The sequence below is a fragment of the Microtus oregoni genome, unplaced genomic scaffold (assembly GCF_018167655.1).
Source record: "Microtus oregoni isolate MIOR12 unplaced genomic scaffold, Mior012 000102F_ref0000329, whole genome shotgun sequence".
Taxonomy (NCBI): domain Eukaryota; kingdom Metazoa; phylum Chordata; class Mammalia; order Rodentia; family Cricetidae; genus Microtus; species Microtus oregoni.
In genome coordinates this window covers 169,532-241,620 of record NW_024544716.1, presented here as the reverse complement: position 1 = coordinate 241,620, position 72,089 = coordinate 169,532, and the positions used below count along the sequence as shown (strand labels likewise).

At 43.7% G+C, this 72,089-nt stretch overlaps 1 pseudogene; it reads right to left on the bottom strand.

Moving 5' to 3' along the window:
- Positions 1-13,442: 13,442 nt before the first annotated feature.
- On the bottom strand, positions 13,443-51,466 carry LOC121443180 (annotated as a pseudogene).
- Positions 51,467-72,089: the final 20,623 nt, after the last annotated feature.

The following is a 72,089-nucleotide window of genomic DNA, read 5'->3' as shown; positions in this document are numbered from 1 at the left end:
CTATAGTTACTATGACATAATTAGAATATTATATGTGAACTTTTGGTTTTCTTTAAAAAGTTAATTAATTAATTATTGATGCTTAGGATCAACCCAGGACTAACTTATGCTGTATACCACTAAACTATTCCTCCTCACAGTTATGAACTTAGAGAAGCACAAGACAACAGCGGACTAGGTGTGTAGCTCAGTGGTAGAACACTTGCTTTGTACAATGAGGCTCTGAGTTTGATTCCCAGAGCTGCAGGGATGAGGTTGGGTTAGACAACAAAAGCAGCAGTCATTTTGTGGGTCGTATATGACTTCCGTGGACACAGTGACAGAGGCAAAGGCCAGTCTCTTTCAGGATCTTAGGAGTTTCTATTTTTAAAAGAACTATTTTTATTTTGTGAGTGGTTTTGCTTTGGTTTTCCAAGACAGGGTTTCTCTGTGTAACAGCCCTAGCTGTCCTGTAATCCACTTTGTAGACCAGGCTGGTCTGCAACTCATAGAGATCATCCTGCCTGCCTCTCAAGTGCTGGGATTAAAGGTGTGTACTACCATGCCTGACTCTATTTTATAGTCTTTTGTCTTTACATAGCTATGCGCACTGTGTATGCAGTGCCTTTAGAGGCCAGAAGAGGGAGCCAGATTCTCTGGAACTGGACTTAACACAGACAGTTGTAACCCTTTGTGGGTTCCATGTGCATTGATCCTGATCCTTGGGAAGAATAGCAGGTGCTCTTAGCTGCTGAGCCCTCTCTCTAGCCTAGTTATTAGAAACCACTTAATGAACTCGTTTCAGATAGCCAGCATAGCTTTGGGTATCTGCCAATGTTCCCTGTGATACTCAGATTACAGTAGGGTAATGAGTTCCCTAGAGCACAGTTGTCTGCTTACTAAATATTTGCTCTTTAAGAAGGAGATGCCCCCACTTTATCATCTTCAGAAAACAGTGCAATACAAGAAATATCTATTAGAATTCTTGTGATTATTCTTTATGATAGCAAAGTCTCAGAACAATATTTGACAGTCATGGGCTGAGCAAATAAAATATGTGCTAATTTATTTGGTAAATTTATCACGTAGGTGATAGAGGGCATGTCTATAATCCTAGCACACAGAAGGCTAGGCCAGGAGGGTAGAGAGTTTTTTTTTAAATTTATTTATTTATTAAAGATTTCTGCCTCCTCCCCGCCACTGCCTCCAATTTCCCGCCCCCTCCCCCGATCAAGTCCCCCTCCCTCATCAGCTCAACCGGCAATCAGGGTTCCCTGCCCTGTGGGAAGTCCAAGGACCACCCACCTCCATCCAGGTCTAGTAAGGTGAGCATCCAAACTGCCTAGGCTCCCACAAAGCCAGTACGTGCAGTAGGATCAAAAACCCAATGCCATCGTCCTTGAGTTCTCAGTAGTTCTCATTGTCCACTATGTTCAGCGAGTCCGGTTTTATCCCATGCTTTTTCAGACCCAGGCCAGCTGGCCTTGGTGAGTTCCCGGTAGAACATCCCCAATGTCTCAGTGTGTGGGTGCACCCCTCGCGGTCCTAAGTTCCTTGCTCGTGCTCTCTCCCCTTCTGCTCCTGATTTGGATCTTGAGATTTCAGTCCTGTGCTCCAATGTGGGTCTCTGTCTCTGTCTCCTTTCATCGCCTGATGAAGGTTAGTATTCAGGAGGATGCCTATATGGAGGGTAGAGAGTTTGAGACCCTCTTAGCATACACAGTAGGACCCTGTTTGAAAAAGCAAACAAATGAAAGGCTTCAAAAATTCTGATTCCTAGGCGTCTCTTATGAGAGTTGCCTAGCAGATGAGTACCTAGAATCTGTTTTTAAAAAGGATTTTAAAAATTTGCCAGAGAAACCCTGTCTCGAAACAAAACAAAACAAATTTGCATGTTTGTGTGTGTGTGGTGTGCATGTGTGTGTGTGTACACACACATGTGCACGTGTGTGCTCACTGTACCTGTGCCAGTAGTCATAGAGGCTAGAGAAGAGTTCCACTGAATCTGGAGTTTGTGGAGCCACCTGCTGTGGGTGCTGGGACCTCTGGATGAACAGCAAGATATCTTAACCCCTGAGCCATCTTGCAGCCCAGAATCTGTATTTTTAGAGGATGTTCTCAGGTGAGGTGTTCTTAAAGAACAGCTGAAGTAGGGTCACCTTACAGGTTAGATAATCACAATGTTTAGGATGGTTATGGAAAAATGGTAAATGACACCAAATCTACACTGAAAAATTATACAATTACATTGAAAGATATCATAATGGGTCACGAAATGTTTTTGCTTATTTAAAAAATTCATCTTATAGAAGTGACACCTTAACTTTCCCCTTTATAGCAATGAGCGATAACCTTTGCATCATGGATGTGCACATATTTTTCCACAAGCGAATCTGTGAAAATTCTGCGAGAAGTTGCGGTTCAGTGACATGACGGTGACTCCACCCACCTCCAACAACTTAGTATGGAAAAGTTGAAGTAGGATTGGTGAGTTGGCTCAGCAGGTAAAGTGTTTACCATCTAAATCTGACCATTGAATTCCATCGACAAATTCCACTAGGACAGAAAAGAACTGACTCCAGAGAGTGACCTCTGACCTCCACACATGCCATGACACGCGTGTACCAGCGTTTACACTCACCCTCTCCAGGCTGTAAATGTTTCTATAGCTAGATTATTTTGCTTGCTGCCCTAAGACCTTCAGCTTGCCATACTGAAGACTGAAGAATTTTTCATATAGAAAATCAAGAGTAAGTTTCAGTCATTAAACACATGAGTATTTGAAAATCAAGTGATTGACTTGAATTACTTTCTTTTTTTCCCTTTTTATTTTATTATTGTTTTTTATTTTTACTTATGTGCATTGGTTTTTTTCCTGCATGTGTATCTATATGAGGGCATCAGGTACCCTGAAACTGGAGTTAGAATTGTGAGCTGCCGTGTGGGTGCTTGGAATTGAACCCACGTCCACCAGAACAACCAGAGCGCTTGACCACTGAGCCATCTCTCCAGCCCCCTTTTTTTCTTTTACAGTTATTATGTGTGTCTGTGTGTGTTTGTATGTGCGCACCACAGCGCATGTGTGAAGTCTAAGGACCGGTGTAGGGGTCAGTTCTCTCCGTTCACTCTGTGCCCCTGAAATCGAAGCCCTGCCATCAGGTTTGGCAGCAGCATATTCACCCACTGTGTTAGTTAGGATTTCTGTTGCTGTGATGAAGACTACGACCAAAAGCAACTTGGAGAGGACAGGGTTTATATAAATTTATTCACATCCTGAGTCACAGGCCGTTGAGGGAAGCCAAGGCAGGAACTCAAAGGCGAATGAGTCTGGAGGTAGAGGTGATGCGGAGGCCATGGAGGAGCGATGCTTATTGGCTAACCCCTCAGTGTTTGTTCAGTCTGTTTTCCTACAGAACCTAGGACCACCTGCCCAGGAGTGGTAGCAGCCACAGTGAGGTGGGCCTCTTACATCAATCACTAATTTAGAAAATGCTTTCTGGAGGCATTTTCTCAACTGAAACCTCAGTTTCACCCTGCAGTCGGGTGAACTCGTATCAAGTTGGCACAAAACTAGCCAGCATACTCACAGAACCAACTTGCTAGCCCCTTAGTTTATTTCTTGCTGCCGTGACACCATACACACAGAAAATAGGGTGGGAAGGTTAACTTTGGCTCAGGGTCTGTGATCTGCAGTCTGTCACAGCAGAGTGGGCGTGCTGGAGTGGCCCAGTTCATGGCAGCGGAAGTGTGTGGCAGTGGCTGCTTATGTCATGGCTGACCAAGAAAAGCAGAGCGGCTAGGACTGTCTGGGCTCTAAACTCAAAGGCCACTCCTACTTATCCACTTCCTCCAGGAAGGCTGGGCTTCCTGAGGGTTCCATAGCCTTCCCAAATATTACCACCAGCTAGGGAACAAGTACTCAAAACATGAGCCTCTGGGGGACATTGCAGATTCAAGCCATGTGTTCCGTAGGTGACGGAGATCCGTTTATCTAATGACTTCTGGTGACGGTGGGAATTACTTTCTGTAGCCTCCTTCACTTTCAAATTAGGGAATCACATTTCTACAGGAGTTTCCAAACACCACTTAAAACTTAGGGATTAGATGAATTACCTCCAAGCGTGCCATTAGAGCCAGAAGGCCTGGTTAATCATCAGAGGTGTAATCTACCAAGTTTCCTTAGTCTTTTATTTCATTTGCTGTATGAAATGTGTGTACACCCATGCATACATGTGTCTCAGCCTGCCCAGTGATGGGATTGTAGATCACTACTGTGTCCAATTCTGGCTCTTTTGAATATGCATGAGAGGGAGAGAGAGAGAGAGAGAGAGAGAGAGAGAGAGAGAGAGAGAGATAGAGATAGAGAGAGAGAGAGAGGCCTTTTTGTGCTTTCACAGAAGAAATCCCCTTGTGTAACAGCATGAGAACAACAGAGGGTGAATATTTCCCATCTTATCCAAAATGTCTGGGACCAGAAGTGCCTCTTTCTTTGGAGTTTTCTGAACTGGGGGAATATTGGCATGAATCTGCTGATTGAAGTATCTTAATCTGAAAACGCGAAGCTGGAAATTGTCCTGAAAATCTGATGGTTTTTCAAGATACTTTGGATTCTGGGTTACTTCCGATTTTAATTGTGAATTCTCCTGTGCTTGCTTCATAGCTGACTTGGAGTACTCTGCGATACAACACTGCCTGACAGGATACCCAGCTTTATCTATGCCCTCAACAATTAAGACACAGATTATGAACTTCCTGGCCCTGCTTTGCACTTGATCCAAATACTGGCCTCAGTACAGAGGATTGCCATGCAGGGCTTGGAGGTTGTGGATAGAGGAGAACATGGGTACAGTGGCACCAGCACGCTTCAGGTTGGTGATTACCTATTGTGTTTGGGAGTATACGTGTGTATGTTCACCATGCCATGTATGTGGACGTCAGAAGACAGCTCAGAAGAGTTGCTCTTTTCCTTCTATCTAGTTTAGGATATTGAACTCTGGTTATCAGGCGTGGCAGGCTGCTCTCTTACCCACTGACCCACTTTTCTGGCCATGGTCTTCTAGTTTAATAATGTCTCCAGATGCCACTGAAGAATCAAGAGACTGACCTTAGTTAGACTTTACGTTCATCCATTTATCTTGTTAGTCCCCACAATGTTGTGGATGGACCCAGTTTTCCCACTTTCCATGCAACAGATCTACTATTGAACTCTAGCCCAGCTCCACATTGAGCATTTCTCCTGGGCAGACCGTTTCCTGCATTGAATAAGTAGACACACTGGATATAGAAATTCCAGGCCTGATTATATGCACCCCCCTGGTCAAGAGGTGGCACTGTATTTTAATATTTGGAATTATCAACATTAGAAGCTTTGGCACATAACATGTATAGCCCAACATCAGTTTGTCAGATTCAATTCCCTGGTCTTTCAACTTGTGAAAGTGACTTTTCAGGCTATCTTGACCCCATGTTGTATACAATAGGGCTCTGGTAGATTTCTGTTCCACGGCAGTGTCTCATTATGTTGTCCTGGCTGTCCTGGTCCTCACTGTGTGTTGATCAGAGTGGCCTTGAACTCAAAGGGATCCACTGGCCTCTACCTCCTGAGTGCTGGGATTATAGTATGAACCACTACTTTATAGTTTCAGTAGATTGTTTAGGTGAGTTGAAGGGTCTTGCTGTGTGTTGATCCCATTGAGTAAAACTTGGTTTGGTTTTCTGTGCAGGGCTCACATAAATTTGAGGCTCTTTGGATTTGGGGGCTATTCCTGAGACACTGGAGGAGTTTGCAAGGGTCGCACTGTAGGCTGCAAGGGTATGCACTCAGTTCACACTATACTTCCCTTTCTCACAAGTTCAGTCTCAGAGAAGTTGGCACTGGCTGCAGGCCTCAAGAGTTCCCTGTGCATGTTGCCATGGTGGTTCCTAATACTGGCAAGTGAGAGAGGGGGAAAGTGGTGGAAGCAGAGACTGAAGTTCGGCTGTGGTGATGTGTCCTAACACCTAGCTGGGAGGAAGAGACCTACCTCCCCTTCAGGCCACAGTAGACTTGGAGCTACTTTAGCCTGGTTCTGTGAAGAAGAGAGCCCCTCAGCATAGCTGCTTGCAACAGTTTAAAAGCCCTGTGTCTTCTGAGATGAGGAAATACCTTTAGCTTCTCCTGCTTCTTCTGTCCTGTAATGTGCAACATGCAGCTTAAAATATAAAAAGCAGTATAGGAGAATATATAAAAAAGAACAAAGGAGAAAATGATGCAGATGCAGGAAGCCACAGGTTAGACCAGAAAGGACAGTGCTATCAGATGCAGGGAACCACAGGCTAGACCAGAAGAGGACAGTGATATCAGATGCAGGAAACTGCAGGTTAGACCAGGAGAGGACAGTGATATCAGATACAGGAAACTGCAGGCTAGACCAGGAGAGGACAGTGATATCAGATGCAGGAAACCACAGGCTAGACCAGGAGAGGACAGTGATATCAGATACAGGGAACTGTAGGCTGGACCAGGAGAGGACAGTGATATCAGATGCAGGAAACCGCAGGTTAGACCTGGAGAGGACAGTGCTATCAGATTCAGGGAACAGTAGGCTGGACCAGGAGAGGGCATTGCTATCAGATACAGGAATCTGCAGGTTAGACCAGGAGAGGACAGTGATATCAGATGCAGGGAACTGTAGGTTAGACCAGAAGAGGACAGTGCTATCAGATGCAGGAAGCTGCAGTCTAGACCAGGAGAGGACAGTGCTATCAGATGCAGGAAAGTGTAGGTTAGACCAGGAGAGGACAGTGCTATCAGATAAAGGAATCTGCAGGCTAGACCAGGATTGAACAGTGCTGTGGACATCTGAGATGCCTGAACCGGAAGGATCCATGAAATACTACGACAGACACATCAACAGCTTAGAGGAAAAGATGGCTGAATAGGTGAGCAAATGATCCTCAGAAATGCTAAAGACCTTGCTCCTTGTTCTCATTGGTGGCTGCACGCATAAAGTAAGCTCATGGATTATTACTGAGCATAAACCCACCCTAAAGTCACAGACACACTTCATGCTCAGTCGTTTGATAAACAGTTATATGTGTGATTGACCCTAGCAGCTGACGTGTACTAGGCAAATGTTCTGCCACCCAGCTTGATCTCTACCCTCTTTATGCGTTTTATTTGGAGCCCAGGGTAGGTGCCCAGGCTACTCTTGAAGTTGTGATTTCCCGGCCTCAGCCTCTCAAGTAGGCTGGAAAACAGTTCGCATCACCGGGCCTAGCAACAATTATCTTCTGCCAGCTCTGAGATCTTTCCCTGAACCTCTGGGACATCGAAGTGCTCAGCTTGGAGAAATAAATACAAGCCTGCAAAATCGCAGGAGGGTCTTCAGAATAATACTCGAGTTGCCCACTAGATGTCAGGGTAGCATCAGGAATTGAAATAAGACCAGTCCCTTCCTGGGGAAGAGAGTGATTTTCCTCTGTGCCTGTTTAAAGTCAGGATCACCCACCATTTCTGAGGAATGCAGCTGGTTCTTGTGAGAAGGAGCTGTGGACATTCAGGATCAGAATTATTTCTCTGTCCACATCCTGATTGGATTTTGATTTAATACTTCAACAGCTAGGTGGCTTCAGTTTAACAGATGTTAAAAAGGAGAAGAGGCATGTTTGCAGATGACATTCATGAACTGGTGGCTGCTCAAGGTGTTGGAAGAGCAGGCGGCCAGCCATCCCAGAGGAGAGGATGCACAGGTAGATCTTAGTGAGCCCAACACAGGGCTGCTCCTATGAACCCAAGGGGCTTGGCTTGTCACTCTGGCTTCATCTCGTGTTTATTTCTTATTTATTTTTGATGGTATCCTTTTCTCTTTTCCCATGAAAGGCTTCTCTGCCTGGTGACTTTGTTATGGCCATGGAAGGACATTCAGATCTGCAAAGTTCTCTGCATTGAACAGTATATATGTGTCCACCATTGTGTATTATGTATGTCCACAAGCTCATGAATTTAAGGTGCTGGTGTTATTTTCCTGTGACAAGTAAAACTCAAGCAGTCACAGGGAAATTGTTGCCAAATGAGATTATCTATTTTCACACTTAGTGTGTATATGATGACATTTATTGGTGTCATATCATTGGGATTTCAATTTTCCTTCTTCATCAACATGAGAGACAAGTTTTTGTGAGAGGGGCTTCAGACATGTGTGATGGCAGGATCCCAAAATGCTGAGGTGTGTGCGGGGTGCAGACAGCATTTGTGAAGGAGTGTAGCAATGACTGAGTGACTGGCCCATGCTCAGGTAGCTTCCTAAGTGGTGTGATTCCAGGGAGCACCATAGCATGTCAGATTCCCTGTTTCTATCAGCATAGTAACAAGCAAGCTCTTGTTCCAAGGAACTGCAGGGCCCAAGTTCCCAACAGCAGAGAGGAGAGTCCTTCCATCAGCAGAGGTGGCCAGCTTTCTTCAGGGTCATATTCTGGAATGCACATGCTCTTGAGCGGGTACAAAAAGAACCCTGCTGTATCCCAAGGTACATCTGTAGCCTGCATCACTGATGGAGTCAGGATGTGAGCCATGTCCCAAGGTGCATCTGTAGCCTGTATCACTGATAGAGTCAGGATGTGAGCTGTGTTCTAAGGTGCATCTGTAGCCTGTATCACTGATAGAGTCAAGATGTGAGCCGTACCCAAGGTACATCTGTAGCCTGCATCACTGATAGAGTCAAGATGTGAGCCGTACCCAAGGTACATCTGTAGCCTGTATCACTGATAGAGTCAGGATGTGAGCTGTGTTCTAAGGTGCATCTGTAGCCTGCATCACTGATGGAGTCAGGATGTGAGCCGTGCCCAAGGTACATCTGTAGCCTGTATCGCTGATAGAGTCAGGATGTGGAGGGAGCAAGTGAGTAGGTAAAGATCACAACTGGGGGTGGGGAGGACTGAGGATCAGACAAGCTACACACACAGATTCCAGTTTTCCTCCTAAGGACAATAAGATTCCACCTGACTAGGACAGAGCCTCTGGGAGCTTGGCTCATCTCTGGTGTGTGTAACTAGGGACAAGTAGCTTGTCTTCTTATCCACTGGGCCCCACCCACCAAGGATCCCCACAAAAGGTTGCAGGAAGGCGGGATGTGAGGAGACACAGTTTGAAGAGCTCACCCCTGTTTGTCACCTCCCTGAACTGACCACTTTACTTTGCCTACTGAGTTCTGTCTACTCAAGCTGAGTTCTGTTTGTCCCACACACTGTACTTTTCAAAGTGTCCCCGCACTTCCTGGAGATGCACTCTCTTTTGGAGCCACCGAGCACACCTGTTTCTCACTGTTCTTGCAAAGTGATCCCTGTTAATGCTGAACCCCAGCAGAGAGGCAGCCCCAATGGATATGAGAACTGCCCATAAATGCACTCTGGTGGGCAGAGAGGCTCTTCCTTCTCTTTAATTAGGAGATTGATCAGTAACATGGATGAAAAAACTCTGCCTGTTGACCATGTTCCTGGATGGATGGTAATCAGTGATGCTAATTTTCAGCACACGATTTCTGCAGTAGGCACTGATTGGAAGGGATAAAGCTGTGTGGTGGATCACGGTGTGAGATCTAGGAAAGACACACACTCAAAGGGTGTCCAGGAGGTTTGCTTTTACCCACCTAGCTAACAGGTAATGAAATGGGGAAACATTCCTTGTAGCTGGTCCTGAAGACAGATGTTTAAAAGTTGTTCCCTATGTCACATGAATGACCATTTATGCTCTCTGGGTTCCAGTGACAAGAAAATGACAGTGCAGAGCTGGCAGGAGCCTCTGTCCCTTCTGATCCAGATGGGAGTTACTACTGGGAGGCAATGGAACCTTTAGGATTTGGGGACATGGGAGAAGTTAGGTCATAAAGAGGAGTGTAAGATCCTGGCTCCTTTTTGACTTTTTTTATTTTAATTTTTTAATTTATTTTACATACTAACCACACTTTCCCCACCCTCCTCTCCTGCCATTCCTCCCCCACCACCTTTCTGCCCTCCATGCACTCTTCAGAAAGTAAGGGGAATCAACAAAGCATAGACTATCAAGTTGAGGCAGGACCAAGCTCCTCCCCCTGCATCAAGTCTGAGCAAGGAATCCCACCTTAGGGAGTGGGTTCCATGCACCAGGGACAGATCTTAGTCCCACTGGTAGGGGTCCCATAAATAGACCAAGCTTCACAACTGTCACTCACATACAGAGAGCCTAGCTGGTGGTCTTGAGTCTGTGAACTCCCACAGGCTTGTGTCATCTGTCTCTGTGGGTTTCCCCATCATGATATTGACCCCCCCCCATCATCTAATCCCTCCTCCGTCTCTTCGATTGGACTCCCAGAGCTTGGCCTAGTACTTGGCTGTGCATCTCTGCATCTGCTTCCATCAGTTACTGGATGAAGGGTCTGTGATGACAATTAGGGCAGTCACCAATCTGATTACAGGAGAAGACCAGTTCAGGTACCCTCTCCACTATTGTTAGGAATCTTAGCTGGAGTCATCCTTGTGGATTCCTGGAAGTTTTCCTGGCACAATTTTTCTCTAACCCCCAAATGACCCCTCTATCAAGATATCTCTTTCATTGCTCTTCCTCTCTGTCACTCCCCCTATAGACAATCCGGATCGCTCATATTCCCATTCCCTGCCCTCTGTCTCCCTCAGCCCCAGTTTATCCAGGAGATCTCATCGGTTTCCCCTTCCCAGGGCAATCCACGTATCCCTCTTAGGGTCCTCCTTGTTACCTAGCTTCTCTGGGACTGTGGATTGCATCCTGGTTATTCTTTGATTTACATCTAATATCCACTTAGGAGTTAGTACGTACTGTTTTTGTCTTTCTGGGTCTGGGTTACCTCACTTAGGATGATTTTTTTCTAGTTCCATCCTTTTGTCAGCAAATTTCAAAATGTCTTTTTTTTTCCTTTTTTCTTTTTTGCTGAGTAATACTCAATTGTGTAAATGTACCACATTTTCCTTAACTATTCTTCAGTTGAGGGCATCTTGCTTGTTTCCAGGTTCTGGCTATTCTGAACAATGCTGCTATGAACATCATTGAGCAAGTGTCCCTGTGCTATGATTGAGCACCTAAGAGTGGTATCACTGGTTCTTGAGGTAGAGACTCCTAATTTTCTGAGAAACAGCCCTACTGATTTCCAAAGTGCCTGTACAAGTTTGCACTCCCACCAGCAGTGGAGGAGTGTTCCCTTTACTCCAACACATCTGCAACAAAGCAGTCATCAGTGCTTTTGATCTTAGCCATTTTGACAGGAGTAAGATGGCTTCTCAGAGTCATTTTGATTTGCATTTCCCTGATTACTAAGGATGTTGAGTAATTCTTTAAATGTCTTTCGGCCAATTGAGATTCTTCTGTTTAGAATTCTCTGTTTAGATCTGTTCCCTTTAAAAAATGGAATTATTAGGTATTTTGATGTCTACTTTCTTTTTTTTAAATGTTTTTTTTAAAGATTTATTTATTATGTATACAATGTTCTGCCTGCATGTGTCCCTGCAGGCCAGAAGTTGGCACCAGATTTTATTACAGATGGTTGTGAGCCACCATGTGGTTGCTGGGAATTAATCTCAGGACCTGTGGAAGAGCAATCAGTGCTCTTAACCGCTGAGCCATCTCTCCAGCCCCTGATGTCTACTTTCTTGAGTTCTTTATACATCTTGGATATCAGTCCCCTGACCTTAGCACAACCGACACCATGTTGTAGGGACCATTCTGACCCTAGAACCCAGCAAGTGGGTTCCAACACCTGCTAAAATGGGAACAAAGACCTAATCCTCAAAGACATAGTCAATAGTTCCAGGATACAGGAAAGTCTAAATGTACTAGCCTTACCTTTTGGCTTCTATAGTTCTGCTTCTTGCTAACTAAATTATGTCAACCCAGGAGGTAGATTTTGTGCTTAGAAGATCAGAGGCAGTGAGTCTTGGGGCTGCATCATTTATGCAAGTTTCCCAGGCAGCTGCTGGCCAGAAATAAAGACTTTGTACTCAACTTTAAGAGTGTCCATGTGTGCTCTTTGTTAGAATTACCACACAACATAATCACAGTGGAGGCTCTTTAAAAAATTAAAAGTGAATCAGTTATACCACTCACGGGTATATACACACAGCATTTCAGTTCTTTATATTAGAGGCATATCTGCACATCAATATTTATTGCAGCATACTTAAACTAGTCAGGCTTCCTTAGAGGAACAGAACTGATAGAATCTATCCATCTGTGTATTTATAGAAAGGTGATTTACTAACGTGGCTAATAGGTCATAGTCTACCTATTTCAATAATGGCTGTATACCATCAGAGATGGCAAGAGTAGAGTAGTTGTTCACACCATGAGGGTAGATATCTCAGCTGGTCTTCGGTATATTCTGGAATTCTGAAGAAGTAGGCTCTAATCCCAGTGAAGGAATGGACATGCTAGCAAGAGAAAGGGCCAGCCAGCAAAGAGCAAATGGCTTTCTTATTCTTTATCCTTTATGTAGGCTGCCACCTGAAGATGTGGCCAAAGTTAAAAACAAAGCTTCCCATTTCAAAAGAGCTGGATTAAGTTGGGTATTCCTACTTCAAATGATTTAATTTTTTAATTAAGAAAGATCCCTTACAGGTGTACCCAATCAGTTGGGTTTTAGTTAATTCCACATGTGTTCAGGTTGACACCAACAGTAGCCATTGCGACAGTACGCAGTAGTTACATTAGGAAAATAGTCTGGGTGTCAGAATCAGAGAAAGGTATAAAGAAAATGTGACGTATCAGCATAATGGAAAATTATTTATTCATAAAAGAATAGAAATTATGCTTTTTTTTGCAGGAAAAAAATTGAGTGGAGATAGTCATATAAATTAGCCAGGTTCCATAAGCTATCCATGTTTTCTTGCAGATGTGGTTCCCAGATTATATTTACATAATGAGCTCCTGTGTGCATATGTTTCAGGAGACTAGAGGCAAAGCTCTGTAGCGGAAAATGATGACAAAGCACTGCGGGGAGAGATGAGAGCTGGGCAGACTGTGGTAACAAGGAGTGTGCTCATACTCAGTATGTGCTTCAAGACATCCCATGTCCAGTGAATGAAGTCACAAGGAGAACGGTTTTAATACCACTATAGCTTTTTATTAATTGATCCAAGATTAAATACATATTTTGTGAGCTTTATTTCATATAGAATATGATACTGCAATTAGAAAACATAAATGTTAAATTATCAGAGAGAAATATTCAACCACTCATTACTCACAAATAAAATAACAGACTTAAGATTTTTAGAGAGTTTTACTAAGTACTCAATTATGTGTGAATAGAAATATTTTACATATCCATCTATATCTACATGTCATCTGTACGCCTATACTTGTGCCAATGTATCAATATATTCACACAAGTCTTTAAAACCTATGTATGCCTGTGTTTTGGTACTTATATCTCTTCTTAGTCACATTGAACAGCACTTTACTCTGAAAACCTGGCTAGCTCTTACATTGCATACCCATAATATTTTGAAATTTCCATATCCTTCTCCCTCTGAAGGAAAAACTGCAGTTTTCCCAGAGAGGTACACTTGGCAGCATTCTCTCGCTCCTGTTGAGCCCGCCTCTTCATGGCTTCCCTCTCTGGCCTCTGCTCTTCAGTGATAGGCTGTGAGATGACTGGCCCTGGAATGTCCACTTTCCTCCATGGGATGGGTTGGCAACTGAAGTCTAGCAGCAGGTATTGGGTTTTAGCTTTGGGAGATGAAAGGGCCTTGTTCCTGGCAGCAGAAAGAGGCTCCCTGTGGAGTGAAGTGTGAGATGATGCTCTGTAGGGTGCAGGCAAAGAGGCAGCCGGCTGAGGCCCAGTGCAAGACTGGATGGGCTTGGTTATGTTGGCTCGTGTGGCACTGGTGCCATTTGGTGGAGCTGGCTTGTCAGAGGCCATCAAAGATGTGCTGGCAGGAGCTGGTTGGGATGGCTTGAGCGTGGGAGGCTGAGCTGAGTGGGAGTGAGGCCTCACTGGGTAAGCCATAGTGGACCTGCGTGAAGCCAGGCAGAGAAGCTTTCTAGAAACAGGTTTAGTTTGAGGCTTGTCCGGGACTGGGAAAGGCAGAGGTACTAATTTGACCTTCCCAGGTGGGGGCAGCTCATACTGGGATGGAGATGGACACCGCTTGGGAGCACTGCTCGCTGGTCTCTGAATCTTGCCCAGGCTTTTGTCAAGGCTTTGGCCCTCACGTGGCATATCCAGCAGTGATGTGGTATCAGGGCCTGTCCTGGGATCTTTGTTGCTGCTCAAGTTCAGCAGAGCCCGGGAGGAGGAGACGCCAGTTTTCCTCTCACTCTTCTTCCCCAGTGGGTGAAAGACCTGCACAGACGCCAGCATGTGCATGCCGAGGTGAGTTCGAGGCTTCTTAAAGCTGTCATGGCTGAGCTCAGGTGGATTCCTCTTCCTCTTGGTCTTTGGGGTGGCGGGCTTCTCTTCTGCCTTGACTCTGTGACTTGATGGCTTCAGCTCCTCTGTTTTCTTGGAGTTGTTTTCTCTAGTCTTCTTGGCCTTGTCTTGCCCATGTGCCCTAGCTCTGCTGCGCTTTCTGGGTGACTTTCTGAGCTTTGCCCTCCAAGTGCTTGGCCACGTTGTCGAAAGCCCCTTCACTGAACCCAGCACTGCCCACAGCCTCTTCTCCCTCCACCAGTTTCTGGAGCTGGATTCTGGCTTGAGGAGCTCCATCAGGCAGCTCAGAGACTTTCTGGTCATTCTTTCTTACTTGGTCTGAGAGTGCACTGATGACGCTGGAGCTTTCCTGGGCCTGATCCCTCCCGATGACTGTGGAGTCTTTGGATTGAGCTGCTCTGGGATCTTGGAATTGGTTTAGCTCTGTGAGGGAGTTTAAGAGTTGGGGAAGGTGAATATCTGCCACGAGTGCAGTCATGTCTGCAAAGTCCATGTTGGAGCCCACCACACTCTGAAGCACCCCAGGCTCTTCCTGACCTAGGCTGCTGTTTCCCAAGGTGTCATTGTCAAGAACAAGGTTCTGCTGTAGGCTTTCAGCATCAGTGTATTTCAGGGTCTGCTGCATGTTGGGGTGCACTAAAGGTAGAAGTGCTAGTTCTTGGTTTTCTTTTGTGCCCTCATAGGTAACCAGAGGTGTTGATAGATTGGCTATCTTGAAATCCAAGTTGTTATTTTCTGTTTGTTCCAGGCTTGGAGCTGGAGGCAAGGGCAGGAATTCTGAAGGACTGTGGATGGGGGCAGTTAATGACCTGTCCTCACTGACAGGTGGTGTCCTCATCCAGGTGTCATGGGTGCAGGCATTGCCAAGGTCTGGACTCTGCAGCAAACAGAATGTCTGAGCTGAAGGTGTCAATTCCAGGGGTGTCTCCATTTCCACCACTGAAAAAGAGTCAAGTAAGAAGTCAGTGCCTGGTAAGTGAGATGCTCCCCTCCTCTTCCCCTCCTTTTAGTGCTCCTCAGTACTGAGACCCTACAGCAGTGGGGCAGGCATTCCTATGAGCTCTGCTTGAATAGCAAGGGGCAGCACCTCTTTTGGGAGACTCGTAGTGAGTGCTCTGTTCTTTCTGGTGATAATGCAAAGTCATGTTTTCACAGATAATTGTGTGTTCCTTTGTGTTTGTGTGGTGTGTGCACGCGTCTTCACCATGGGGAGGTTACAGAATTCCCTGTGTGTGCCCCTCTCTTGCTTTACCCTTTGTCTTTGAAAGCGTACCCCTCATTTCCTTGCAAGTTTGTTATTAGGCAGGTTGTCTGGTCCATCATTTTTAAGAACTTAATCCATATCTTCCAACTTCTTTAAGTTTTTGTCATTACTTAAATACCCCCAGAATCTTGGCTTTTTATGTGGCTTTAGGTATCCAAACCAAGTTTCTCCACTCCTACAAGTCAGGCAGTTCAACAACCCAGGATTTCCTCCAACCCAACATTTCAAAGTCTTGTTAGTAGTGACAAAAAATTGGTTTAAGAAGTAAAATCAGCCAGGGAATGGTGGCACACACCTTTTATCTCAGCACTTAGGAGGCAGAGGCAGTCAGATCTCTACGATCGAGGCCAGGTTGGTCTACAAAGCAAGCTCCAGGACAGTCAGGGTGGAACAGAGAAACCCTGTCTCGAAAAGCAAAGCAAAGAGAATAAATGATGTAGGTGGGTCTTCTTTCTATGTGTTGCTTTTATTGGTTAATTAATAAAGAAACTGCTTGGCCTGATAGGTTAGAACATAGGTGGGTGGAGTAGACAGAACAGAATGCTGGGAAGAAGGCAATGGGGCAGTCTCCATGAAGCTCTGGCCCAAGATAGACGTAGGTAAGCCACCACCTCGTGGTGCTACACAGATTATTAAATATGGGTTGAAGGAAGATGTGAGAATTAGCCAATAAGAGGCTGGAACTAATGGGCCAGGCAGTGTTTAAATGAATACAGTTTCTGTGTAATTATTCTGGAGCTAAGCTAGCCGTGCAGGAGCTGTGCGGGATGAAAAGCAGGCCTGCTCATCTCATCACTACAAACAAACAAACAAAATTGTAAAATCTTTGGGCTTGAGTGTGACTGTGTTGTAGAAAACATGTCCTAATGATCATGGTCTTAGAGAGAGAGGGAGAGAGAAAGAGAGAGAGAGAGAGAGAGAGAGAGAGAGAGAGAGAGAGAGAGAGAGGCTTTACCCAACTTAGCAATTGTACATGGGTTATACTGGACTCTGGATGCACTTATATTTGTAAGAGAATTTCAGGGCCAGCACTTGGAATCTGGGAGTAGTTCCTCCAGGACTGGTTTGGAGTTGCATTGTTCCAGAGTCAGATCTCAACACAGGGAAAATCAAGTGTTATGGAAACAGAAAGGCCTTTGTGTCCTCTAGAGCCCTGAGCAATAAATTAGGAAAGAGGTGACTGCTGTGTGTTGATGGATGGGATGAATTAGCTTGCAGGGTGACATGCGTGTCTGTGGGGGTAGTCCTTGGACATGTCTTGATGAGTGATGGATGCCACTCATTGCCCTACATTCTCTCATTATAGAGACTGAAGACTGCGATGATGAGCCCAAGGCAAACCTAACCTATCAGAACTTACATTCTCCCTTTGTATGGACTGTCCACTACTGAGAGGTAAGTTGTGCCCTCTTTGTTCGAGGGTTGATCTCACTCCTTCCCCTCCTGGCTCTGTTCTCACCTTGAAGGCTGCTGTCCGGCATGGCTTGAGCAGATGAGGGATAGTAGAAGGCAGAGGTGGAGAAAGGTGTTTGAACGTTCATTGAATGAAACTCCCTTAGCATCATCACCATCTCTGGTTGCAGGGAGGAGGCCTGAGTTCCAGAGTAGGACACAAGGCGATAGGCCTGCAGGCACTGCTCGAGTTCTCCAGCCATCAGAGGGCCCAGGCTGTTGAGGCTGTAGTAATAGAGCTGGCTGCCATCCTGGTAGGAAGGTGCCAGGTTGTATCCTTGATTTGGCACCTCTGATGGTGTGGCCTGGACGAGGCTGGCAGAGAGTGTCGGATAAAGAGGGACTAAGGCATTGGGATCTAGAATGTTATCACACTGGGCTGTCATAGCCAGGGAGGAGAGTGTGGTATTCTGGTCAATGATAGTTACAGTGAAGTCCTGGAATGCAGTTTCTCTCCTGTCAGAGCTTCCTGTGAGATCACACTGGAGAACACCTGCATAGGGGAGTGGCAGGGTGGAGATCTGGTTCTGGTTGGTCAGTGCAGTCAACGTGGTAGTGCCAGCTCGTTGGTAAAGGGAGGCACTGTCTACGAGCTGCTGGCAACAAGTGCTGGAGTCTGATGGCAGGAGCCATGCTGAGCTCGCGGCTGGGGTGGATACCCCATAGAAGTTGCACACACTTCCTGCTGAGGGTGTGGCATTCCTCAGCACAGGCACAGAGGGCTGCAGAGCACTTTCTGCCCCAAAGAATGGTGCACTTTGACAATTTTCTGTAGGAAACAAGAGGACAGTGGGAAAATGGTGAGATGGAAGCTTTCTCGCTTCCTGTGAGGAGCAGTGCTGTCTCCAGGTTGTACTATCCGGAGGAGTCTAACACCTATGTCCCCTCACATATCCCAGACAAATGGGTTCAGAATGATTCTTGTTACTATATAGGATGGCACTCATTTAATAAGCTGCCGGTTCTTCCTGTGTGGAACTGTAATTCCCAGTTGATCTGCTTTAACTCTCACTGTGCTCTAGACACCACTGTTCTTTCCCCTGCTTTGTCTTGCTCTAATACCTGCTTTGACACCGCCTTACAACTGTGTCCTAGAACAAAAGTGTTTAGAGGTAGGAGAACCTTAACAGCTTCTCATGGCTGTATCTTTACCCTATTCTGTGCAGATTTTTACTCTGTGTAGACACAGGGTCTCATTCTGGTCTTGAAATCACACAGATAGGCCTGCTTCTCTATCCAGAGTTCTGGCTCCATAGACATTTGCCATGTCCACCGGGCTTGTCTCTACTCTGAGCTTTTTAAGTAAATGATGTATCAGGAATTTCATATATAAGTACTATATTTAGGTAATTATATGTTCCTCCCCTAACGCCTCCTGTTTCCCTCTACTTCTTGTATAAGTCATGATGTCTTATTTTGTATAGCCATTGAGTGCGTATGCATATATGACTGCACGAATAGCCTGGTGATAACATTTCACGTTGCTTGCCTGTGTTTCATGTGACATCTTGGGAATGCTAATGTAGTATGGGTTCCTCTCTGAACAAGATAGTTTCTAAATCTAATAGTTGGTAACTGGTTCTTAAATGATCAGTTCCTCAGTAACTGTTAATTTCTTGTAACTCTTTCTAGTGGGCATCCTTGTGAGAATTCCCCCCACCCCATGTGTCAGTTCTTGTCCAGAGAACAACTGACCATGGAGTACCCAGCCCCTGTTGAAATCATCCAGCACAACAGTGCACATAAGGTGTTGGGAATGCTCTGGAAGTTGGGCTGGGTAGATGTTAAGAGCCAGAGACCAGAGTGGGATGTTGTTTTCTATATTTGATAGGGAATCTCAGCAGTGTGGTTGCCTAAAAATGGCTTGGAATATAATGCTATCTTGTGCCTTTAGATTTAAAATCTCTGGCTGTCTGTAACATTCAATTCCCAACTACCTACATGTACCTCTACAGCCATCTGTGCAGTTTATCTTCTTTTATTTCTGTTTTCTAACCCCTGGTAAGAACCAAAGCTAACTGTAACATTCAACCGGAGATATCTATATCAACATGAATAGTGTGCCCATTAAACAAAGATTTAAAAGCATAGTGAAAGTAAGAGAAGTGATCAAAAGAAGCATGTTAAAGTTTCTTTCCTTACCTGACATGGTCAGGGGGAGAGGATCAGCAATCCACAGTACAATGGAGGAAGGTCATCCTTGTCTGATCAGCTGACCTCAGTGGCAAGTGTGTCCAGTATCAGACAGCACTTACTGGTCACTGGTCACAAGTGATCTGTGATGATCCAAATTTGTTTACAGGCATCACCATGGAAACACCAAGATTCTACCAGGTGCTGGTAGGGTAGGAGGGAGAATGATGTCATAAATAGGCAGCAGCCAATGGGGATGTCTGATTCCTAGCTAAAAGATGGGATTGGATAGAGCAGATGCCAGAAGACCAACAGCAGTCATGAAGGCTGAAATTGGGCTAATGAAAGGAGGAAATTATGGTACAGAAATCCTGCTTCCCATGGTGTTTAGCCTAGGCTATCATGGCAGTGCTTCTTCTAAGGTTCACTGATGAAGCTGTGCATGATGCCCCATCAGCCTACCCTGTCCATACAGTCGGTAGCCTTGGGCAGGAAGGAGAGGAACACCTAGGTTGAGGGAACTCAGGTGGGAAACCATTTCAGCTGATCTGCTTTATGAGCTGTCTATTAGGGTCCGAGAGAAGTCCCATAAAGGACCACCTGTCATGTATGCAGTCAGCAAGAACATTTATTAAAAAAACTGCCAACATGTTGGGGTGGCAAATGGCAATCCCCAGAGAAGCTCACACTTATGTTTTATACAGGGTGAGGGAATTCTAGAGAGGAGAGGTTATTCTGAGGGATGGTTGGTGGGTATAAATCAAACTTTCATGGGATTGGCAGGTGGCTCTAGGAACTTTGCAACAGCAGGGTAGGGAAAGCTATCTTTAGCTAGTAGGAGGCTGTGGGGCATCTGCTGAGCTAGTAGAAGGCTGTGGGGTCCCTGGTGACTGGTTGCTCCTGAGTTGTGATTTTTCCAAGAACTGCTTGCTCAACTCCAGCCAGTTCCAGTAAACCAAAACTAAGGCCTGGTCACTGACAGGGGTTGTTAGAAACCTGTCATGCCTGTGGTCTGGCTCCCTGGCCCTCTCATCCCCCCTTGAGTAGAATTTAAAATCCTTGAGATGTTTTTCTTCTAAATTTATAGGCTTGTATTGTTTTTTAGAACCACTAGTTGGACCATAGAGATCTGCTTCTTTATAAATTTGACTAGCGCGTTAATGATGCAAGGTCCATAGGTTAAGGCCAACATTAAGTGGATCAAAGGCACAGCCAATGATGACAGGAGAGTAATTAACCAGGGTGACCAAGTGAATAGAGATTCATATCATAGCTTTTTATTCTTTTATACATTTTTATTGATATTTATTGAGCTCTACATTTTTCTCTGCTCCCCTCCCTCCTCTCCTCTTCCCACTTCAATCCTCCCCCAAGGCCCCCATGCTTCCAATTTATGTTTTTTTTTCTTTTTTTCTTTTTTCTTTTCTTTTCTTTTCTTTTTTTTTTTGATTTTCGAGACAGGGTTTCTCCATAGCTTTTTGGTTCCTGTCCTGGAACTAGCTCTTGTAGACCAGGCTGGCCTCGAACTCACAGAGATCCGCCTGACTCTGCCTCCTGAGTGCTGGGATTAAAGGCACGCGCCACCACCACCCGGCCATGCTTCCAATTTACTCAGGAGATCTTTTCTTTTTTTACTTTCTGATTCCCATGTAGATTATATCTATGTAAGTCTCCCTTCATGTTGACATTGTTGTCTAAGTTCTCTGGGTATGTGGTTTGTAGGCTGGCTTTCTTTGCATTATGTTTAAAAACCACCTATGAGTGAGTACATATGATAATTGTCTTTCTGGGTGTGGGTTACCACACCCAAAAAATAATGTTTTCTAGCTCCATCCATTTTCCTGCAAAATTCAAGCTGTCGTCATTTTTTTCTGCTGTGTAGTACTCCATTGTGTAAACGTACCACATTTTCCTTATCCATTCTTCGGTCAAGGGGCATTTAGGTTGTTTCCAGGTTCTGGCTATGACAAACAAAGCTGCTATGAACATAGTTGAGCACATGTCCTTGTGGCACAATTGAGCATCCTTTGGATATATACCCAAAAGTGGTATTGCTGGGTCTTGAGGAAGGTTGTTTCCTAATTTTCTGAGAAATCGCCACACTGACATCCAAAGGGGACGTACCAGCTTGCACTCCCACCAGCAGTGCAGAAGTGTTCCCTTTTCCCCACAACCTCTCCAGCATAAGTTGTCATCAGTGTTTTTGATGTTGGCCATTCTTACAGGTATAAGATGGAATCTCAGAGTTGTTTTGATTTGCATTTCTCTGATGACTAAGGATGTTGAACATTTCCTTAAGTGTCTTTCAGCCATTTTAGATTCCTTTGTTGAGAGTTTTCTGTTTAGGTGTGTACTCCTTTTTTTTTTATTGGATCATATGTTCTTTTGGTGTCCAATTTCTTGAGTTCTTTGCATATCTTGGAGATCAGACCTCTGTCTGATGTGGGGTTAGTGAAGATCTTTTCCCATTCTGTAGGCTGTCGTTTTGTCTTGTTGACCGTGTCCTTTGCTCTACAGAAACTTTTCAGCTTCAGGAGGTCCCATTTATTAATTGTTTCTCTCAGTGTCTGTGCTGCTGGGGTTCTATTAAGAAGTGGTTCCTGTGCCAATGTGTTCAAGTGTACTTCCCACTTTCTCTTCTATGAGGTTCACTGTGGCTGGCTTTATGTTGAGGTCTTTGATCCATTTGGACTTGAGTTTTGTTTATGGTGATAGATATGGGTCTACTTTCATTCTTCTACATGTTGATATCCAGTTATGCCAGCACCACTTGTTAAATATGGTTTCTTTTTTCTGTTTGATATTTTTTGCTTCTTTTTCAAAGATCAGGTGTTTGAAGATGTGTGGATTGATATCTGGGTCTTCTACTTGTTTCCATTGGTCCTCTTGTCTTTTCTTATGTCAATACCAGGCTGTTTTCAGTACTGTAGCTCTGTAGTAGTGTTTCAAGTCAGGGATTGTAATGCTTCCAGATGTTCTTTTATTACATAGGATTGTTTTGGCTATTCTGGTTATTTTGCTTTTCCATATGAAATTGAATACCGTTCTTTCAAGGTCTGTGAAGAATTTTGCTGGGATTTTGATGGGCATTGCATGGAATCTGTAGATTGTTTTTGGTAAGATTGCCATTTTTTACCATGTTAATTCTGTCTACCCAAGAGCATGGGATATCTTTCCACTTTCTGGTGTCTTCTTCAATTTCTTTCTTTAAAGATTTAAAGTTCTTGTCATAGAAGTTTTCCACTTGTTTGGTTAGAGTTACAATGTATAAATATCTTAATCAGAGGTAGAAATATATAATGCAATATGATAAATACATCCTAAAATTGTATCAATATACAAAATGTCTTAAACAGAGGTAGAGACATGCATGAATGCATACAATATGACAAAATAACTTCACGTAGGTGTACAGATGTTGTAAAGTGGAATAACAAATATAATTTGATCTTGTATCAATATACAAGAAACTATACCATGCTGGAGAGATGGCTCAGAGGTTAAGAGCACTGGCTGCTCTACCTGCGGTCCTGAGTTCAATTCCCAGCAACCACGTAGTGGCTTACAACCATCAGTAATGAGATCTGGTGCCCTCTTCTGGCCTGCAGGGATACATGCAGGCAGAACACTGTAAAGATAATAAATAAATAATAAATAAATAAAAAAAGAAACTATACCAGTGTAAATTTTCCATAAATAATAGCTCACAAGTATTCACTCTATTACTCACTATTATTACTATTATCAGTATGAATAAGTTCACACTAAATTACCTATTATCCTATTCAATCTTCCTTTTTTTATCTCTAGGCCTACATAATTTCTACCCCAACCCTCAATCCTATGTGAGTAATAATCAAACCCTAAATCGTGTCTCTAACCGTGAGGACAAACTTTGTGGGGAGAGGGAACAAACTTTGTGCTTTGTGGAATTGCTTCCTGCTGTCATGGGGCAATGGGATCTTGTAAAAAATAAAATGATGGTTAAGTTTCAAGATTACTGTTTTGTGCAAATGGTCTCTGAGTAGTCCATAGGGTCTTTTTGTTTGTTTGTTTTGAAGTTCTTATTTGGAGTTCTGGCCAGAATGTTGTAAGAAGGTGCACCATTTCTGCTGGTGGTACCCAAAAACTAGTCTCATAATAGCGTTACCAGCATCATGACGTCATATCAATCAGGTGGAGTCATTGTTGTGGGGCACCATCTTCTTCCTGGAAGCTTCAAATGTTATGGCAGGAAAATCTACTGTTCATTGTGGGAAAACTAAAGCATTATTCATATAGACATATGTTCAATGAAAGATATGATATAAATAAAATGGTCACGGAGAAAGTAAAATATTTCCTTTAAATATATCTTCTTTCTGTACCATACCAGATGGTTCTTGACATGAGACAGAAATTCTGAACTTTTCTTTTAACTCCTTGCTTGGATTTAGAGAAGGATAGCCATTGTCCAGCTCCAAAGCCAGCTCTTATTTTTAAGTAGAGATGTATATGTGTCTAAATAATCAAAATTTACAATGCTGATAATACAGCATCATAAAGCAGATTTCTTTTTGCTTGTTGATTCTTTATGGATAGCTATCTTTTTATCTTTAGGCATCTAGATGTTCAAGGTCTCTCTACTCTTTGAAGATGAATATTTTCCTGCAAGGACAAGAACAGAACCCTGCCCCAATCCTTATGAGGTTTTCTTACCACCTGCATAATTGTCATCTTTGTGTATGAACCATCATTTCTATTTCTCAAGAGGTTTCTCCTTTTCAAACTGAATCTTTATCAATTTTGATGGTATCCATAGCTTTTTCCCCTGTGGAAACAAGTTCAAAACCCCTTCCCCAATGTAGCACATCTCCTGGTGAAGTGATGAGGTGAGCAGGCTTGCTTTTTGTCCCGCCCGGCTCCCGCATGGTTAGCTTTACACTCGAAATAATAACACACAAATTGTATTCATTTGAATACTGCCTGGCCCATTAACTCTAACCTCTTACTGGCTAACTCTCACATCTTGATTAACCCATTTCTATTAAGGTATGTAGCACCACGAGGTGGTGGCTTACTGGGAGGATTCTAACCTGCATCCATCTCGGAGAGGAGAGATATGGCGTCTGACTTTCTTCCCTTCTTCCCAGCATTCTGTTCTGTCTACTCCACCCACCTATGTTCTGACCTATCAGACCAAGCAGTTTTCTTTATTAATTAACCAATGAAACAACAGATAGATAGAAGACCCACCTATGCCATCCTGGTTTCCATTGTGAGGTTAGCTGATGATGGAAGTCACAAAAATAATCCCATACCAGTTCAGAATTATGAATAATCAAAGGGTTATTTATTTAAGAAGAAAACTTACAGATCACTGTCCTAGATAACAGTCCTCTGTGTGAACAGGAACAGAGTCTAGCAGCCAGAAGTGGGAGCCATAAGCAAGAGACCAGGCACATGCTTTACAACTGCTTTTAGAGTATCAGAGACCATACCCAATTGGGCTGGTATCTTAAAGGCTATTGGCTGAAGAAGTGGAATGTGCTTGCACAGTACCTTCCCCTTTTGTTTTAATAAGAGAGTTCCAAACCCAATACAAAACTATATACACTAGGAACAGATATCAAGTATAATTAGAATTACAACCAGCATAAACAATATTAAGCAAGGAACACATGCTAAATGCAATATGAGAAAATATTCTAAAAGTTGTATCAATATACAAAATGTTCTAAAAGAGGTAGAAACATGCATATATACAATCTGACAGAATAACTTTGCATAGGTATACAAATAATGTAAACAAAAATAATAAATATAATTTGAACTTGTATCAATATACAAAACCATACCAATGTAAATTATCCATAAATAATAGCTCACAATTATTCACTCTATTATCAACTATTATTATCCCTTTATTTTCTACAAACACAGTTTTCACCCCAACCCTCTATCTAGTACAAGTAATAATCAACAACCCCTAAACAGTGTTCCCAACCCTAAGGACAAACTTTTTTTAGGGGGGTATGGGGGAGTTGTCTCCTAGGATTGCTTTCCACTATCATGGGGGCAATGTTATCCTAATGGGATCCTGCAAAAGTAAAGTGATGGTTAACTAGATGTATAGATGCAAATGATTTCTGAGCAGTTGATAGGGTTGTTTTTTTATTTTCCTGAAGATCTTATTTGGAGTTCTGGCCAGAACATCATGAGAAGGCGCACCATTTCAGAAGCTGGTACCCATAAATACCAGTCTTATAGAGCGCTATCAGCATCATGCTATCATCTCAGTCAGGCAGAGGTCTTGCTGTCAGGCCCCATCTTCTTCCTGGAAACTTCTGAGTTCAAGGCAGTTGCCCATTGAAAACCTGAATACGTACGTGTCTGTGGTGTGGTGTACATATTTTAATTTACCAAATTTCATAGAGTGGAACAAATCTATCTGCCGTATCTCATTCCTCTGAGTACCCTTTGGGTTATTCCCTGCAAGCAATGGTGTTTGACTATAGAAAGAGCAAGTAGCACATCTCTTTATAATCTCCTTAGCTTGTTGCCATGTAATAGAAAACTTTCTTAAGCCTTGGCTATTGACATGATGTTTTTAAAATGAAATTCAGAGGCCTGAAATACACTTCCAATCAATAATTGATCAATTTCTGCATCACCTTGTGCTAGAGGACCTGGCAGACCTGTATGGAATCGGATGTTGGTTATGTATATAGAACAAAGCCTATTCCTGATTATATCTTGAACCTATATGAATAATAAACTCAATTCTGCATCATCTGGTATAAATTCAGTGGTTTCAATATGCAAGACAACTCTTTCTGAATATTGCGATCAGTAACTCTATGAGAGGTTCTTTAAAATCCCTTAGTACCATGAGAATAGCATATAATTCGGCCTTTAGGACAGAAGTATAAGGGCTTTGTTCCACCTTAATCTTCTGATTTGTAACCTGCCTTTCCTGGTTTATTTGCATCTGTATAAAATGTACAGGCCCTAGTTATTGGTGCGTCATGTACAATTCAGAGAAGAATCTAAGTAGTTCTCTTTATAAGGTTAAGTCTATTGCTTTTGGGATAATTGCTATTAATTTCTCCCCAAAATTTAGCACAAGCTCTTTGCCAAGGTTCTTTGTCTTCCCATTTTTTTTTATTTCATCAGTAGTAAAAGGAACTATACTCTCTGCTGGGTTTATGCCTGCTAATTGATGAAGTTGCAATTTACCTTTTATAATGAACTCAGATACTTTTTCCACATAAGTTTTTAATTTTTTTTACTTGGCTTATGTGGTAAAATTATCTATTATAAGATATCTTCCCTCTGCATTAAGATTCTTGTATGGGATGTTCTGGAAGGCAATATGACTAGAATAAAATTAAGATTTTGGATTTACTCTTATCTTCATGTGCCTCCTGTAATTTTTCTTCAATGACTATCAATTCTTTTTCAGCGTAAGCTGTTAATTCTCTGGGACTACTTAAGTCTTTGTCACCATTTAAGGTTTTGTTTCAATTAACTATTAAGTCAGGTATTATCCCAACAGCCAGCCATAGACTGGAAATATCATCTAAAAAATTTTAAAAGTCATTATGAGTCCACAACCATTCTCTCCTAATCTGTTTCTTTTGTGTTCTAATTTTCTATAAACCTATTTTATAACCTAGGTAATTGACAGAATCTCCTGTTTATATTTTTTCAGGAGCAATTTTTAATCCAGATTGTAGAGGGCCCATAGGTTGGGTAACCTTGTTGAGAGCTCTTAGATCTGTCACCATTCTCCATTTTCCATATTTTTAACAACAAATACAGGAGAATTCCAAGGGCTGCTTGATTCTTCAATATGGTGAACATCTAATTGCTCCTGTACCAGCTTTTCTAAAGCCTGCAGTTTGTCTTCTATTAAATGCTACTTTTTAACCTATATGGGTTTCTCAGTACAAGGCTGTTAGTACCTCTGAAGGTTTGATAGTTACTTTGTGTTCTTGTCCAGCCTGAATGGCTGGTGACCTTCCTTTATAATATCTTATATCCTTCCCAGAAACATGAGTTTTTGGGACTGCAGCATTGTCAACCTGTGTATTCCATTGCTGCAAATGGTCTCAGCCTCATAAATTAACTGCAATATTAGCTACATATGGCCTTAGCCTTCCTTTCTGTCCTTCTGGCCCTATGCATTCAACCCACCTCATGCTTTGTTTTACTTGAGATAGGGTTCAAATTCTTTGGAATTGAATATCTGCCTCTTGAATAGGCCAATTTGGATGCCAAGATTCTGGAGTAATGATAGTCACATCTGCACCTGTGTCTAGTAATTCCTCAATTACAATGTCATTTATATGCACTCTTACCTTTGGTCTCTGATCATTTATAAAAGTCTGCCAAAATATACGTTTCCTATTTCCCACTGGAATTTTTGACTAGTCCTCCAGGTCTATTCCATCGTCCAGAACTATGGTATGTTTTTTTTTTTACAGTATTCACTGGATTGTTTAATATTTCTGGTGAGACATGTTCTCCACAGTTCATGGGAATGGCTGGGCCTTTTTGACATAGTGGCCTGTGAGAGGTGCCCCAAGGAGTTCCCAGTGGTATCAGTTTGCCTTGTCTGTCTCTTGCTGACTGACATTCATTAGTCCAATGTTGGTCTTTGCCACACCTACATATACCAGAAGGGTGAATCCTCCTATTTTTGCCATTCCTAGAGGAGACATTATTCCTAGGAATTTCTTATCTACAGTCCCTTCTTAGATGTCCCATTCTTCCACAATTAAAACATTTGGCATTTTGCTGTCTTCTCATACCATTGGAAATCACTTCTCCTACCCAAGCTTCAGTTGGTCTTTGCCACACCTACATATACCAAAAGGGTGAATCCTCCTATTTTTGCCATTCCTAGAGGAGACATTATTCCTAGGAATTTCTTATCTACAGTCCCTTCTTAGATGTCCCATTCTTCCACAATTAAAACATTTGGCATTTTGCTGTCTTCTCATACCATTGGAAATCACTTCTCCTACCCAAGCTTCAGTACTACAATCAAATGTTTAAACATTAATTTTATGCAAGATCCATTTATCTAAGGGTGCTGATCTAACCTTTAAAGGTCCAAGGATAATCTTACATTCTATGCTGGCATTTTCAAAAGCCACGAATTCAATTACTACATGTCTAGCTTCAGGGTCTGTCACAGCCTTAGTTAATCTTTGCAGGAAGTCAGTAAAGAATTCTCTCTGGCCCTGTTTAACCCTAATATATGACTCAGTCCTCTTTTCTGGTTCCTGAATCCCATCTCATGTGTTTAAAGCTGTTGTACTATATAGGGACAAGGTGTGTTCATCATAGCGAGCTTGTTCCTGAGGATCAGAGTAATGACCCTTGCCAAGAATTTTATCTTGGGAAGTCTCAATCCTTTTACTTTCCCCTGTTGTTCTAAATTTTTTTGCCTCTTCTCTCCAATAACAGTTCCAAAGCAGCTAAGGTCCATTTTCTAGGACTGCTGAGATTAATTGAAGCCAGTCTTGTGGGGTTGCTTTAGTGCTTAAAGACCACATTTTCACCACTTCCCTGACAAATGGTGAATGTAGCCCATAAGAAACTAGTGCTTATTTTACTTCTTTTAGTTCACTCATATGTATTGGTTCCCATGCATATTCTTTGACTACCTTAGCATTCTTTGTACTAGATGGTTTCTCTGAGGAAATTACTCGACATGCTCTTGAAACTCTGTATAACTCATCCAGGGGTTTGGCATGTACTGATGAGGCTAAATCCTGTCCTTGTACCTTCTGTCCCTGCTCATCAATTTCAATAAATTCTTCAATCTTTTCAAATCTTTTACTACTGCCTTTTTAAAAGTCTGAATCTCCTGTCCAGTGGTCTGTTCTAATGAGGATTCCGACTTGTCCAGTAAAGATAATGTCTCATCCTTGGACATATAACTTTTCAACAGATTCTGACAGATTCAACACCACAAATTTTTTCAGAAAATTTTGCCAATCTGATATTATCCCTCTCCATAGTATTGAACCATTTTTAATGAGATAATATTGAAAACAAAGCAAATCCCTAGAATCAAAAAATAGGAAGGAAAATAGCCTAAGTCTTGTACAATATCTTCCATAATATAAGCAAAATAATTATTGAAATCCTAGATGTTATCAGTCATTTTTTGTAGTTTTTCAGATCTTACCTGTCGTAAAGTAATTCTAATGAATTGGAGCAGGTGTAATAATCGTTAGCGGCCAGCAGGTGTCGCACTCGCAGCCATGTGACCGAGAGACATTAGCAGCAGTGAACAGCATGTGTTGCTTACTTAGGTATGGAAAATATGCTTTGTTTAACAAATTAAGAACAGTTATTAATGCAATCAAATGATTCTGAGAGTTGGGGCCCAGGATAAAGAGATGACTCAAAGTTTTCCGTTAGTGCAAGTTGTGGGCTGTGTACACTTCAAGGATCGCAGGCAGCAGTGTGTGGGCTGGTGTGTGGGTCATGAACTGGGATCCTCGAGCTGCAGCCTGCTGAGTCTGAGGGCTGGCTAAAGCCGTGGACAGGAGAGTCAGTCTGTAATGCACCACATGGTTGGTGGACTGATCCCAAAAAGTGTGGACTGGTCCCCAGATTTGGGAGCCAGATGATGGAGGAAGATACAAAATAATCCCACACTAGTTCAGAATTATGTATGATAAAGGGTTATTTATTTAGGGAATACTTATAGATCATTCTCCTAAATCACAATTTTCTTCACAAATGGGGAACAGGAACAGAGTCTAGCAGCTGGAAGTGAGAGCTGGAAGCAAGAAAGTGAGCGCATGATTTACAGCTGCATTTATAGTATAAGAGACCATGCCTAAGTGGACTGGTATCTTAAAGCTATTACCTGAAGGAGCAGAAGGAGCTCCCATAGTGTCTCAATAGGTTAAAGTGACCTGGTTTGAAGGGCAGGCTTGTGAGGTCAGTCCTTGTCAAAGACACTGTTTTAGCTTTCTTAGACCTAATTTTCTAGGCTTTTGGGTAACCATTACCTTATTGTGGCTCAAGGGTTTTCATGGCTGTAGGGGCCAAAATTCTAATTACAGGGTGAATAATGCCTCTAGGTCTTTCCCTATTGATCCTTTCATTTGGTGATATAACCTAAGGCCCCAGGTTTTCCTGACTCCAACCATATGTCTTCTTACCAGCATCAGTGAATTGAATTAGATTTGCATGCCCCTTCTCCAGAAAATTAAGACCATCAAGCTCCCACATTGTTTCATTCACCTTTTTTAGTTTGATAAAGTCTCTATCTCTTGGGGGCCTTCCACCATGTGTGACCCATGGAGACAGCTCCATGAAGCACAGAAATAGTTGCTGACCCCCCACTATTCCCTATCTGGGCCTATCTCTATCATGTCCAGGGCAAACATAAAAATGGGTGACTTCTTATAACTTAGCATCAGATATCTTAGTCCAACCATAAAGCATCCCCAAGATAAAGTACAAATCAGGAGAGTCAGTCCCTAAAGAGGCTTCTTGGGAAGTATGGCCCAGGATCTTTTCTGAGTCAGTGTTTATGATCTTCCATGTGAGAACAAGGGTAGGTGGTGGTTGTTGTCCCCCTTGATGGCCTGACTGGAAACCCCAGCAGGTTTGTACTAAGGAAGCACAGGGACAAGTCCATCACTTAGCTGCATCAGTGACTTTCTGCATTCTCAGTTTTAGAGGGTCCTGTAGGCATGCAATGGCTCCCCAAAGTCCAATGTTGACTCTCTCTGGAGTGTGGTAGACCTCCAAATCAGCCCGTGGATTCACACTGTGGGTGTTGCCATGATGATTGTAAGGTCTCTTCTAGCCACGCTCCAAGGACTTTTTTGTAGTGATATTTTGTTTGTAATCTAACAAATAAAGCTTGTCTGAAGATCAGAGTGCAGAGTTAAGCCAGTAGTTATCTATAGTAACCAGGATTTGGTGTACACACCTTTTAATTCCAGCAGTCAGAAGACATAGGCAGCTGAATCTCTGTGAGTTCAACACGCTGGGCTACATGAGATTGAATTCAACACTTGGGATCACATGCCTTTAATCCCTGCACTAGGAAGGTGGAGACAGAGATATGGATGGGCAAATAGAGGACTGAATATAAGGTGAAGGAGATAGGAACTCAGATGTAGTCTGAGGATTCACTGAGCCAAATGTAGTCTGAGGTTTCATAGAGACAGCAGCAGTCTGAGGATTTGAATAGACAGGATCATGCCTTTGGTCTGAGCATTGAAAGAGATAAGAACTCTCCAGTGTTTGACTGTTCTGCTTCCCTGATTTTTTTGTATTAATCCTTATATCTGACTCCAGGTTTTTATTATTATTTTTAATTTTTTTAAAAAAGTATTTTTTCTAATTATACATGCCAAATCCATTTTCCTCTCCTTTTCCTCCTCCTGCTCCCTCCACCTTTCCTGCTCCCACACACCATCACACCCCTATCCACTCCTCAGAGAGGGTATATCTTCCAATGGGGAGTCAACAAAGTCTAGCACATTGCTTTGAGGCCCTCAGGGTATCTAGGTTGAACAAGGTATCCCTTCTGAGAGAATGAATTTCTAAAAGCCAGAACAAGCAGTAGGGATAAATCCTGGTTTTACTGCCAGTAGCCCTACAGTCATCTCAGCCATATAACTGTCACCCACATTCAGCTGGTTCCCTTGCTGTCAGGCCAGAGTTGGAAGGCTCCATTAGCTCAGGTAAGCTATTTTAGTTGGTATCCCCATCATGGTCTTAGCCTCTTTGCTCATATTCTCACTCCTCCCTCTCTTTGACTGGACATTGGGAGCTCAGACCAATGCTCCACTGTGGTTATTTACATCTGCTTCCATCAGTTGCTGGATGTAGGTTCTATGATGGCATTTAAAATAGTAATCAATCTGACTACAGGGCAAGGCCAGTTTAGGCACACTCTCCTCTATTGCTTAGGGTTTTAGCTGGGGTCATCCTTGTGGATTCCTGGGAATTTCTCTAGTGCTAGGCTTCTTGCTAACCCCATAATGGCTCCCTCAATCAAGATATCTCATCCCTTGCTCTCATCTCTGTCCTCCCCACATCTCAGCTTTCTATTCCCTCTAAGTTCTCCTCTCCCTCCAATTCTCCCCTCCTCCCCTTCTACTTTCCCTTTTCTATCACCCCCATGCTTCCAATTTTCTCAGGAGATCTTATCTATTTCCCCTTCCAAGGGATCTATGCATGTTTTTCATAGGGTTCTTCTTGTTACTTAACTTCTCTGGGGTCATTGATTATAGGCTCCTTATTATTTGCTTTAGAGCTAGTATTCACCTATGAGTGGGTTCTTACCATGCTCATCTTTCTGGGTCTGGCTACCTCACTCAGGATGGTTTCTTCTAGTTCCATCCATTTGCATGCAAACTTTAAGGTATCACTTTTTTTAATCACTGAGTAGTATTCCATTGTGCAAATGTACCCCCATTTTCTTGTTCCATTCTTTAAGTGAGGGGCATCTACATTTGTTTCCAGGTTCTGACTGTTACAAATAATGTTGCTATAAACATAGTTGAACAAATGTCTTTCAATATGGTTTAGCATCCTTTGGGTGGTATTGTTGGGCCTTGCGGTAAGTTGATTCCCAATTTTCTGAAAAACTGCCATACTGATTTCCACAGTGGTTGTACAAATTTGCATTCCCACCAGCAGTGGAGGAGTGTTCCCCTTACTCCACATCCTTTCCAGCATAAGCTATTATTGGTGTTTTTGATTTTAGCTATTCTGACGGGTGTAAGATGGTATCTCAGAGTCATTTTGATTTGTGTTCTCCTGATGGCTAAGGATGTTGAACATTCCTTTAAGTGTCTTTCAGCCACTTGAAATTCTGTTGAGAATTCTATGTTTAGATCTGTACCCCATTTTTTATTTGGATTATTTGATATTTTGATGTCTATTTTCTTGAATTTCTTATATATTTTGGAGATCAGTCCTCTGTCTGATGTGGGGTTGGTGAAGATCTTTTCCCATTCAGTAGGCTGTCTTTTTGTCTTATTGACTGTGTCCTTTGTCTTATAGAAGCTTCTCAATTTAAGGGGGTCTAATTTAAATTATTGTTGTTCTCAGTGTCTGTGCTACTGATGTTAAATTTAGGAAGTGATCTCCTGTGCCCATGTATTGAAGGTTACTTTTTTTTTGTTACTTATTTTTTTTTATTGCGAAAAGAAAAAAAAAACATAAACAAAAAACAAGTTTCCACCTCCTCCCAGCCTCCCATTTCCCTTCCCCTCCTCCCACCCTTCTCCCCCTCCTCCCACCCTTCTCCCCCTCCTCCCACCCTTTTCCCCCTCCCCCCGCTTTTCTCCCCCTCCCTCTCCAGTCCACAGAGCAGTCCGGGTTCCCTGCCCTGTGGTAAGTCCTAGGTCCTCTCCGTCCATATCTAGGAAGGTGAACATCCAAACTGGCTAGGCTCCCACAAAGCCAGCACATTAAGTAGGATCAAAACCCCCTGCCATTGTCCTTGGTGTCTCATCAGCCCTCATTGTTCGCCATGTTCAGAGAGTCCGGTTTTATCCCATGCTTTTTCGGTCACAGTCCAGCTGGCCTTGGTGAGCTCCCCGTAGATCAGCTCCTCTGTCTCAGTGGGTGGATGCACGCCTCGTGGTCCCGAATTCTTTGCTCATGTTCTCCCTCCTTCTGCTCCTCCTTGGGACCTTGGGAGCTCAGTCCAGTGCTCCTGTGTGGGTCACTGTCTCGATCTCTATCCATCACCAGATGAAGATTCTATGATGATATGCAAGATATTCGTCAGTATTGCTCTAGGATAGGGTCATTTCAGGTTCCCAATCCTCAGCTGCCCAAGGAACTAACTGGGAACCTCATCTTGGGCACTAGGGAGCCCCTCTAGGGTCAAGTCGCTTGCCCACCCTAAAGTGGCTCCCTTGAAGGTTACTTTTAACTTTCTCTTCTATCAGGTTCAGTGTGGTCAGATTTATATTGAGGTGTTTAATCAATTTGGACTTGAGTTTTGTGAATGGAGATAGATTTGGATCTATTTTCATTCTTCTATATGTTGACATCAAGTTATGCCAGCACCATAACTTGTTGAAGATGCTTTCTCTTTTCCATTGCATAATTTTAGCTTCTTTGTCAAAAAACAGGAATTCCTAGGTGTGTGGATTAATACCCAGGTCTTCATTTCAATTCCATTGGTCTACCTCTCTGTTTTCATGCCAATATCAAGCTGTTTTCATTGCCATAGCTCTATAATAGAGCTTGATGTCAGGGATAGTGATGCCCCTGGAAGTTCATTTATTATACAACATTGCTTTTGCTATCCTGTTTTTTTTTTCCATATGAAGTTGAGTATTGTTCTTTCGAGGTCTGTGAAGAATTGCGTTGGGATTTTGATGGAGATTGCATTGAATCTGTAGATTGATTTTGGTAGGACTGCCGTTTTTACTATGTTGATCCTACCTATCCAAGAGTGTGAGAGATCTTTCCATTTTCTGATATCTCTTTCAGTTTCTTTCTTCAAAGACTTTAACTTCTTGTAGAACAGGTCTTTCACTTCTTTGGTTAGTGTTACCCTGAGATAATTTATGTTATTTGTTGTTATTGTGAATGGCGATATTTCTCTGATTTCTTTCTCAGCTTTTTTTATCATTTGTATCTATCAGGAGGGCTACTGATTTTTTTTTGAGTTGATCTTGTATTATGCCACATTACTGAAAATGTTTTTCAGCTGTTGGTGTTCCCTGGTAGAATTCTTGGGATCACTTATGAATAGATATGGAGAGAGTGGACAGCCTTGTCTTATTCCTGTTTTTAGTGCAATCACTTAGAATTTCTTTCTGTTTATTTCAATGTTGGCTGTTGACTTGCTGTTTTTTGCATTTATTATGTTTAGATATGTTTCTTGTTGAACAGGTCTTTCATTTCTTTGACTAGTGTTACCCAAAGATATTTTGTGTTATTTGTGGCTGTTGTGAAGGTTGATACTTCTCTGATTGCCTCAGATTCTTTATTATTTGTATATAGCAGGGCTACTGATTCTTTGAGTTGTTCTTGTTTTCTGTCACATTTTTGAAGGTATTTATCATCTGTAGAAGTTCCCTAGTAGAGTCTTTGGTATCAGTTATGTATATTATCATATCATCTGCAAATAACAAAAATTTGACTTCTTGCTTTTCAGTTTGAATCCCCTTGATCCCCTTTTGTCTTATTGCTCTAGCCAGAACTTCAAGAACTTTGTTGGATAGATATTGAGAGAGTTGACAGCCTCATCTTGTTCCTGATTTTAGTGGGATTGCTTTGGGTTTCTCTCCATTTAATATGATGTTGGTTGTTGGATTGCTATATATTGACTTTATTATGTTTAGGTATATTCCTTGTATCCCTGATCTCTCCAAGACCTTTATCATGAAGGGCTATTAGATTTTGTTGGATCCTTTTAAAGCAGCTGATGAGATGATCATATGGTTTTTTTCTTTCAATTCATTTGTATAGTGGATTACATTTATAGATTTTCATATGCTGAACCATCCCTGCATCTCTGGGATAAGGCCAACTTGATCTTGGTGAAAGATTTTTTTTGATATATTCTTGGATTCAGTTTGTCAGCATTTTATTGAGTGTTTTTGCATCTATATTCATGCATGAGATTGGTCTGTAATTCTCTTTCTTGGTTGAGTCTTTGTGTGGTTTTGGTATTAGGGTAACTATAGTGATGGAGGAAGGTCATTGGTTAAAAAATAAAGAAACTGCCTTTGCCCATTTTATTGGTTAGAACATAGGTGGGTGGAGTAAACAGAACAGAATGCTGGGAGGAAGAGGAAGTGAGCTCAGACTCGACAGCTCTGCTCTCTGGAGCAGAGGCCATGCTCCCCTCTCCCAGGCAAAAGCATGAAGCTCAGACCCAGGATGGACGTAGGCTAGAATCTTTCCCAGTAAGACTGATGCTACACAGATTATTAGAGATGGGTTGATCGGGATATGAGAATTAGCCTGTAAGGGCTAGAGTTGATGGGCCAAGCAGTGTTTAAAAGAAAACAGTGTCCGTGTAATTATTTCGAGGCGTAAGCTAGCAGGTGGCTGGGGTGCTGAGGACGCAGCCCCGCCGCTCCTAATACTACACTGTAGCCTCATCAAAAGTGTTTAGCAGTGTTCCTTCTGTTTCTATTTTGTGGAACACTTTGAAGAGTATAAGTATTAGCTCTTCTCTGAAGTTCTGGTAGAATTCTGCACTGTTCCTGGGCTTCTTTTGGTTGGGAGGCTTTTGATGAAAGCTTCTATTTCTTTGTAGGTTATAGGTCTATTGTTCACCTGGTCCTGATTTAATTTTGGTATGTGATACCTATCCAGAAAATTGTCAATTTCTTTTACATTTTCCAATTTTGTGGAGTATAGATTTTTGTAGTATTACCTAATGATTCTCTGCATTTCCTCAGTGTCTGTTGTATTGTCCTTTTCAATTCTGGTTTTGTTAATTTTGTTTTTTTCAGTGTTTATTATATTTTTTATTACTTTAAAAATATACCAATCTAATTCTAAATTTTCTTTAGAAGAAATTCCCACTTCTTCCCCTCCTCTCGCTTCCCTCCCAACCCCCCTACTCTCCTCCTCACCGCCTCCAGTCCTAAGAGAGGGCAAGGCACCCTATTCTGTGGGAAGTCCAAGGCCTTCCTCACTACATCCAGGCTGAGCAAAGTATGCATCCAAAGAGAGTAGGATCCCCAAAAGCCAATACATGCAGTAGAGACAAATCCCAGTGGCATTGTTATTGGTCCCTCGGTCTGCCCCAACTGTCAACCACATTTAGAGGGACCAGTTTGAGCCCATGCTTGTTCATTCCCAGTCTAGCTGGAGTTGGTGAGCTCCCATTAGCTCAGGCACACTGCCTCAGTTTGTGAACCCCTCATGGTCCTAACTTCCTTGCTCATATTCTCCCCCCTTCTGCTCTTCAACTGGACCTTGGGACCTCAGTCCAGTGCTCCAATGTGGGTTTCTGTCTGTCTCCATCTATCGCCAGATGAAGGTTCTATGGTGATATTCAAGATAATCATCAGTCTGACTATAGGACAAGGCCAGTTCAGGCACCATCTCTTCCACCGCCCAGTGTCCTAGCTGGGGTCATCCCTATGGACTCCTGGGAAACCCTCCAGAGCCAAACCTCTTGCCAACCCCAAAGTGGCTCCGTCAATTAAGATATCTCCTTCCCTACTCCCATATCCATCCTTCCTCCATCTCAACCATCCCATTCCACTAAGCTATCTCCAAACCTCCTTTTCTCCCCTTTCCCTCCCTCTCTCCCCTTCTCTCTCTCCTTTGTCCCCATGTTCCCAACTTTTGCTAGGCGATCTTGTCTGCTTTCAGTTTCCAGGTAGATCTCTCTCTATATGGTTTTCTTTGGGTTCCCCTTATTACTTAGCTTATCTAGGATCATGAACTATAGGCTCAATGTCCTTTCTTTATGGCTAGAATCCATGAATGAGTGAATAAATACCATATTCATCTTTTTGGGTCTGTGTTATCTCACCCAGTATAGTGTTTTCGAGTTCCATCCATTTGCATGCAAAATCAAGATATCATTGTTTTTTTACCACTGAGTAGCACTCTAATATGTATATGTGCCACATTTTCTTTATCCATTCTTCCATTGTTGGGCATCTAGGTTGTTTCCAGGTTCTGGCTATTACAAACAATGCTGCTATAAGCATAGTTGAACAAATGCTTTTATAGTATGATTGGACATCTTTTGGGTATATTCTCAAGAGTGGTATTGCTGCATCCTGAAGTGGGTTGATTCCCAATTTTCTGAGAAACCACCACACTGATTTCCAAAGTGATTTCACGAGTTTGCATTCCCACCAGCAATGGAGGAGTGTTCCCCTTACTTTACATCCTCTCCAGCATATGCTGTCATCGGTGTTTTTTTATCTTAGTCATTCTGACAGGTGTAAGGTGGTATTTCAAAGTTGTTTTGATTTGCATTTCTCTGATAGCTAAGGAAGTTGAACATGTCCTTAAGTAACTTTTGGCCATTTGAATTTCTTCTGTTGAGAATTCTCTGTTTAGTTTAGTACCCCATTTTTTAATTTGGTTATTTAGAATTTTAATGTCTGGTTTCTTGAGTTCTTTATATATTTTGGAGACCAGTCTTTTGTCTGGTTTGGGATTTGTGAAGATCTTATCCCATTCAGTAGATTATCTTTTTTTCCCTATTGACTGTGTCCTTTGCTTTACAGAAGCTTCTCAGTTTCAGGAGGTCCCATTTATTCATTTTTGCTCTTATTGTCTGTACTACTGGGGTTATATGTAGGAGATGGTCTCGTGTGTCTATGCATTGCAGACTACTTCTCTTCTATCAGGATCATTGTGATCAGATTTATATTGAGGTCTTTAATCCATTTGGACTTAGTTTTGTGCATGGTGATAGATATGGATCTATTTTCATTCTTCTACAGATTGACATCCAGTTATGCCAGTACCATTTGTTGAAGAAGCTTTCTTTCTTCCATTGTATACTTTTAGCTCCTTTGTCGAAAATCAGGTGTTCATAGGTTTGTGGGTTAATATTCAGGTCTTCAATTCGATTCCATTGGTCAACATCTCTGTTTTTATGCCAATACCAAGCTGTTTTCATTACTGTAGCTCTGTATTAGAGTTTGAAGTCAGGTACGATAATGCCTCCAGAAGTACTTTTATTGTATAGGATTGTTTTGGCTATTCTGGGTTTTTTGTTTTTCCATATAAAGTTGATTATTGTTCTCTAAAGGTCTGTGAAGAATTTCATTGGGATTTTGATGGGGATTGCATCGACTCTATTGATTGCTTTTGGTAGAATTGCCATTTTTACTATGTTGATCCTCTCAATCCAAGAGCATGGGAGATCCATTTTCTGTTATCCTTTTCAATTTCTTTCTTCAAAGACTTAAAGTTCTTGTCAAATAGATCTTTCTTTTCTTTTTTTTTTTTTTAGACTTAGAGTGTTGGCACGTGGTACATTTTTTTTTAATTTATTTATTTATTAAGGATTTCTGCCTCCTCCCTGCCACCGCCTCCCATTTCCCTCCCCCTCCCCCGATCAAGTCCCTCTCCCTCATCAGCTCGAAGAGCAATCAGGGTTCCCTGACCTGTGGGAAGTCCAAGGACTGCCCACCTCCATCCAGGTCTAGTAAGGTGAGCGTCCAAACTACCTAGGCTCCCCCAAAGCCAGTACGTGCTGTAGGACAAATAGATCTTTCATTTCCTTGGTTAGAGTTACCCCAAGATACTTTATGCTATTTGTGGCTATCGTGAAAGGTGATGCTTCTCTGATTTCCCTCTCTGATTCTTTATCCTTTGTGTATAGGAGGGCAACTGCCACATTACTTAAGGTGTTTATCAGCTGTAGGAGTTCTTTGGTAGAGTTTTTGGGGTCACTTCTGTACACTATCATATCATCTGCAAATATCAAAAGTTTGACTTCTTCCTTCCCAATTTGAATCCCCTTGATCTCCTTATGTTGTCTTATTGCCATTGCTATAACTTCAAGCACTATATTGACGAGGTATGGAGAGAGTGAACAGCCTTGTCTTGTTACTGATTTTAGTGGAATGGCTTTGAGTTTCTCTCCATTTAATTTGATGTTAGCTGTTGGCTTGCTGTATATTGCTTTGTTACCAATTATGTGATCAAGTTTTGAGAAGGTTCCATGCGATGCTGAGAAGAAGGTATATTCTTTTCTGTTTGGGTGGAATGTTCTATAGATATCTGTTAAGTCCTTTTGGTTCATTACATCTGTTAGTTTTTTTATTTTTCTGTTAAGCTTCTGTTTGGTTGACCTGTCCATTAGTGAGAGAGCAGTGTTGAAATCTCCTACTATTAGAGTGTGGGATTTGATGTATGCTATAGTTGAGGGAGGTAGGAAGAGGCAGTGGAGGGAGAATTCTTTTAATTTGGGATATATTTCCATAGGGATTTCATTGCTGTTCTTGGTAGAAACATCTAACTGTGAGCTGATCATAGATAGACTCTCCCTCCACTGCCTCTTCCTACCTCCCTCACCTATAGCTCCATTCCTCCAAATCCCTTAACTCTAGGGCTTGCTGTTTGATGCTCATATCTCTCCTACTCAATATGAGGGAAAACACCAGGTCCCTCAACTTCAGAATGATCCTGACAAAACCACCTATTCTTTCCCTCCCCCTGCTCCACTTGTGGTGTTTATGACAACCAAGCCTAATCATGCCTCTGTTGTTCTCTGACTACTAAAGTACCCTAACTCCACCTGTGAGGCAGACTCCATTTTAGAAACCACTTGCCTGACCTGCTGTGAATACAGAGCTGCCCCTATTCAGCATCCTTGCCTTGTCTTCCCCATCTCTGTGCTTCCATTCCTCACTCAGTGTAATCAGATCTGAGGCAGAATGGGTAGAGGTGTGGGGACCTAAGAAAATCGACTTGGCCTCATAGACTCCATTTTGAAAAAGGGCCTCCATCTTTAGACATCTGGTAACCAGGGGTTGAATTCAGTTCCAGAAAAAAAAACAACAAAATGTGCAGTGGCAGAGAAACTTAAACACTGACCCCTAGACACAGCCAATTAGAAGATAGGACAATGAACTTTACAAGGTCCGGATGGTCAGATATCCTGTTGGCATTTGTGTCTTTGGGCAATAGCCTGACCAATGATTTTAAAAATCACCTGGCCCCATATCCTCGACCCAATCCTGAAATGCCAAGACATGGAACTCCCTGCTTGTGGTTGTTCCCCTTAAAAACTTACCCTTCTCTGAGTTTGGGGTCATATTTTTTCCATCTGCTGTGTTGGAGTGTTGGGTTGCAGACCAGGCTTGAGCTTGTCAATAAAGACCCTTGTGTGTTTGCACTGGAAACCAAGTCCTTGCTGGTCTCATTGAGGGTCTTATGACATGGGTATAACACAAGAAGATGGCCAAGTTTGAGATCTAAAGTTCTTATCAGTAAAGCTGTGTCTTCCTGCATAAAAGAGGTGGAGACAATGTCTCTTATCTACAGCTAAAGAATCCTGAGGAAGAGATACATCCCTAAAATAATCCAAGCAACAACATTTATTTTGTTAAATTTATTTATTTTACATCCCAATCACAATTTCTCCCCCCCCTCTACTCTTCCTATCTCCCCCCACCTCTCCTCTGCCCCCACCCATCTACTCTGTTTCTGTTCTGGAATGGGTATCAACAAAGCATGGTGTATCAAGTTGCTGTAGACTAGCTCCTCACATTGCCTTTTGTAATAAAGAGAAACTTCCAAGGCAAAAAGAAAAAAAAAACCCAAAGATTCCTGAACATCCCTTACTGTAGCTTTGTCAAATTTTACACTTCATCCTGTTTTAGGAGTCATCCCTACACACCACTCCACTGCCTTCTGTAACTGCTTTCTAAATGTTTCCACCAATGCAGTTTTAAAAATTAAATTGTTTTTAAAAACTATCTTTTTTCATTTTACATACCAATCTCAGTTCCTACTCCCTTCCCTCCTCCCAGCCCCATCAGAGAGGGTAAGGTTTCCCATGGGAGGTCAACAAAGTAAGGCCTCCCCACTATATTTAGGCTGAGTAAGTGTCCTTCCAAAGTGAATGGGTTCCAAAAGCTGCATTTTTTCAGAGCCATGATTTGTAACTTTCTTTGTTCTGTTACTGCTCTGAAACTGCTTCCATGTGGGGACATGGAACCTAGGTTAACTGGACTCTGTGTTTCCTGGGAAACAAAATCAAATTTTGCTCCAGAATGGTCTTTCATCCCTTTTGAGGTAAGAGCTGTAATTTTTGCATTAACAGAACACTGAAGGCAGGTCATTAACGATCAGGAATGAGGACTAGTGGTCATGGTGCAGGAGCAGGACCTCTCAAAATGCTGGCCTGAACAAGACATTGCCTATTATTGAGTGGGGATAGAGTAATGGGGGAGCCTACAGTATCTCCATTCCATCTTGACTCAAGGTCAGAGACTTCAAGTTTGTTCTTGCTCCTCAAGGCCAAATAACAGGATGTCTGACCAAAGATGTGGTTATTAGATGTTTTGCGAATTAAGGAGGTGATTATGCTTGTTTGTTCTTTGAACCATGGTAAGAACCTCTTTCACTTTGGGTATAAAAGGGCTTTGAGAAATGAACTTGGGGCTGCTGCAGTATTCACTGAAGCTCTCCTGATTCTATCTTCTGTCTTTTATCTCTTTCTTAATCCTCAGGCCCCTTTCTGGTGCTGTTCAACAGGTCGGCAGGTTCACACAGCGTGAGAGCACCATGGGGTAGACAAAGGCATGGGGCCATCTTGTTATAGCAGCAAGGCCTTGTGCTACCCTTCAGGATGTGCTCAACCCTGATTGGTCCAATGGTGACTAGTAGCTGTGCTCTGAGAGTCTGCCCCAGGCCAGTCCACTCGTAGGAACATGAAGTGACACATTGGGGGATGCTGGCCACTGAGCTCAACCACACTAGTGACAGCCTGGACAGCCATCCTCGGAGAGGTGGATGGTGGGACAGATAACTTCCCCTCTCCTACCTTTCTGATTAGGGTTCAAGAAGTCCTGGGTGTGGAACTCTGTCAGAATTGGCCCCAATACCAACCTGAACACATGGCATAAGTGAAAAAGTAGGAGGAGCCTTGGGACGGGGAATCTGAGGGCACAGCCTCTCTTCTAAACAGAGTTTGTCCAGGTTTGTTCCCCAGGGGCCTGGGAAGAAAACTCACCAGAGGTGCTTTTGTTGTGGGCTAGGCTGATGATCCCCGTGGCCTCTCATGGGTCATTTTAAATTAGAGTCAAAATTTGAGTGCTTACTAAGTGAAGTCATCTGCTAACAACGCAGTCAGGCAGTGGCCACTGGGAGAAACCATGAGGCAGGACTGATGCCCCCTGCCTTCCTTTTTTTTATTTCTATTTATTGATTGATTGATTGATTATTTATTTATTTATTTATTATGTATACAATATTCTGTCTTTGTGTATGCCTGCAGGCCAGGAGAGGGTACCAGACCTCATTACAGATGGTTGTGAACCACCATGTGGTTGCTGGGAATTGAACTCAGGACCTTTGGAAGAGCAGGCAATGCTCTTAACCTCTGAGCCATCTCTCCAGCCCCGCCCCCTGCCTTCCTTAAATGTGTGTTCAGAGGCCTTCCTTGGAGATGCATGAAAAATATCAGTGTACCTGGATCCGGTATTAACAGCAAACTGAAGAAAGGATTCTACCCGAGTCCAGCTCATTCAGACAATTGGAGCTCCTTGCAGAAGTGTGGGTGTGGAGTGACTTACAAGAAGGGGTGACTCATGGCAGTTGCATCGCGATGCCTGTCCCAGCACTGGCTTCAGCTGAAAAAAGTTGCATTTCTGGAGCTCTCTGACAACCTGGATATCATGCCCTGCTGGCCATTGTGGTTCATAGACATCCCAGCTCGGTACGACTATTTATGGCTCCTCCCTCTGAGAGCCTCCTTCCTAAAAGCCTGAAATGATCTGAGATCCTCAAGTGCAAAGGCCACTGAAGCGTCATATTGGCTTAGACTCATGAATAAGGAAATGTCGGCCTTTTTGATCATTGAGGCAGAAGCTACTATGGTGCCCTCATTTCTTTACTCTTGCTGTAATAAGACACCATGAGAAGGCAAGAAACTTGTAAAGGAGAGAGTTTAATTTAGTTTTACAGTTTATGGAATTAGTGTCCATGATGGTAGGAACAGCTAAGAGCATGCTTTGACCTACAAGTAGGAGGCAGAGAGGCAATCACTGGGAAATGCATGGGCTTTTGAGACTGCCAAACTCACCCCTAGTGACACACCTGCTCAAACAAGGCCACACCTCCTAATCCTTCTCAAAGAGTTCCATGGACTGAGGACCAAGTAATGACACAGGAGACTATGGGAACTGTTCTCCTTCAATCACTTCAGAGATCCTTAGCATTATCACAAGAACAGAAAAAGTTATTGAGGGCAAAAGAGGTGACAGTCACTGTGGGTTAAGGTGAGCAGTGTGGGAACTGTTTCTTGTTCACCGGGAACAGTCGTGAGCATGTATATAAGTCTGTGCTCTGGGTTTGAGTTTTGTCCCTACACTCTAGGAAGCTGTTCTTTTTGCAACCTAAGGAACTCATATGTACCTATGTTGGTTTCATTTCCAGTTGTTGGATTGAGATTTTCCCAGGACCTGTCAGGAGAGGAGCAAGGCAGCTGCTCTGCCTCACTTCTAGGCCAGCCCCTTCAGAAAAAGAGCCTCAGGAGAAAGTAGGTGTTACTTCTTACTAAGGTTGTGTGGGCTTGACCCTGTAAAATTAGCCTCTTCTGGCCTCGCAAGGGACCCAGCAGGCACACAAATCTTATCTTAGAAAGCACAGAGAAGTATCTGTGCTATGTTTTTTTTTCTTTTGTTGTTGGAAATGCCTGTTTTCCAAAGGTCACAGCATTTGCATGCAACCTGCTTGCTCCATATCATGACGGCATCTGTTTTTAATTAAGAACTGAATGTGCTGGGGAGGAATTCTGATTTCTGCTGGCAGAAGAGGTCAAGAAACAATCTGAACAGATCATAACAGCGATCAAATGCTGCCAGAAAACAAAGTTGGAACCACCCACTTGGATGCAGACAGCAATGTCAAGGTCATTGCCATTGGTCTCAATTCTAAGGGTAGAGTTGGGCATGAACTAAGCTCTTTAATGCTCCCAAACCCTTTCTCAGAAAAGGATATGATGAAAATAATGGGTAGAATTTGGGCAGGATGCTTTCTGAGTTTTGAACACTTGACACCGCCCCTGCTTAGGGAACAGCATTCACAGAGTGCAATGCATCCTAATAGGGACATACAAAATTCCAGGTCATGCCTCTGGGCAGCTAAAAACCCTCATGCACCAACTTTTGGCAGTTGTACCACAGAGGTCACCCACTACAAGATACTCAGAAACTCCTATGGTTCACTAAATATGAGCAAAGTCCACAGACTATTCCAAGTGAGATCTGCCCAGGCCACAGCAACTTAGCACTGTGCTCTCCGCTCTTGGGCATGACATGAATATGATCTGTGCCTCAGTGCAGAAGAGAGATTCTGAGAAAAAGAAACATGGGGATATTTCTCACCCTGAAAGGGTGTCCAGTACCTTGGGCTTGTCTGAAATACCTCTGCAAAGATCATATACCTTCCGGTGCCACACAAATTCTACCCCTTCTGCTTTCCTACAGAAACCAAGAGCCAGTATCCTGCCCTTGGCCTTTAGGGCATCTGCTCTCAGGTAAGCACCTGTTTGAGGACATGTCACAGGGGAGAGAAGTGTCTCCATGCTTTTTGTCTTCTTCTATTGTCCCAAGAAGTAGAGCCATCCACCTCCACCGGTAGTGCCCAGTTCCCCCCATGTTCAGCTGTGCCTTTCCTTTGCATGAGATTCAGCAAACTCTCAGAAGCAATGCCCTTGCCACCTGGGGCAGCACCCTGATTTTGCAAACTGCTTCCACACTGAAAGGAGCCCAGAAGAGGCAGGGAGGGGGATGAAGGCATGCCTTCCATGATTCTTTTGCTGCCTGCAGCTCAAAATAAATGCACACTGGTATCTTCCCAGATTGATGGCAAGGCCTTCTCCCTGTTTGATGGTGTTTGCATACTGGTATCTTCCCAGATTGATGGCAAGGTCCTTCCCCCTGTCTGATGGTGTGTGGACACTGGTATCTTCCCAGATTGATGGCAAGACCCTTCCCCCTGATGGTGATTGGTGACAGGCCTTCTGTAGATTTTGTCATAGGGACAGGCTTTCAGCATGCACTTAAGTGCAGCTAGAAAGAAGTCCCCATCATAGGAGGACCCAGAGAGCAACAGCCCCTGCAGAGCTGGAAGAGGCCTCACTGGGACCCCACTCTCTATTATCTGATGAGTACTCACTGCAAATGCATTTTCCTCTAGTCCCTGAGCAATAGCTGAGGAACTGAAGCCCAGGACACATCAAGGAAGGGAAAGGGGCCGGGCACAAAGCCCATCGATCCTCAGAAGAAGCCTGACAGAGGGAAGAATGCAGTGTCTGACTCTTCAAAGCCAGCTCGCCATGTCCTCACAAGGAATCCTGTGGCCAAAGACGTCAGACTCCAAAAAGAGAAAATTACAGATATTGAAGTGACCTGTTCCCAAGCTTAAGTTGTAGGATTGTCATCCACTTGTCATAGCTGATGGAAACAACGGCTGAACACCTTGATTTCCTTACAGAATCTGAGCATCCTGTTAGATGCACTCCACAACACCAAGGTCATAGATAGTTGTCTGGAGACAAAGTGTAGAGCCGGGCGTACACTATCACGGTCCTAGGGAAATGCAAATGGAGACAGCAGGGATACAAGGAACATATCTAAACATATTAAAGGCGATACACAGCAAGCCAACAGCCAACATCAAATTAAATGGAGAGAAACTCAAAGTGATTTCACTAAAGTCAGGAACAAGACAAGGCTGTCGACACTCTCCATATGTATTTAATATAGTCCCTGAAGTTCTGGCTAGAGGAGTAAGACAACAAAAGGAGATCAAGGGGATTCCAATTGGAAAGGAAGAAGTCAAACTTGCACTGTTTGCAGATGATATGATAGTATACATAAGTGACCCCAAAAACTCTACCAGGGAATTTCTACAGCTGATAAATACCTTCAGTAATGTGGCAGGATAAAAAATCAACTCAATAACATCAGTAGCCCTCCTATATACAAATGATAAAGAAGCTGAGAGGGAATTCAGAGAAATATCACCTTTCACAGTAGCCACAAATAACATATCTCTGAGTAACACTATCCAAAGAAATGAAAGACCTATTTGACAAGAACTTTAAGTCTTTGAAGAAAGAAACAGAAGAAAATACTAGAAAAATGGAAAGATCTCTCATGCTCCTGGATAAATAGGATCAACATAGTAAAAATGGCAGTCCTACCAAAAGCAATCTATAGATTCAATGCAATACCCATAAAAATCCCAACACAATTCTTCACAGTCCTTGAAAGAACAATAATCAACTTCACATGGGAAAACAAACAAACGAACAAAAAACCCAGGGTAGCCAAAACAATCCTACACAATAAAGGAACTTCCGTAGGCATCACCATCCCTGACATCAAGCTCTATTATAGAGCTACAGTAATAAAAACAGCCTGGTATTGTCATTAAAAACAGACAGGTTGACCAATGGAATAGAATCAAAGAACTGGCTATCAATCCACACACCTATGAACACCTCTTATTTTTGACAAAGAAGCTAAAATTATACAATGGAAAAAAAGAAAGCATCTTCAACAAATGGTGCTAGCATAACTGGATGTCAACATGTAGAAGAATGTAAACAGATCCGTATCTACCCCCATGCACAAAACTCAAGTCCAAATGCATTAAAGACCTCAGTTCTGGCACCTTTAATTGAACCCTGAACGGAAGCCTTACAGGCTAGAACTTTAAGACTCCCACTTACTGGCTCCTGAACAGATTTCTAGTTCCCTTTCACTTATTGTGGAGACCTTTTTTTTTAAATGCTGAGGGGGTTCCTGGAGAGATGGCTCAGAGGTTAAGAGCACTGGCTGCTCTTCCAGAGGTCCTGATTTCAATTCCTAGCAACCACATGGTGGCTCACAACCATCTATAATAAGATCTTGTACCCTCTTCTGGTCGCAGGCATACATGCAGGCAGAACACTGTATAATAAATAAATCTTAAAAAATATCCTGAGAGGGGTCTCTAGAAGCTGAACTTTTAGGGACCCCATTACCTGTCACCTTGAACTATGTACTCAGGATTCAAAAGAAGTAGGCATAAAAACACCCCCGGAGAAAGAGGTGTCACTCATTTGGAACTGTTCCCATAGATGAAGCTTCCTGGAGGTACTGATCAGGAAATATCGCTGAAGGAACAGGAGATCTTTTTTGAGGGATGATCAGGAGACCCTAAAGCATCAACCTCACAAATAAGATTTCACCAAGTGTCCTTCAGACCCCGAGGACACTGACCCACTTGTTGAACTGGTGAGTAGGATTGAATAAACCCCCTCAGAGAATACCCTAGAGAGGTCTCTTCTGGAAGCATCCCAGGGACACTTCCAGTATCGGCAACTTTTCAGAGAGTCCTCACCAGTAGAAAGCTACTGGTTTGAAGGACATAAATGCCCTGTTAAGGATGAATGATTTCCCTCCTTAACCCTCCTAAAATGTTCACTTTATGTAATTTTCTCTCTTACTAGAGGTCAAAAAAACTACAATGCAATGGGCAATTGTTCAGATTAGCAGTTCCATAGATGATACTGATACATCAGGCATAGAAAACTTTACCTTGAGGATATAACTGAAAGTCAAATGCAGACAAAAGAGGCTGCTGCTCTTTTACTTGGGGTCTAACAGAGAGGCAGTGAAACACTACAAACCTAATTGGTGTTCCTTGTTACTTCTAATGAACCATTTAACAAGACCCCCTGAGAACGCAGCAAGGACCAATGATGTTTCTGCCACAATCTCCAAAAGGCTTTCTTTACTATGACTCCTGGAAGCTAAAGGGTTAAATTTTGCTCTAAAACTCCCTAGACCCTGCTCCAGGGAGCTCAGCTGCCCCCACTGCTCCTCACTTGGGTGCAAAACAGGTTTCCCTGACAGACAGACAGACAACTCTGCACCTACAGGCTATCAAACTCCTCACGCTGATTCCCCAAACTTTGTAGAGGATTTCTCTAGGCTGTTTCTCCTATCACTGCAAATCTGTCTCTCCTTCTCTTTATCTCTATATGGATGAAGTTATCCAAGCAGACACATGGGGCAGCCACAGCTCTGGATGGAGGGTATAGCTATAAGTGGGGCTCTTCTTCTGGGGATAACACAGAAGCTTGGAGGCACTTCTGACTATCTTCTGCCCTGATAATGCCAGGACATCAGGCAGGTGCTGTTGTGAGGGCTGGGTGTGAATGAGGCTAAAGGTGGGCTCGCTGGTTCTTTGTTTTGGGGGAAGACGAGAGATATAGGATGTATTGGAGATGGAAAAGGCATATGGCCAAGGTGCGCGGGCTTGGCTGAGGTGGTAGAGCCAACCTCTAGTTCCTTGTGTATCTGCTTTTTGATGATAAGGTATGTCCCTACCATTTAATCATATTTTCTTTTTTTTTATTAAAAATTTCCACCTCCTCCACTCCTCCCATGTTCCTCCCCATTCCCCCACTCCCGCTCCCTCTCCAGTCCAAAGAGCAATCAGGATTCCCTGCCCTATGGGAAGTTCAAGGTCCTCCCCGCTCCATCCAGGTCTAGGAAGGTGAGCATCCAAACAGACTAGGCTCCCACAAAGCCAGTGCATGCAGTAGAATCAAAACCCAGTGCCATTGTCCTTGGCTTCTTAGTCAGCCCTCATTGTCAGCCATGTTAAGAGAGTCCGGTTTGATCACATGCTCCATCAGTCCTAGTCCAACTGGCCTTAGTGAGCGCCCATTAGATCAGCTCCATCATCTCAGTGGGTGGGAACACCCCTCACAGTCCTGACTTCCTTGCTCATGTTCTCTCTCCTTCTGCTCCTCATTTGGACCTTGGGTCTCTGTCTCTATCTCCATCCATCGCCAGATGAAGATTCTATGGTGATATGCAAGATATTCATCAGTGTGGCAATAGGATAGGGCCAGTTCAGGTGCCCTCTCTTCAGCTGCCCAAGGAACAAGCTGGGGACATCTCTTTGGATACCTGGGAACCCCTCTAGAGTCAAGTCTCTAGCCAACCCTAAGATGGCTCCCTTAATTAAGATATATACTTCCCTGCTCCCATATCCACCCTTCCTCCATCCCAACCATCCCATTCCCCCATGCTCTCCCCATCCTCCCCTCCTCACTTCTCTCTCCCCTTCTCCCCTAACACCCACCCTACCCCCACGCCGAATCTCCCAACTTTTGTCTGGCAATAATGTCTACTTCCAATATCCAGGAGGATAACTACACGTTTTTCTTTGGGTTCACCTTATTTAGCTTCTCTAGGATCACGAATAGTAGGCTCAATGTCCTTTATTTATGACTAGAATCCACTTATGAGTGAGTACATACCATATTCATCTTTTTGGGTCTGGCTTACCTCACTCAGGATAGTGTTTTCTATTTCCATCCATTTGCATGCAAAATTCAAGATGTCATTGTTTTTTACTGCTGAGTAGTACTCTAATGCGTATATATTCCACACTTTCTTTATCCATTCTTTCATTGAAGGGCATCTAGGTTGTTTCCAGGTTCTGGCTATAACAAATAATGCTGCTATGAACATAGTTGAACAAATGCTTTTGTAGTATGATAGGGCATCTCTTGGGTCTATTCCCAAGAGTGGTATTGCTGGATCCTGGAGTAGGTTGATCCTGAATTTCTTGAGAAACCGCCACACTGATTTCCAAAGTGGTTGCACAAGTTTGCATTCCCACCAGCCATGGATGAGGGTACCCCTTCCTCCACAACCTCTCCAGCAAAGGCTATCATTGGTGTTTTTGATTTTAGCCATTCTGACAGGTGTAAGATGATATCTCAAAGTTGTTTTGATTTGCATTTCTCTGATCCCTAAGGAGGTTAAACATGACCTTAAATGTCTTGTGGCCATTTAAACTTCTTCTGTTGAGAATTCTCTGTTCATTTCAGTGCCCCATTTTTTAATTGGATCAATTAGCATTTTAAAATCTAGTTTCTTGAGTTCTTTATATATTTCCTCTTTTATAGGGATTCCAAGCTGGTATTTGCATTAAACCCAAGACCAGAGAGGATTTCAAGAATGCTAGAATCTGGGTTGGTGTCACTTGAGATGTTTTCTTCATATTTCATGTCCCATGGATGTTGCTGAAGGTCTTCAATGGAGGGCCTCCTGTCTGAGGCAACTGTGAGCATTTGGTGAATTAGGTTTTCAAGTTGCCCCAAGACGTGAGCTGGGATGTCATAGGTCCCATTGGTGATGATATTCCTCTTGGACTCTTTCAGGGTGCTTCCTCTGAAGGGGTGGTGCCCAGTGGTGATAAAATAGAACAACTTCCCAGACTTTGCACACCTGCCTTCTTCCCATCATAGCCTTCTCTCAGTACCAGTTCTGGGGCTGTAACTCTTAGTCCCACAGCGCCCTTGTAGCACAGTGCCAGCTCTACACCTGGTGGCAAGACCAAAGTCTCCCAGCTTCATATTGCCATCTGCATCTAGTAGGATATTTTGGGGCTTCAGGTCTCGATGGATGACGTCATGGTCATGGCAGTACTTGATGGCTGACACTTGCTGCCCGGATATTTTCTGCGACCTTTCGTCCTTTAGCCTGCCCATCCTTCATTAAAACTTGGACCTAATTTCTTCCCAGGGCATATTATGTTATAAAATGAGAATGTATTTATTTTACTAGAACTCTGAGAAGGCAAATGATATTAGGATGCTCTAATATTTTGAGTGTCACTGTCTGAAGGTGCTTTTCTCTGTTGTCTTCAACTTTTATGGCCACCGTGCATGCTGCCTGTGAGGCAATGATAGGCCAGTTTCACAGGGCCCAATGCACCTTGACCAATGGTTAATAGGACCCTTGTACTGGTTTTTCAGGCTAAATTTTTTGGGATGGAGGTCATTGAGCTATGATGTGCTAAGGTCATTTGTCAATCTGTTGTTTCATTGGTTAATCAATAAAGAAAACTGCTTGGTCTGATAGGTCAGAAAATTAGGTAGGTGGAGTAGACAGAACAGAATGCTGGGAAGAAGGGAAGTGAGCCAGACACCATGCCTCTCCTCTCTGGGCAGACATGATGAAGCTCCAGCCCAAGATAGACATACACTAGAATCTTCCCAGAAAGACAATACCTCTTGGTGCTACACAGATTATTAGATATGGGTTAGTCAAGATGTAAGAGTTAGCCAACAAGAGGCTAGATATAATGGACCAGGAAGTGTTTAAAAGAATACAATTTGTGTGTTGTTATTTCAGGTATAAAACTAGCCAGTGGCCGGGAGCTGGGAGGCCGGAAGCAGCCTGCAGCTCCTTACTACAAATGATGCCCAACGTGGATAACTGAATCCACAGAAAGCCTGAGAAAGCTTGGGAAAGAATAGAGTGAAAGAATAGAGTAAAGCATGTTTTCTTGGCAGCAATTATTGGGTCTGCTCTGCTTGCTAGAGGCAAGCAAGCAAGTGCTCTCATCTAAGAGAGGCTTCCTGACTGAGGTTTAGCTGCAAAACCCTGCACCTCTTAAGAGGTCCTGCTATGAAACACTTAAATGGTGTTGATAAAAGCTGACTGCATGCTTATTTGTTTTCAGCTGTAGCAGGAAAAAAAGTTGTGCTGTTTTGAAATGCTGGTGTTCTGGTCCAAACTTCCAGGGCAGACTCTGACTCTTTCAGACAGGCAGGCCAACTGAATGTGGTCTGTGAGCAGAATGCTGCAGCTTGCTTGCTGGCAAGGACCTTGAAATGCCACAAAGTTGTAGCAATAAAAATGGCTCCAGGGGTACCTCCTCCATGAGGCTGGAAAGCTAAGAAATGGGCTAGATCCAGCCACCAAAGCCATTAGCTAGATTTGGAAACAATAACTTCTCCAGTCTGTTGTTAGTACCAGATCTGGGGTACCCTAATATTTTCCGGGACATTGAAGGTCTTGGTGTCACACATTGCACTTGCAACATAGTGCAAGCTCTACACCTGGAGGCAAGGTCAAAGTCTACGAGCTGCACATTGCTCTCTGTATCTAGCAGGTTGTTTTGGGACCTCAGGTCTGGAGCGACAATGTCAAGGTCATTCTTGGCAGTGCTTGATGACTGACACACTCTGTCCAAGTGATTTTTGTGCCTTTTCCTCCTGAAGCCTGCCATCTTCTTATCAGCTGGAACAGGTAACCTTGAAGGACATGTTCTGTAATGAAATAAGAATGCTGGGGGCCTGGCGCAGAGCCTGCGTCTGGGCTCCCACTCCCATATCTCAGGCCAGCTAGTGGACTTCCCTGCCCTTCCTTCTTGTCTTGGAACAGGTCTTTCACCTCTGTTCACCTCCTCTGCCCATCTCTAAGCTGCAGAGATCAACTGGGGGATGGAAAGCAAAGCCCAGATTGGCTAAGTTTTCTGGTCACAGAAACCATGAAGACTATGAAAAGGATCAGCAAATAGTGTCCCTGGTGACTCAGGATTGCAATAGGTCCCTGGTGCCCCAAAACTGCAGATGTTAAGGGTAAAGAATAGACTGTAGTGTCTGAGAATTAAAGTGTAAAAAGCCACCATTTACCTCCTGGAAAAAGACACCCACATGGTTAATTCATGGGCTTCATCTTATCACCTGCTGAGGGTGCGAACATTTCAGCTGGGCATGGTGAAAAACACCTTTTTACCCACAGCCACTTGAGAGGCTGATGTGGAAGGGTCTCTTGAGCCCAAGAATTCAAGACCAGCCTGGACATTACAATGGTACCCCATCCCAAAAAAGGAGGGACATAGTCTTTGACAAAGTACACTTCCTTTGCCTCTTCTGTGTTTATTTCAGTCTTTTCAGTTTATGCAAAAGCTATGCATTTTCGGAGTGACAGAGGGGTGATGCATGAAAGGAAGATTGTGGTGGGGCATAGGGGTGGGTGGATAAATGTTTGCTTCCAAAATAAAAACACAGCAAAAGTTCCAACAGCCAGAAAACATCTTTGAAAATTAAAAAAAAAAAATGTTTTCAGGTTTCCAGAACCTGGAAGAGGCTAATGATGTTGGGTTGCTGTTGCATTTTGAGTGTCACCGTCTCTGACATGATGGACTGAAGGTGCTTCTCTATGTTGTCGACAACTATAAAAGCCACCGGGTTGCCTGAGAGGCAATGATAGGCCAGTTTCACAGAGCCAAGTGCACCTTGACCAATGTAAACAGAACCTAGTATTGCCTTTTAAGGCTTTTTTTTTGGGGGGGGGGGAGAGGCAGGCCATGAGGCTAGGTGGTCACGGGCATTGAAAGGTGCAGCTGCCCTTCAGTCACCCCTTCTTTAAAGTGATTCTGCACCCACACTTCTGCAAGGAGCTTCAGTAAGCCTACTGATTGAGTGAGCTAGATTTGGGTAGACTCATCCCTTTAGTCTGCTGTTAGCACTGAACCTGGTGATTTTTTCTGGGTCATAGAAGCTCTTGGTCCCTCTTCACTATCGCAGCTCATGCCAGCTCTACACTTGGTGGCTAAAACCAAAGCCTGACAGTTTCACGTTGCCCTCTGCAATGAGCAGGAAGTTTAGGGTTTCAAGTCTCAATGGGCAATGCCAAGGTCATGGCAGTATTGATGGCTGACAGTAGCTGCCTGGATATTTTCTTGGCTTTTCCTCCTGTTGCCTGCTCTCTTCCATTATCAGTTGGAAGAAGTTTCCTACTGGGCTGTATTCAGAAATAAAATATTAATGTTTTGATGTTACTAGAACCTGGAAGAGGTGAATTATTTTAGAATGATTTATTTGAGTTTTGCCATCTCTGACACGATAGACTGAAAGTTCTTTATGTTGTCTACGACTTTTATGGCCACCAGGGTGCCTGTAGGACAATGATAGGCCAGTTTTACAGAACCAAATGCACCTCGACCAACATTATAAAAAAATCTTTTATTGACTCTTAAGGTTCCTCTTTTGGGGGAGGCGGGACATAAGGCTATGTGGACACTGTGCTTTTCTGTACATAGGCTGTGGGGAAGCCTCAAACCAACAGCTATTTGAGTAGGTAGCTCGTAAGGAGCCCCATAGGCATTGAGATCACCTCTCCGGTCTCTAGAGACAGAAATGCAGTCTGCCCAACAGCCTTATATACAGGACATGCTTTCTCCCATCACAGTGGCAGTTTGTGAGGTCAGAGCAGGAAATGGACCAATCACAGCGGGCTATAGCTTACAGAGACCTGTCTCCCTTCTTATGAAAGTACTAGTGTCTGCTAGCTTCTGCTTCATAGAATCAAAGAGACAGACAGATATTTCTTCATTTAGAAATTACAGCTAGAACAGTGTTTAGTGGCCTTTATAGCTGGATCCTGAGTCTCCCAAACCATTTCTGACCTTTTGAGGTTGAGGTACAGTTTGATCATGTGTCCTACAAAGAGACAAAGTCATTAGAGGATTTTGTCAAAGCCGCGTTTACAGTCTTTCATTCTTGGGACCAGGGGGAATAACGGCAGAAAGATACATAGCATGGGGAACTTTTGGCCACTCTCCAGCCTGAACCTGTCAAATATGTGGTCCAAGGGCTTGCTTCCAGGGTGGATTAAAGGGCACTTGAAGCGTGAATGCTCAGAAAGTGAGAGGAGGTGACCTGGGTTCTTTTGGGCATGGAGTTACTCTCCTCTAGGGGAGGCAGTGATGGTTGGAGGGAGGAACTTTAGGCTTTTGCCATACATATTCACTTTAAGGAGTTCAGGGAAACCACTGTGTAGATTTGATTCTTACATATAGGAGATCTGGATTTCTCCCTTCTTATCCTGGGTGCTGATTGGCCTTATAACCAGTGAACAGGGACTCTCAGGACAGCAGCTATAGTGGGGATGCAGCCTCTCGCCTGCTTCTCAAGCCATCTCCAGTCATCCCTGTCTCAAAAAGTCAGACTCTCGAAAGAGAAAATTACGGATATTGAAGCCTGTTCCCAAGCTTAAGTTGTAGGATTGTCATCCACTTGTCATAGCTGATGGAAACAACGGCCAAACACCTTGATTTCATTACAGAATCTGAGCATCCTGTTAGATGCACTCCACAACACCAAGGTCATAGATAGTTGTCTGGAGACAAAGTGTAGAGCCAGGTGTACACTACCAGGGTCCTAGGGAAATGCAAATGGAGAGTAATTGATGCAGCTGATCAAAGGGGCCAGTCTGCTGAGGAACAAAGAGACCCAGAAACCTCATTTGTTACGTGATCTCTGTCAAGTCACTTCATGGAACCTCAGCTCCTTAATATGCAAGTTCCTGGTCAGAATGCTTGCTCTGCCTCCTCTTGAAGGCTGCAGGTGGAGGATGCCAGATAAATAATTATATATTACTCTTTAATATAAAAGCCTATGTGGTATGTCCGAGTACCTGTGTCTGTATTACAACCCAGAGGTCCAAGCGCTCAGCCCACCTAGACTGAGCCCATTTACTCCATGTCGTCCATCCCTCCAACTTGTCCCTCCAGGGCTGACTGACAGCATTTCAGGGCAGGGGTCCCTGTTCTTATCTTCAGAGCATGACCCCAGTTTCCTGCATGTTCTCTCCCTTGCACTACTGGAGGCTCAGCCTGAACCCAGTCTTAAAGAGTCCCCAGGAATGCATCTCACTACTATTGTGCTCATGTCCTCAACTATACAATAACCCTTGACCTGGTATCATCCCTGTGGGTGCCTATAGCGGTCCTACCAGCCTGCCCATGCTGGACAGCTTGACACTCCACAGCTCTAGAGAGGCTGGTCTAAAGGACAGGCCTTGACAACTTTGCTGAGCCTTAAGAGTTTTCCCAAATCTTAGGTTCCCAGTGATATATGAAGACTAACTTCAGAATTCCTCAAGGGTCTTTCCAGAGCAGTCGGACTCCCCAAGGATTTAACAAAAGGACTACATCACTCCAACATCATCACTGGGATGTCCCAGTAGATAAAGAGAAACAAAGCTCAGTTGAAGAAAGGGAGTGTGATCCCACCAAGGTAAAGAATCCGGAAAGTGAAGAAGAGCTTAGCAGAGTGTCCCTTTTGCTATGTACTATTGGAGGCAGCGGTCTGGCAAAGTACGTGCCTAGGCATGAAACCGAGCATTGATCTCTAGAGACATAAAGGCAAATAACATTCTCCTACAGGATAAAGGAAAAATGAAATGTGTGACTCTGGAGACTAGGCTTGTGACCAAGAGAAGTTGGGGACATTCTAGGTACATTATCCTTCTAGGAGAGAGAGGGAGAGGGAGAAAGAGAGAGAGAAATTTGTGGTTTTGAACATATGATGAACCCAAGGTGGCCATCCCAGCTCATTGCTTTCTTGTTGCCTTCTTGCTTCAGGGGCAATGGCCTCTATTTAACGGGACCACTTTTCATAAGTTGCAGGACAGCTTCTAAGGATGTTCAAATTCTTTCCATCTCATCTCCTCCCCAGTGGGAAGCATCCTTCACTGATGTTTAAACCTTCAGTGGAACTTATGATGAGGCACCAGCATCTGATGAGTGGTAAGAGATGCTCTCTGGGGTTTCGCCTTGAGGCAGCAACTAGGCAAGCACCACATCCCAATCATCTTGTTTGATATGGTTACAAATTCACGGGGCCCACACATCTTGACGAAATAGGGAGTTTCAAAATCCATGCCTGTGTTTCTTGCTGCTCCAGCACACACACTAAGGTTTTATTTCAAAAGAGTTTGCTAACTTGGAGATATGGGAGAAATATCACCAATGTGGTGTGTGGATATGGTGACAGGCATCTCGAGAAAGCCCAGGTTCCTGCTGGGTGAAAGGAGCCATAGAAATCCCCAGGCTCCCTCTCTTGTCTAGCACCCCACTCTCCCTGTGTATACTAGCTAGAGTCTATATGAGCAATGAGATCCTCAGACAATAGAGGTGTCCTTGCGCCTTGCAGTTCATCTTTCTGCTTCCACAGGAGCCTAAGTCTAAACTCTGCTTTCTAACCACAAAGACCACTCACTAGAGGTTGTAGGAGAGTCTGACTCCATCTACTGGACAATAGAAGAGTCATGATTTGGAGAGCCAGGCTCCCTCTCCAGGACAGTTTTAGCTGTTCCTTCTTCAATCAGCTACACTACGGGAGCTAGGATTCCCTGAGTCCCATAGACACCATGGTGGGGTCCTGCTCTCAGGCGTTTGTAAAGTATGGTGTGCTGTTATTTTCAGCCTTCTGAGGAGAGACAAAGAGGGATGAGTGTGCAGAGTATGGCAGGGACTTCCTTGTAAGTAGTCACCATTGGTGCACACGCCAGGCAGAAGTGATGGCGGGAGCCGCTCCCTGGGGACACTGCATGTGGCTGGAAGCTATTAGGGGACTCCTGGAGAAGATGGAGTGAGACAGAGAAGCTGGGGAGCAGTGAATTCCATTTTCAGAAGAGCAATGCCAGACGTGGCTAGGGGGTGGTTGGGAGGGCTTAGATCTGGGGAAAGCAGGAGGTATCAGGAGGGCTCTGAGGTGTCTGGATGAGTTGAGCTACCCCTTTCAGTGAGCAGAGCCTTGCGGTCGAGCATAGTGTAGAAGGACATGGAGGAGACCACAGGGTGTCTATGTCTCGGTATCTGTGTGTGTCATTCCCGAGGACATTGTGGGATGTGGTAACAGTAGATACAAAGGCAAGGCTGGGGTCCTACCCCATGGACATGTAGCCCAGGCTGAGATTAATGCGGGCATAGTGCCCATCCTGCCCTCCACATGTCGCTCTGAGGTATGATCTTCTTCAGTGTCTGGATGGCAGCCTCTACTTTAAGAACGTTTTGGCTTTGAGGATTCCTGTGCTTTGAGGAGAACAGCAGTTCCATTTTAAATAACAATACGGGACAGGCATGTCTCTAGCCTCCTGATTCAGCTTTGCAGACAGCCTTATGGAAGAGTACTGATGATTCCCAGATCTGTTTCTTATCCCTCCCCCAGGGCATAATCAGTGACTTTCAACTAATATGGTAAAATGGACAATGGGCACGGTCAACTGCAGCCTCTGTCCCTCCTGCTTTTTGACGGTCCAGCTAGGGAGAGGAATAGGCTGAGGCCTGGGGTACCAACTCTTGTTTCTGCCTCGACTCCACCTACAGCTGTAAGAGTCTAAACTTGCCTGCGTCCCTACCCAACTTCCTCAGAACCACAATGTTCTGAGACTCCATGCTGTCTTCTTAAGATGCCAGGGCCACATGAAGCCCACAGGCAGCTGCTCTGAACATCTTAGGAGAGCCTGCTTGAGGAGACCATCACCCTGCTGTGCAGAATGGCTGAATGTTTTACTCCTGCCCATTTGAAACAGTGTTTCCTTTGAACATAGAGCCTGCTTCCCTTCGGCTGTTTCTCCTGTGCTCCTGATGGCTGGGCCGGTTTGTGTTTGATTTGTGTTTTGAGCTCTTAGAAACCCCATGAGGAAGCCTGTTGATGTTTGTACACACCTTGAATCCCAGCACTTCAGAGGCAGAGACAGGTGTATCTCTAAATTGGAGTCCCGGTGTACAGAGCAAGTTGTAGGACATCCAGGGATACACAGAGAAACCGTGACTTGAGACCTCGTCTAAAAAAAAAAAAAAATCATGGTGAGCAGATACAGGCCCCCTATCTGAGGACTACATCTCCAGAAGTGGGCTGCGTAACATAAGTTAAACCCCAGTTTGTGGCAGTTAGGGCCTGCCCATCCCCCTAAATTCTAGCTACCAACCACCTTTCTCAAAAGGGGCGTGTCTCTCAGCTTCTGTTTCATCTTCATTCTCTGCCACCAAAGCATTGCCTACCCCTGAGCAGGACCAATGGACAAAGTATATGTCTGTCCTAGGTTACTTTGTATCGATGTGACACACAACACCACCAAAAGCAACTTGGATGGAGGTATATTTAGTCCACACATCTTAATCGTTTACTGTAACACGAGTTATAAATGGTCTTAATAATAAAATCCCGGAGTCAGATATAGGGGGTTAATGCTGAGGATCAGGGAAGCAAAGCAGCCAGCCACTAGAGAGTCGTTATGCTCCGAAGGTGGGGTGATCCTGTCCTTAGACTGCATTCCAGACTGCATCTGTCTCCACCAAACCTCAGACTGCAGTGCGCTCTCATCTCCCCACTCCTTATATATCTCTCTCTGTCCAGCCATATCCCTTCCTGTCTCTACGTCTCTGGTGCTGGGATTAAAGGCGTGAGTCTCCCAAGTACTGAGTGTGAGTCACCATGCCTGGTATCTAGTGGCTTAGCTTTCTACTCTGATCTTCAGGAAGCTTTATTTGTTAAAAATAGATACAAAATATCACTGCAATTTACCATCAGGAAGAGAAGTCAAGGCAGGAGCTCGAGCAGGGCGGGAACCTGGAGGCAGGAAATGACATGGAGGCTGTAGAGGAGAGCTCCTGACAGTCTTGTTTTCACAGGCCCTCTGAGCCAGCTCTATACCGCCCAGGGCATCCTGCCCACTGCTGTCACAATCCGCAGTGGGCTACCTGTAACTGTTACAGCTTAGGTGGAAAGCTATCCTGGCTCAGGAGCCAAGAAACCACCTTTGTCACACACTACAGAAAACCTCACACTGGAGATTGACTATTGGGAGGGAAAAAGCCAGGAGGGAGGCTGCCCCTGCTGCATGGAGAAGAAGCAGTGAACTGAAGAGAAGGCAGCATCAATGCAGGTTTTCCTGGGGGTGAGAGCAGGGTTTTCCAGGGTGACCTGGGATTGGAGCATTTCTGTGGCCTGATCTTGAAGTTCAGGGATTTTGTGCTCAGGGTTGGTGTTTTTTGTTTGTGTTTTTTCCCCTCTTGATCCAAGTCTGAGACTAGGAGTCAATTCAGGGTCAGGGTGTTCTTTCCTTGGCCCCTTTACCCTATGCTACCATCCTTGTATCTCATTCATTAATAAAGAAAATGCCCCCACACTTCCCCACAGGCAATCTGATGGAGGCGCTCTCTCAGTTGAGGTCCTCTCTTTTTAGATGCCTCCCGCTGTGTAAAGTTGACAAGTGACTGTCACATACAGCACCACAGAAACAGAAGGATCAATGCTAGATCCAGGGGAAGGGACCCCAGAGGTGTCCAGGTAGAATGCCAAAGTGTCAGGAAGCAGCTGGCAGCAGAACTGAGGACCTTCAGTGACCTACAGACTTCCCAAGGCACACATGTGGTGGTCAGAGGAAACATTTGGAAGTAAGTTCTCCCCTTCCTTGTTGAGCCAAGTCTATTGATTCTTTTGGGGCTGCGTATCTCAGTCTGTCTGGCCTGCGAACTTGCAGGCCGTTCCATCTTGCCCTCCCATTCTGCTATAGGGATCACACATGTGACCCCCCCCCCCCAAAAAAAAAGATTTTCTACTTGGGATCTCGGGTTGTAAAATAAGCACTTAGGCTTGGGCGACCATCATCTTCATATTCTTGTTCTCTTTTTAACCGTAAAGATATTTTTAAATAGAGTATTACAGTTTATGTTCTTTTTTCAAACCAATTAAAAAAAAGGGCTTCATTAAGGTAGTGTCTGTGCATGTGTGTATACCTTCGCGGGCACCATTACGTTCGCTCTTTCTGTCCTCTTCTGCTTGTTCTGTTCACTGTTCCTGACCTGTGTGGGTTTCCTTCCATCCCCAAGTATTTCCTCTTTTTGAATTTATATCTTATTTATTAATACTATGCTTCCTGCTTCTTTTCCAAAACATCTCATCCTCTCTTCCCCTCTCACACTGGCCCACTCTTGCTTTCTTGTCCTAAGGATAGACACACACACACAAACACACACACACACACGACACTCACACAGAAAGGCGCACAGTATACATCAACCACATCTAGCTTCTGCTTATTGGAGAAAACCTGACATTTGTCTCTGAGTCTGGTTTATTTAGTTCACTTTAACATAATGATCTCTTCCTGCTTATCTCATTGTCCTCTGCAGGTACCGATGTGTTATGTTCCTGATTTCTTGTCCCCATTCATGTGTTGGTAGACATCCAACATCCTGGCTGGTTCCTTTTCTGAGCCATTGGGAACAGCTATTGTGAAGAGTTCAACAAGGAACCTGGCTGTGTAAGCGTCCCTGCCATACATTGCTGGGTTAGACAGCATCCTATTTTAGTTGTTATGAGGAACTTCCTGCTGGCAGTCACGGAGGCTTGCCCAGGTTCAGTTCCCACTAGCAGTGTGTAAGCATCCGTACTACTCCACACCTTGCCCAGCACCTGTGGGCCTCGGTTTCCTAGGTACTAGCCATTGTGACCGGGGTGAGAGGTGACTTGCAAACACTCTTTATTCCCTATCACAGATGGGGAGTATGGTGAACACTTGTTTAGGTTTGTGTCTCTTCCTCTGAGGACCATCTCCTCAGTTCACTGCCCTCTTCATGGGTTAGATGAAGTGGTCTCTGCCGTGTCATTTCCAGCTTTCCATGCATTGGGAGTGTCAATCAGCTCTAGAGCTGACAACTTTCTGGATTTATTTTGTGCCTGTTCAACAGGTGACCCTTTAGTGTGGTCACTTTCCCCATGTTGTATGGAAGCTTTTAGTTTCCCATAAGCCTGCTTGTGAATCCCTGAGGTTATTTCCTACATTATGTGGTACAGTGTGCTCTGACTCTGTAGCACTTCAGCTCTCATCCTTGTGGCTTTGATTCATCTGGAATGATCCTGTGTGGGGTGAGACGGCTTTCAGTCTCCTCCATGCTGATCTCCATTTGTTGACAAAGCTGTTCCTTTCCCACAGATTTACACCACCACCTTTATATAGATTTAGGTGACTCTTGCTATGTGGGTTTACTTTTAGTCCTTCATTCTATTCCAGTGACCTGCACGTGTGTTCCTCTGCCGCTACTACACTCTTCTCGATTTTATGGATGTGCAGTATTGGGATCCCGCCAGTGTTTGCTGCTGCTCCTCCTCCTAGTCCTCTTCATCCCTCTCTCCCTCCCTCCCTCTCTCCCTCCCTCCCTCCCTCCCTCTCTCCCTCCCTCCCTCCCTCCCTCCCTCTCTCCCTCCCTCCTTTCTTCTTCCTTCATTCTTCACCTCTTCCTCTGCTCCTCTTCCTCTCTCTCTCTCTCTCTCTCTCTCTCTCTCTCTCTCTCTCGTTTGATGCAGGGTGTCAATGTAAAGCTCTGGTTGTTATGAAACTCATTCCGTAGACCAGGCTGTCCTCAAATTCAAGGATGTGCCACCTGCTTTGCCTTCCAAGTACTGGGATGAATGGCCTGTGCCAACACTCCTGACAGTATAGTGATACTTTGTGTTTTAATAAATAAAGCTTCCTTTAAGATCTGAGTCCAGAGCTAAGTCACTAGAGGCCAGGGAGTGGTGGCACACACCTTTAATCCCAGGACTCAAGGCCATCCTGGGCTACACAAGATTGAATCTGTCTAAAAAGGGAAATAGAACTCAGTGCCTTTAATCCCAGCACTGGGGAAGTGGAGTCAGGAGTGACTTGGCTGGGTGGAGAAGGCATATAAGGCAGGAGGAGGCAGGAGCACTGCAGTCTACAGTCACTCTGAGGACTGTATCACCTTTTGTTTGTCTGAGTCTTGATGGTGGAGGTAATAGGTCTCCAGTGGCTTGACTGCTTTGCTTTTCTGATCTTCAGGCAAACTTCATTTATTAAAAGACAAGTAAGATATCCCTACATGGCAGGACGGTTTTCTGCTTTAGGACTGCTCCGGTTCTTTCCATGTGTAAGAAGATTTTCTCCCTCGGTCTGTGAAGAACATGGCTGGAGTAGAAGTGCAGATTGAGTTTTAACAGCTGATCACTTCCAGCACTAGAGCCACATGCTCAAGAGGTCTTTCCAGAGCCTTCTTCAGATTCCACAGTGTCTGAATGTTTTCTTTATCTATGCCCTTTTCTCTCTGTGGTTAGACTTATTTGTAGTTTTCCTTCTGTAAAAATTGTGAGTAGGATTGGATTTCCTGATTTCTTTCTTGAGAAATCTGGGATTGGCTTGTAGAAACAGAAGAATATTAGGATTAGACATATAGATAAGTTCTATAAACATAAAAATGTAAACACTGTATTATATCAGAAACTGAATAATTTCTTCAGCACCTTTGGCCTGAGGATTTTTCTTGGGTCTATTGACAATTGTCACTCTGACCATTCAGGGCTAATAATGCACTTCTTGGGACATGACAATCTGCCGGGCTGCTGGAGACTTTCTTTGTGTCTAGCAACCTTGAAACAGCAAGAATGGCCTAGAAGCTGCGTTATAGGGTTGGTGAGGGAAAGTGACTGTAAACGGCACCTCTGTTCTTCACAGTTTATTAACGATGACTAATCATATGACCTCAGACATGCAGGACTGTGGTGACATTTCATTTGCATTTTAATAAGTGAAGTTTGCCTGAAGATCAGAGAGTAAAACAACCACCCTGGTCAACCTTACCGACCAGGCAGCGTTGACACCGTTAATCCCAGTAGCCATGATAGTTTGTCATAGAAACTGGGTGGTAGTGGTGCATGCCTTTAATCCCAGCCCTAGAGAGAAATCTAAGAGGAGACGGCTCTCACACAGTCTCATTCTGATGATTCCAGGAGGCAGGATCACCATTTCCCACTGAGGTAGAGGTAAGAGTCAGTGTCTGGCTGTTTTTGCTTTTCTGGTCTTCAGGTTGAACCCCAATATCTGTCTTGGTGTTTTTAATTGTGCTACACAAGACAAAGTTAAACACGTGTCCAGAAACAGAAATGATATGATCTATTTTTTGAAACTGCTGAGTTCTATAGAAATAAAGAAGTTCTATATGAATAAAGAAGCACCCTGACTTTCAGCCAGTCAGTCAGTCTTTGAGAGTCTCCTGAGCATCAGTGACCTTACTAAATTCTTACCTTGCCTATTCATTGCCTCTTGTCAGTTGCTTGGGCTGTCCCCCCGCAGTTGTCTTTATTGCAAGGAGCCAGAGGGAGGACTCTGGGATGCTCTTAGCCTCCTTGTACTTCTACCATGTTCACAGATGCCTGGGCCCCACTGAGTGGACATAGGCTAAAAAACACTCATGCATATACATCCAGACACACACACACACACACACACACACACACACACACACACACACATCCAAACCTTTTATCATGATCTGCAATGTCTTGGAGAAACCAGCCTCTGTCTACTAGTCCTTATCCTGATGCTTCCCCGGGACACAAACAGCGGACACTGCCATTGTCCTCACTGACTGAGCTGGATCTCCAGCCCATTCTTCCACCTCTGCTGAGCTCTGCAGCCCCTCCAAGGGCCGTGGCCAAGAGCGCACAGGTGGGAGTAATGGGCTTCTCGGGGCTCCTGTGACATCAGAGGGTCATGACTTCTCAGCACTGCATCCATGGCTGGAGTAAATAGCTCATTGAAGAGGGATGCTTTGCTGTTGAGTCTTGCTGCCTGCCTAGCGATGGGTCTTCCCCGTTTCGAAAATGATCCTATTCCACACTTCATACCTGAATTTTAGACGTTTGAGGGCAGAACGAGGAAAGCACTAACCAGCTGTCCAATTCTCTAGTGGGCCATCTGCCTCCCTCTCTAGGGCATTAGTGCCTGGGAGACCCTCAAGCATGCGTGCAGGCAATCACACAGACACTGCAGTCTAGGAGGGAATTCAGCTCAAGATGTGAGCACCTTCCTTTATCCACCTCAAATGTGGAACCAAGTCAGGGTCTTCAGCAGACTTGCCTCAGGGACAGTGAAGAGAGGGGGAGGGAGGGAAGTCAGTGGAAAAGTGAGTGGTCTCAAAGGGTGAGATTCTTCACACAGTCAGAGAGGCACTGGGGATCCCTTTGTGACCTGGGAAAGGGAAAGGATGAAGGGTGAGAGTAATGACTCCAGCTTTGTTGGGGACTTCTGGGACTCACTTTACTTCCCACTTAGGTGAGAAGACACCTAAGAAGGAGAGAGTGTTCTGGCTCGGACGTTGATGGCACAGTACTTCATGGTGGGGAAAGCAGGGACAAGGAGTGGGAGCAACTGGTAGCATTGTGTCCATAGTCAGGAATCCCAGACTGAATGTTGATGCCCCCGTTGTTTTCTCAGTTTCAAAGCTGGCAATGCTTTGAATCATCGCACACATCACCTCCAGGATGGGTCTTACTAACTCAAAGACACCTCTTCCAGAAAGACCCTCAGAGCATGCCTCTTAAGCAAACCTAGAGCCTGCCATAGTACCCAGAGCAGGTTCAGGTCTGGGACTCTAAGGTGCACTTAAAGAGCAGAAATAAATGACAGAAAAATCACTTCAGGCCAAGACACAGGAGGGCTTACAGAGGGTAGGGGAGGGCACAAAAGGTAGATTTGAAAAAACTCCAGAGGAATTGAGTCCGCTTCTGCCAGGGAAGATGTTTCCAAGAGATACACTGTGGATAATAAGTACATCTTGATGCTGGAGCCACCAACTTCTTAGAGCCACTGTCACTTCTCAATCTGCAGGACAGGAAGGAAGTAGACTGACTGAGAGAGGGCAGGAGTACTCGTTGGTTTCTGTCAACTTGACACAAATGGGGGAGAGGAAACTCAACCTAGAAATTACCTTCGTCACTTTGACTTGTGGGCATGTCCATGGGCCACTTTCTTCATCGTTGACGAGGTCCTTCCAGCCCACTCTGGGCAATGCCAGCCCTTGTCAGTGGTCCTGAGTCATATGACAATGTAAGCTGAGCAAGCCATGGAGAACAAGTCAGTTATTTTCCCCCAAGGGGCTTGCCTCTTCTGCTTGAGTTCTTACCATGACTTTCCTCAGAGATGGGCTTTGACTGGGATTCACAAGCTAAGTAAACCCTTTCCTCCCTTAGATACTTTTGGTCATGATGTAAAACAACAAGCAGCTGAATGGTGGTTCCACCATTGATGAAACAATGAAGGGCCCTAGTCCATTCCTTCAGGACAAAGTGGTGTAGGAGAAGGCCTCTTTTTCATTCCCGGGGCCCAGCTAACTTAGCCCTGAAATAATCCCACAGAAACTGTACTAATTAAATCACTGCTTGGCCCATTAGCTCTAACTTCTTATTGGCTAATTCTTACATATTAATTTAACCCATTTCTATTCATCTTTATATAACCACAAGGTTGTGGCTCACCAGCAAATTTCAGCATATCTATCTCCAGCAGTGGATCCTGGCATCTTCTGACTCCGCCCTTCTTTCTCCCAGCATTCAGTCTAGTTCTCCCCACCTACCTAAGTTCTGCCCTATCAATAAGTCAAGACAGTTTCTTTTTTCATTAATGGTAATCACAGCACACAGAGGGGACTCTCATATCAAGGATGTGAGGTCTGATGGAGAACATGAGCAAGAGAACCGGAAAGATGGATCACGGCAGTTCCCACCAGGCGTTATGATCTAGTTTATGTTTGTCTCAAAGACAACAAGTTCTCACTTCCTCCCCTCCTCCCAATCCCTGCACACACCCTCCTACCTCACCCCCATCCACTCAGAGAGGGTAAAGCACATTGCTTTGGGGAAGGTCCAAGGCCCTCCCTACAGTATCCAGGCTGAGCAAGATATCCATCCAAAGAGAATGGGTTCCCAACAAGCCAGTACAAGCAGTAGGGATAAACCCTGGTGCTACTGTCAGTGGCCCCTCAGTCTGCCCCAGCCATGCAACTATCAACAACATTTAGAGGGACTAGTTTGGTCCTATTCTTATTCCTTCCCAGTCTGGCTGGAGTTGGTGAACTCCCATTAGCTCAGGTAGGCTGTTTCAGTGGGTGTCTTGACCTCTTTGCTCATATTTAATCAAAATATCTCTTTCCTCGCTCTCATCTCTGGTGCGAGAGAATTGTCTGTATTCTGTCAATCATGTTTTAAATAAATGCTGATTGGCCAGGCAGGAAGTATAGGTGGGTCAACCAGGCAGGAAGTAGAGGTGTGGCAAAGAGAACAGGAGAATGCTAGGAAGGAGGAAGCCCATTCCTACCATTCCTGCCCAGACCACCTAGAAGCAAGATATAATCTGCCTGGCTGAGAAAGGTACCAAGCCATGTGGCTAACATAGATAAGAACAATGGGTTAAATATAAGCTACAAGAGCTAATAAGTAGCAAGAGCCAATAGTCCAATCAGTTTTATAACTTATAGAGATCTCTGTGTGATTTTCTTTGGAACTTGCTGGCTGTGGAGTCCTGGGTGGAACAGAAACCTCAACAGGCGGGCCCTCCTGTTACACATCTCTGTCCTTCCTCCATCCAGACTATCCCATTCCCTCAAGTTCTCCTCACCCCTCCCCTTCTTCCTTCCTCTTCCCTTTCCATCCTCCATTCTTTCCTCTACCCCGATGTTCCCAATTTTGTCAGGCGATCTTGTCTATTTCCCCTTCCCAGGTGGAACTATATATATTTTTCTTAAGGTTCACCTTGTTCCTTAGCTTCTCTAGGATTATGAGATATAGGCTCAATATCCTTTGTGTATAGCTAGTATCCACTTAGTTACATACATATATAGTGAGAACATACCATATTCATCTTTTTGGGTCTGGGTTACCTCACTCTGGATGGTGTTTTCTAGTTCCATCCATTTGTGTGCAAGTTTCAAGACGTCATTTGTTTTTACCACTGAGTAGTACTCTAATGATTAAATGCGCCACATTTTATTTATCCATTCTTTGGTTGAGGTTGTTTCCAGGTTCTGGCTATGACAAATAATGCTGCTATGAACATAGTTGAACACATGTCTTTAGAGTATGATTGAATATCTTTTGGGAATATGCCTAATATTGGTATTGCTGGATTCTGAGGAAGGTTGATGGCCAATTTTCTGAGAAACCACCATACTGATTTCCAAAGTGGTTGTGCAAGTTTGCATTTCCACCACCATAAGCTATCATTGGTGTTTTTGATCTTAGTCATTCTGACAGGTGTAAGATGGTATCTCAGAGTTATTTTGATTTGCGTTTCCCTGATAGCTAAGGATGTTGAACATTCATATCTATCCACATGTACAAAACTCAAGTCTAAATGAGTCAAAGACCTTAATATAAATCTGACCATGTGGAACCTAATAGAAGAGAAAGTGGGAAGTAGCCTTCAATGCATGGGCACAGGAGATTACTTCCTAAATATTACCCCAGTAGCACAGACCCTGAAAGCAACAATAAATAAATGGGAACTTCCTGAAACTGAGAAACTTCTGGAAAGCAAAGGACACAGTCAATGAGAAAAAAAGGCAGCCTACTGAATGGGAAAAGATCTTCACCAACCCCACATCAGACAAAGGCCTGATCTCCAAAATATATAAAGAACTCAAAAAATTAGACATCAAAAGTTTAAATAACCCAATTAAAAATGAGATATAGACCTAAACAGAGACATCTCAGCTAAGTTGGTGCAGGATCAAGTGTCCTTCATGTTATCCTTTACAGACCATTGTCTAAGCAATCCAGAACAGGAGACCAAGGCATTACGTTGAGATTAGAGGTAAATCAGAGACCACAGGGGATTTCTCCTTGCTGGTACTTTTTAGATTTGCTCAGTCCAACTCTGTTTGTATAGTACTGCCGAGCATAGACTAGGTCCTTCTGTGTCATTTATTAATAAAGATCATGTTCCACAATGAGTCCTAGAGAGTACTTCAGGGAGGCAACCACTGAACTGAGCTATTCTCTTTCCTTAGGAGCCTGGTTTGTTTTATGCTATATAAGCTAAATAGGAGAGTGTGCATTGGTACTTCAACTGAAGTTGTCACTGTTGCCCCTTTGTTGTATCTCAGTTGTGCTCCAAGTAGCATCCCAAAGTAAGCATTTTTTTCTGGCCAATTTGTTCAATATTATTCAATTTTGAGGTTCCCTTTAATACCATGGTCTGATAAGATAACAGTGGCCAGAGGTATCAATGGAATAGTGCATTGTGGGTGATCTCTGATTTCTTGTGCCTTGTCAATAAATGGGTGGGCCTGTGCTCCTGATTGTTGTAGGAATGAGATTAATTTACCGGGGACTATGGGAGAATTAGAGGGCTTTAGAAACATTGCTCTTCCTGTTGGATTGCTATGGTCATTGTAAGCTGTGCGACACCTTGATAGTAATGTGTGATTCAATCCAACATGCACATTGGTGATGTAAAGGAAAAGCAACCAAGAGAAGCAGAGGAAGCCAAGGAAGCAGGCCCATCCCTGTTTGTGGAGCAGCATCTCTTCCACAGTAAATCTTTCTTTGTGAAGTAGTAGGAGACTTATGAGACTCAAAGCAGATACATTCACAGTTCTAGGGAAACTGAAGTACAAAGTGCACAGGACTCCTTCCCAAGCTCATAGATGTTTCAATCCATTACTAGGGGAGCCCTTTCTTAGCTGTGTTGCTGGCTTCCATCAATGAAAGAGCCCTAGGGGCTTCAATTTCCTGTCCTATATACCATATCCATGTGAGTTTTTGCTTTATTTTACACATCTACATATAAAAAGGATGCCCAGTGCATGTAACCTAACATTCCTTCATGTTCAAGTGATGTGGGTAATCCTACAAGGTCATTACTGTTGACTTGGGTGGAATTACTCCTTTTCTCCATCGCTGGTGCTCTTTCTTAGGTGAGGAGGAATTTATTCTCCCCTTCTGTAGGAATGTACATTGTTAGGGAGACACACATGTGACATTACTAACGTTGACTGCATTTTATGAAAGAAATTGACTGAAATCAACATACCCTCCTGAAGTCTTTAACTCAGAAACGACAGAAATCTTCGTTGTACCAAGTGTATAGGTGAGAGCAAACTAAAACATAGGCTATGCTGTGTTCAATAATACACTCAGGTAAATTGGGTATATTTTTCATTAGAGATAAGAAGCTGTGGTCAGAGATACCTTGCTCATTCTGAAAGTACTCAATGGCTAGTTAGAAAAGTGAGTGAGGCAGCTGCTTCTACAGTGTTGATGTAAAGCGTGTGAGAAATGTGCATAAATTCAAGTGGATAGGTAGATCACGGCCCTGTTCTTGTCTTTGAGTCAGTGTAAAGAGATTGGTTTGATATGACCAGATGCGTAAGAGCTGTTATTATGTGCAATGGCCCCATGAGAATCCTGAAAACTAGGAGGTGGAGGGACTTGTTGTATTATCTAGAATACAAAATTCCAAGTGAGGGAATCTTTGCAAGCTGCAGTGGAACAGACTGCCCTCCCAATCTAGAGAATCTGTTTAGTGTGTGACTTTGCAGTTCTGCACAGAGCCTGCTCACATGTGTACGAAACATTTCTTAACGTCAGTGGTACTTAGGTATCATCACAGTTCCTGAAAATTGGGGACAGCATCTCCACATTAGCAAAAGTAAGTTAGAGAAGTTGAGAAATGGTTCCCTGAATGAGTGGAAAATGGCTCTCACTGAAGTCATATGCCTGCTAAATTCTTAATGCCAGAAGTGGTCTTAAGATGCAGGAGATGCCGGCCAAGAATCTCTTCAAGACCTCCCAAAAGATGAAGCTCTTTGGATCCTTTTATTTGGTATGAGTAAGAAGTAGATGATTGTCCCGTCCCTCTGTTTCAGATGTAGGATATCTAGAAGTCAGACTTGGACTGAACTGTAATCTCCCTTCCTGCTAGCAGGCTGGCTTTCATAGAAGGGAATTTTTATGTTGTACCGTGATGCACAACAGAATCTCCTGTGACTCAGAGGATCACAGGTCACAGTGGGAAGGGAACTCCTACTGCTTTATTGAAGGGAATGGACGGGCCTTTGTATTTCCCTTCTAAACCTTTGTGCTTCTGCGTGAGATTAGTGTAGCTGCAAGTGTTGATGGAACTGCTCCAGTCTGTCTCCTTTCTCGACTTCCTTTTCTGTGTGCTTTTGGTGCTGATGGAAAAACTGTAAAAGTTTTGGCTGCTGATACTCAGTGGCTGTGGCTGCTGTTGTGGTGAGATGATTGCCTCTTATGCCAAAATGGATCATGTACAATGCAGTCCATCCAAATATCAGGGGCTGTCATGCAAGCAGGAATGCAGTGTAAGAGCTAATGCAGTCAGGTAGAGTAGTGTAGCCTGGTGTTTTACCCTAGAATAAAATGACTATCCCATCGAGATATTTTAGCTAAGATCAGTTGGACTTGATCTTTCTAGATGGTACAGAAAAAAAGAAGTGGAGAGTTATCTGAAAGTTGGGGACTTGCAAGTATTGCTTCCGTAGGTCAGTTGGTGGGTGTAATGTGAAGTATTGTACCCTCTGTGTATTTCAGTATACAGTGTCTTTAAACACCAAACCAGGTCTACCACTCCTCCTGTCCATGCTGTTCCAAGGCGTTGGATGGGTTATTGCTCTGCACATTGCTGTACATTGCAGTTTGTTCAGGATTCGGATACCTGTGTTAGGGCCTGAACTTGGTGTCCAGTAGCAGAGCAAATGATAAGAAATACGTGACG